Below are 58,723 nucleotides of genomic sequence, written 5' to 3' on the forward strand. Positions count from 1 at the left end.
GGGGCCGGTACTCTTCCATATGTTTATGAGTGACTCGGGTAGCGGAGTGGGGAGCATGTCTCTGAGATCCGCAGCTGATCCCACGCCGGGAGGGGTTGCAAGCCCTTTGGAGGGCAGGTTGAGAGTTCGAAACGGCCTGGACAAGTTGGAGAATTGGTCTGAAATCAACAGGAGGAAATTCCGTTGAGAGAAGAGCGAAGAACGTCACTTAAAAAGGGAGAACCCAGTGCACAGCTACAAACTGGGGGATCACTGTACAGCTGGGAAGAGTCTGGGGGCCAAAGAGGGTCACAAATTGAACCTGAGCCACAAAGCCAGACTACAGTAGCGTCCTGGGGTGCATTCACAGGAGTGTCGTCGGTCAGACGCAGGAGGTCACTGTCCTGCTCTGCTCGGCACTGGAGAGGCTCCAGCTGGAGACCTGGGTCCACCCTGGGCACTGTGCTGTAGGAAAGATGGGGACAAACTGGAGAGTCCAGAGGAAAGATCGTCCCTCGGACCCCCATCACACCGGGAGCTGCACAGACCCTGACCGATTTAGGGGCTCCCCTTGTGCCAGGCGGGACAGACCACTTGACCAAGATCAAAGCACTCGTTGTGCCAAGACTGGGCAAATGGAAGACGTCACACCTCGGGCCTGTAACAAAAGCTAGTGAGCAGGGTGGAAACTGGGCCCAGACGCAGGCGGGGGGCTTTAATAAATGGAGTTTCCCTGACAAAAACGCACAGGTTGGAACACACACTCCCCCGAAAGGAAATTGAGACCAAGAACTCTTGAGTTTGTCAAGGGACAGGGAGTTGGGTGTGTTCTTGTCCCGTGACTCGGCTGGGAAGCCCGTCTAGCTTAGGTGTATTTAGTACACTAGCTGTCGCATGGACCTTGCTAACGCGCACTAAAAGTTTCCTCCTGCACTTTGATCTCCTCCCATTGCAAAGCAGGTATTCGTGTCCACATAGACCAGCCCTTAGTTTGGAGCGAAGTGTATTTCAGATGCATGGAAGCATCCGTGTCGGCTGTTTGTTGTTTGGAAATCGGTTTCTCAGCCGCTTTGTTCTATTTGCTAATAAACCTCCTTGTTTTAAGAAGGCTCGTTACGGGATAGCAGTGATCGCAGCTTCCTGGAAGAGAGAGACGCAGGGCTGTGTGGGAACGGGAATTGCCAATTTGTGGGGAAATTGTGATGTTTGTGTTTCTTTACAAATCTGAATGCAAATCATTAATGTCAACGCTTCCTGCTAGATGGGTATTTGGGGGAAAAAACATTCGTTGTGGGTCAATCGAAGCATTTGGTTTCGATTTTGATGTTTTAAAATGGTTTTTACACAATTTTAAAACAAAACAGATCCAAATGCTTGACAAAGAAATGAAAAATCAAAACGTTCCCTCCCAAAAAAGTCGAAGCTGCGACCATAGTGCATTTGCTTTCCAGCTTCCCCCCCAAATGAAATTTCATCAAAATCGACACAGTCCCATGGGGAATTTCGGTGTCGCTGAAATGGTGTTTTCCAGCAGAAGAACATTCCCACCAGCTCTAAAGAGGTGCCTAGTTGGACCAGGCCAGGAATAAATGGTTGGGACACAGGAGTGGGGCGCCCACACTTGGTCTAAGAGTCGGAGAATTGCAAGATTCCACTGTAAGCCAGAGAGAGGCACGAGACCAGATATCTGGGGGAAGACCGAGGATCCCACTCCTCCCACCAATCTAAGTGGGAAGTGTTTGGCGCTGTGGGGGAGGTATGAATGACCATAAACCAGCTCTAGGTGAGATATTATGCACAGACTAGAGGAAAATTGCTTCACACAGAGCTGGTGTGGTTTCAGTGAAGCGGTATATTAGCCCATGGAATATATGCGCTCTCCAGCTCCCTGCCTAGCACATTTGTTCTTTACATCGACTGATTCATACAGAAAGTGGGAAGCAGCAGGATGTGGTTTATTAAAAATACAATGCACCTCACAGTGACACTAAGGGAAGCTACAGCAGTGACAACAGACCAGAAGTCAACACCCAATGGGGTGTAGCTTTATGGATCATTTCATTTACAATAGTCAAAAAAACAGGAAAACAGTCTGGTAAAAGATTTCACCATTCAGGCACGGCCAATTCTTTCAATGTTTGATGATTTTCTTTCTCCACATTTGTCAAATAAAAAAATATTAGTTTCTAGCTCTTGTGACCATGAAGAACAGTTCAAAACTGAGGATCCAGGGTCCCATTCTGGCTGTTAATAAATAGAGGAGGGGTCAGAGAAGAGCCACGAGAATGATTAAAGGGTTGGAAAACCTGCCTTAGCGTGAGAGACTTCAGGAGTTCAATGCATTTCGTGTAACAAAGAGAAGGTGAAGGGGTGACTTGATCACAGTCTTTAAACGGGGGAAAGAAATTTGATCATGGGCTCTTCAATCCAGCAAAGGTCTAACACAATCCAATGGGTGCAAATTGAAGCCGGACAAATCCAGATGAGAATTAAGGCACAGATTTTTAACAGTGAGAGTAATTAACCAGTGGAACAGCTGGCCAACCCCCCTGGTGGATTCTCCATCCCTGGCGATTTTAAAAGCAAGAGAGGCTGTTTCTCTAGAAGATCTGCTCTTGTCCACATGGAAATTATTTCAGGGAAATCCGACGGCCCGTGTTAGGCAGGTCAGGTTAGGTGAGTGCAGCTGTCTCCCCTGGCCATAACATGGATGAAAATTGGAGGCTCGGGACAGTCTTTTCCAGTGGACATTTCCTGCAAAATTCCCCCCTAAAATTCTGCCCAACATCACGTCTTATCGCCCCGACTTCTGTTGGCGAGAGAGCTGGTCCAATCAAAGCTATTCCTTCCCCCACCTCATCTCGCTAACATCTGGGGATCACTGCGGCTGCAGCTATGCTGCAGACAAAATCACCACGACGGCTTTCCATCACCCACAGGTGCCGACGTTCTAGTTTCCTGGAGGGTGCTAGACGCCCCTCCACCCCAGGCCCTGCCACCACTCCACCCCTTCCCCCAAGGCCCCACCCTGCCTCTTCCCGCCCCTGCCCCGCCTCTTCCCACCCCCACCCCACCTCTTCCCACCCTTGCTCCGCCCCCTCCGCCAGCGCCCCCTGCAGGCCACTGAACGGGCGATCTTGGTGGGCGGGAGACCCTGGGAGGAGGGGAAGAAGCCGATCAGCGGGGCTGCCGCTGGGTGCTGAGCACCCACTCTTTTTCCAGCCCCGGAGCACCCACGGAGTCGGCACCTATGCGGTCACCATGTTTCCAGTCGGACAAACGGGGTTTGGTTTTCAGTCAGTGTAAATTTTCGCTAGCAACTCTGGTTCCAGAGGGTGGGATCCCCTCTGGGACCCTGCTTCTGCTCGGCTTCTCCGGAGCACGTGGTCCTGGTCCGGGAGGAAACTTCGTCCAGTTCTCTGGGGTCTAACAACCCCCCTTGGTTCGACTCCGGATGTCCCCCCTCCCCCCCCCCGGGGCACTGCTGTTTGACTGAGTTGCTCTGAGTCAGGCATTGGGCGGGGGTGCAGGGCACAGCACACACCCGAAGTGACGCAGCAAACCGCTTCCTCGAGGTGCGTTTCCTACACGTTGCATGGCTGGTCTGGGGACTGGCGTGGTCACGCTTCAGGAATCACCCCCTGTGCACGCCACCGGTGGGTCTGGGGGGAGACGGGGAAGCTGCAGGCTGAGGTGGGGTGGGGGGGGGGGTGCATTCTACTGGGGGGGGGGTGGGGGGGCTGCACACATGGCGGGTGAGTTTGAGCAAGAGAATCTGTGTTTCAAGTTGTACGGCCTCGTGAGGCCCACAGCCTGAGTGTGACTGTGTGTGTGGGGGGGTGTTTGTGTGTGGGTGTCCCTGCTGCCCCCTGCTGGAGTGGATGGGCCCTGCTGTGTGTGGGGGGGGGGGTTGTGTGTGGGTGTCCCTGCTGCCCCCTGCTGGAGTGGATGGGCCCTGCTGTGTGTGGGGGGGGGGGTTGTGTGTGGGTGTCCCTGCTGCCCCCTGCTGGAGTGGATGGGCCCTGCTGTGTGTGTGTGGGGGGGGGTTGTGTGTGGGTGTCCCTGCTGCCCCCTGCTGGAGTGGATGGGCCCTGCTGTGTGTGTGTGGGGGGTTGTGTGTGGGTGTCCCTGCTGCCCCCTGCTGGAGTGGATGGGCCCTGCTGTGTGTGGGGGGGGGGGTTGTGTGTGGGTGTCCCTGCTGCCCCCTGCTGGAGTGGATGGGCCCTGCTGTGTGTGGGGGAGTTTGTGTGTGGGGGGTGTCCCTGCTGCCCCCTGCTGGAGCGGATGGGCCCTGCTGTGTAAGGGGGGGATTTGTGGGGGGGGTGTCCCTGGTGCCCCCTGCTGGAGCGGATGACAACTGCTTTGTGTGTGTGTGTGTGTGTGTGCTGCCCCCTGCTGGAGGGGCTGAGCCTTGCTCCATGTCTCTGTCTGTCTGTGCTGCTACCCTTTCCTGACACCGCCCCCCCCCCCCCCACACACACACGTGTCCCTGTGAGCAGCGCGTCCTCACTCCCCGGCTTCCCTGCCCCGGAGTCCTCGTGGCCCAGCCCAGCCGCTCTGGCACCAGTAGACCCGGGAGTGGGGGGAGCTCAGGTCTGGGCTGGCAGGGGGCTGCGGGTCGGGAGTGAGGGGCACCGGTGGGGCTGGGGGATCTCAGGGCTGGGCTAGCAGGGGGCTGCGGGTCGGGAGTGAGGGGAACTGGCAGAACCCAGTTCTGTCCCCTGAGGCTCCATCCCTCTCCGTCACTTGGGCCCTGGATCTCCCTAGTGGCATCCCAGGTCACCGCAGCCCCATCACCCCTCATCATTTCTTCTCGCCATGTGCCCAAAATGGGAAGCTGGACTTTCCCGGCTGCTGGCTGCTTGCATATTTATTTGCAGTGGTGCATTCTCACCGTCCGCGAAAGCTCCACGCACAGGAGGTTAAACACACGCCGTTTGCATAATATTTAGCCCCGAGGCAATTTTCCCCGAGCATTTTCCTACTCTTTTGACAAGACTTCTTTGTAGCAGCGCTTTGGCATTCACAAGCCAATTGCAACTGGGGTCAAAACGCCCCCGGGCCTTGTTCTTCACAGAGGTCTGTCCCCATCTGGTTCACCAGCAACATGGCTGAGCCCTGTGGCAATTTCGCTTGGCCCAGAGCTCGGACCTGCCACGCTAGCCTTGCGCTGTCTCCAATGTACAACCAGCCACGTGTGGCAAACACAAAGTGAACTCCCCAAGACATTTCGTGCTGCAACAGCCTTCGGTCCGGGTGGCTTGACCCTCCTTTCGCAGCCCGTGCAGGAGCAGCCTTGAGTCAAGCCTGTGTTTTCTTAACCCAGGATGTTAGTTTGGTAAGAGCCGCCTTTGCCTTTAGCAGCATGACCTTCCGTAGTTTCAAACATGACATTTAACCACTTATTTAAAAAAAGAAAACACACCCATTCATTCAATCCACAATGGCTTCACCTGTCATCACAGGAAACCACCAACTGGTGAATAAACAGGAGAAAAAGAGAATCAAACCCAACTGTTTGTTCCTAGGTTAAAAACCTCGTTCCACCTGGTTTCTTGGAAGCCGCGTGTAACCGATTTGCTTTGCCTGCTTAGCCCAGACAAACTCAACACGCTCAAAGGCTTTTCCACAATCCTTTGTTTTAGCAAAGGGGGGGCCGTGTACAAGCCAACCAGTCAGGTGTATCCACTTATTAAGTCTTTCAATGCCCCAGGCCAAGTGACACAGAGTAGACCCACAGCTCAACCTACAGGTTTGTATATGGGGCGGACCCAGAGTTTGGTTGGGGGAATAAATGTTTCCACCTACCCAGAGATGGTGCGTTTGGTGCATTGGAAAGGGGGCTTCTCAATCCTAGTGAGGATAAGATGCTAATGAAACCCATGTTCCCTGTTATGACACCGCGGTCTGTATTTTATTTAACTCCCCACTGAAATTTCTCAATTTTTCCTCCAGTCCCACTCAAACAGTCAGAATCTGGCAATTTTAGTGCTGGCCACATCTTCCTCTCTGCCTTCGAGTCTCTCCAGTAAACCTGCTCCTAATCCAACCATTGGAGGCGACCTGCTTCTCACAGGCTGCCCATGATGCTCCCACGGGCCATTTGGTTTTTCCAGAAAATGTTGTGATGCCAAAGAAGACTCTTGTTGCTTTAAAGCCGCTGTGTCCACTAACAACGGCTCCCAGCCCTGGATTACATTCCTGGTGCTTTCCCAAAGGCTGCAGTGTGATGAAGCGGGACTGTTCTTAATGTTTCCTCTGAATAGTGTGGGGGTGCCTCAGTTTCCCCCATGCAGTTCTTAAGTGTCTAGGTGGTGTGGTAAGGGTGTATGATCATTGCAGAGCCCTAGAGGGCAGGGGTGTGCAGGGGTCTGGACACAGAGAATGGCCGACACCCTGTTTCCTGGCACCTGATGACCTGGGCCCTTCCCGCTGCAAGGTGAGAGCTAAAGGGTTGGAGAACAAAGGAATCCGGTGACCTCCTGGCCCGGGAAAGGGACAAAGCCCAGGGGAGGAGGGGCTGGAGGGAGTTTCAGTTTGGGGCTGGCTGGGGACATGGAGTGAAGTGCAGACGTGGTTGTCTGGCTCACTGCCCCCAAAATGGACCCAGCTGAGGGGTCCTGTTCTCTGCACCTGCAAGCTCTGTTTTAGACTATGTTCCTGTCGTCTAATAAACCTTCTGTTTTACTGGCTGGCTGATAGTCCCGTCTGACTGTGGAGTTGGGGGGCAGGACCCTCTGGCTTCCCCAGGACCCCGCCTGAGCGGACTCGCTGTGGGAAGTGCACGGAGGGGCAGAGGATGCTGAAGGCTCCGAGGTCAGACCCAGGAAGGTGGAAGCCGGGGGAGCTGTGTGTCCTGCAGACAGGCTGCTCCCAGAGAGGAGACTGCCCCAGAGTCCTGCCTGGCTTCGTAGGGAGCAGTTCCAGAGCATCGCCCGGGGACTCCGTGACACCTGCACCCAACTCCCCCACACTCCGTGACAACTGGTGGCAGAGGTGGGATCTACTGCACCCCGTGGACAGCACTTCCTGCAGTAAGTGACTGGGGAGCAGTAAAACGAAGGGGGATTGATGAGGACCAGGCGTGCTGAAGATTCAGAGAGAGACGGTTTCAGGGGGCGGTTAACCCCTGGGAATGTGTGACCAGAGAGAACGACTTTTACAGTAACAGGGTCCCCCGGGAGATTGCCGCGAGCGGTCCCAGGGGCGGAGGAGTCTGCAGCTCAACCTGGCAAAGAGGTGGTGACCTCGAGAAGGGCTGGCACACTAGGGGTTCTCCCTGGAAACCGTGGGGAGCTGAGAGCACACAGGCCTGTGAGTCCACAACAACTTGGGAAGGGCGGAGTGAGGGCCTGTCACCGTCTCCCGAAGAAGGACATTGTAACCCTGTGCAGGAAGAGAGGGTTGCGCATTGGAAAGTTCACCAAGGCACAGTTCATCGTGCAGCTGGAGGAGGATGACCGCTCTAAGGAGCAGATTCCTGACCCCAAATGGGGCTATAGCAGGATCTGGGAGCAGCTGGAGTGGGAGCCAGGCATCCCCAAGACTCCTGTCCCCGACCAGACGAGGGTCTTCACGATCGGGTTCCCCATCTGGGGATCGGAGACGGACGGGATTGGAGCTGAGTCCGAGAGAGCAAGAGGACTGTGGGAGACAGCGAGAGCCCGAGAAAGAGCGGCAGGAGACGCAGCAGCATGAACTGGCGATGGGGGAGCGGAGAGGCCTAGGGGACCTCCCCGGGGTGAGTGGGGATAGACCTTGGGGGGCCAGTTCTGCAGGGAACCTCGAGACTAAATTGCTGCCCCTGGTTAAGGAGCGGGGGATGTAGATGCCACCTCATGGCCTTTGAGCAGGCTGGAGATTTGAACCAGGGGGACCCTGCGGAAAAGCCCCGGTGTCTAGCTCCCTTGCTGGGTCCCAAGGCCATAGACTCCGTTAGCCAGATGTGTGGGGAGGTGGACAGGCTCCCACTCCTGACCCCAACCTATCTGTCTGTGTGGAGTTTCCTGGGGCCAGGCCCCTCGAACCCCCAGTGGGAGCGGAAGGGGATGGTCAATGGGGAGACATTCCTGGGGTGGCGAGATCCTGGGACAGAGAGAACTGGTGTCAGGCCCTGGGTGGTGCAGCCTCAGATGCCGAGGGGCTGTGTGAGCTGGGTGAGGGTCCCAGGGACGAAGCCCCTCACCCTGCCTATGGCCCAGATCCCTGTGCAGACCCAGGAGGGGTGGGGCTGGCTGGTCGTTGGGGTTCTCCAGGACACCAGCTGCGAGACCCTGTTGTGGGGTGACTGTGTCTCTTTGGGACAGGATCCAGGCCATGCTCCGGTCACTGCCGAGGGTTTGAATTTGAATCCAGGGAACCAGGGGGGCTCCCGCTGGCTCTGATGCAGTGAGGAAAGCAGGGAGCTCGCTGCCTACCCCCACTGGGACATCAAGGGCAGCGCTGAGCACAGGGGGAGCTGAGACCCCAGCTGAGTGGGGGGAGACACAGGCAGGGCAGGGGATCTGTGGGGAGTGGCAAGGTGCTGGGTAAGGAAAGTTTGGATGAGCCTAGGCAGCCTTGTGATCTGATGGCTTTGTCCAGTCAGCAGGGTGGGAAGGAGAGGAGAGTGGAAGAGGAGTGTCCCTGGCCCTTACCTGTTAGCTGGGTGGAGATTTGTGACAGGGAAGGAAACGTGCCCATGTCTGTCAGGGGTGTTGACTTGCCTGTGGAGGGAGCTACCCTGATCTCCAAGCAGTTGTCTGTGACCAGCCTTGTGTGCTGGGACCAGGGGAATGAGATCCCAAGCTGGGTGTCTGGGAAAGGAGAAAGTGTGTCCGGCTCTTCTTTGTCTGTGGAGCAGACAGAAGGGGCCTTGCAGCCTGTGATGGTTGAGGGTCGTGCAGTTGTCCCAGAGTTGGTTCTGGATTCAGCTAAAGCCCAGGAGGGGAAGGGTCCTAAGTTTGGGTCTGCTCGGGAGAATGGCCCTGTAACTAGGTCGCATTCAGTTAGGGTCTATGTAAAATCCCAGAGACCAGACAATTCTGGTGCTTGTATTTTGCCTGTTGCTAGTGTGTGGCTGGGAAAGGGTGTCGCAGCTCTGTCTAATCAGGGTGAGATCCTAGCCAGGGCACAAGGAGAGCAGAAAGGTGATGTGATTGTGTTACCTACTGAGGGTGTGGAAACCTGTCGCAAGAAGAAAGATTCCTGGACTCGTGTGTGGCAAAGGGAAGGAGAAGGCTTCTAGCCTTTTATCTAGGAAGTCTGTAAGTTTGCCTGAAAGGGGATTGTGTAGGAATCCGCCTGATGGGCCAGAGGTGATTCTGGATGTAAGGGAGACCCAGAAAGAGTCTGTTGTTGCTCAGGAAAGTGTTACTCTAGAGCAAGCCCTAGGGAAAGCGGGTAAGAGCAGAATTTCTGTGAGGGGTGAATTGTTGCATAGAAAAGCCCTCGGGAAAGGAATCCTCATGGAGTCTTTGCAAGCAGTTTACTGCAACTGAAGGGTGTGAAAGTGATTTAATCAAGAAAGGTTTCAGAGGAGCAGCCGTGTTAGTCTGTATTCGCAAAAAGAAATGGAGTACTTGTGGCAAATTGGTTAGTCTCTAAGGTGCCACAAGTACTCCTTTTCTTTTTAATCAAGAAAGTTTCAGTTACTAACAGCCAGAAATTTTCTGTTGTGAATGGATCCACTGACTGTCCTGTTGAAAGACCCAGTGTGGAGAGCTTTGAGAGGGTCTCAGATGAAGTGAAAGCTGTTAAGAAAGTTAAATGGTCCTATAACCAAGTGGCTGTGTTTGGCCAGTTTGTTGGGGAGAAGACCCAATCCCAGTTTGACCCCCTGGGGTTTTGGGGTGGCCAAAGGGCACGGGCCGCAGAAACCTTCCCACATGTGGCCTGCGAGTGCTATCGACCACCCCCGACCTAAGGGAGGGCGTGAAACTGGAAGGGCCTGGTGTAACTCCTACCAAGGAATGGGAGAGATGCTGGAGCATCCATGGGAACGTTGGTGGCTTCGAACTTCCCCAGGTCACCAGCTAAAGTGACCCCCCTCAGTTCGATCTCGAAGGGGGAAGTCGCCTTTCTGTGAGCAGCCTGTCTTCAGGACACACAGCTCACCCGGCTCCCACCTTCCTGGGTCTGACCTCGGAGCATTCAGCCTCCTCTGCCCCTCCGTGCACTTCCCACAGGCTCGCCTGCTCCATTCTCCCCTCTTGCGTAGGTAGCGCGCCATGTGTAACAGCCTCCTGGTATTTACCCACAGTACCCTTTGACTAAGGCTGCTAATCTGCGGATTGGAGGTAAGAGAGGACCCAGGGTGTGGGCTGAGCAACGTGGAAAGAGGAACTCTAGGAGCAGCTAGGTCTCAGGAGAAGGTCTGATCTGGACTTTATTAGGTTATCAATGAGTTTGGGGTTAAGAAAGCCAATCCAAGGGTATCTTTGGATTCTATTCAGTGTGTGAAGCGTCTCCCATGACCGGCTAGTCCACAGCCTCTGCCACAGCTCCTAGCATGATCCAGCCCTTTAACACCACTGGGAACTGCTCACGCTTTGAATTCTGAAGAGCTAGGAGTCAAATCCAGAGCCCAGGGCAAGGTGGGGCCTGTAATGAACAGCCTATGTTGCCACATCAGCTCGCTCGATCAGTGGGTCATTTATGGCCACTAGGCCCCTGCTCCATGAGAACCCCGTTTATTTAATGTTTAGCCTCCCCACGACCCAATGACAGGATATTAGCCTCACCGTTGGGCTGGGGAACTGGGATGCAAAGGCGCTGAATGATTCCCCGAGTGGCTGGGGCAGAGGAAATCCAGCCGCACGTTAGCAGCGCAAGGCCAAACCATCCGACCTCCCGTTGGAAACCCCAATGAACCTCAGAGGGCACGAAAGAGATCTGCACTGGACATTTATTGTTTGTGAAAAGTGGCTTTTCCCGCTTCTCCGAAACAGCTACGGGTCGGGAGTGAGGGGCACTGGCAGAGCTGGGAGGGGGAGCCTGGCCCCCGGGGTAGCCAGGGGCTGTGGGTCAGGAGTGAGGGGCAACAGCAGAGCTCAGGCAGGCTGAGTTCCTGGCACTCACAGCTGGCCCTGCCCAAGGGCAGGTTCTCCTACTTCGGAACGATCCCTGTTCTCTCCCCAGGGGGTTCGCTCCGGTTGCTGGCACCTGGGAAGATGTGAGAGATGCTGGGTTTGGGGTCCTGACTCCCAGGTCTGCTCTAACCCACCAGACCCCGCCTCTGTTCCCAGTGCCGGGGATAGAACCCAGGAGTCCTGGTCCCCAACCCCCCCATGCTTTCACCCACCTGCCCCACCCAGAGCTGGGGAGAAAACCCAAGAGTCCTTGCCCCCAGTTGCCCCTGCTTTAACCACTAGACCACACTCCCCTCCCAGAGCTAATCCCCAGGAGTCCTGGCTGCCCTCACGGGGAAGCTCCCGGCTGTACCTGAGCCACGACGTCTCTTACACACGATAAAAGTCACCAGCCGGGCCACACACACCAGAACTGCCAACGGCACACACATGGGGACAGCCAGGAACCCGGGGAACGGTCGGGCTGGGGAGAGAGAGGGAACCTGTAATAACCAGCCCCACGCCCCACCCCAGAGGTGGCTGCATCTCTCTGCCAGGTGAGGGGTCTCTGTATAACCAGCCCCCACATCCCACCCCAGAAGTGGCTGCATCTCAGCCTCTCTCATGCCCGCCGGCGGGTGACACTGACCGGAGAAGGAGACGCTCAGGGAGATGGCCTGGTTGTACCCGGGACCCTGCAGGCTGTACAGGGTCCTGGGTACAACCAGGCCGTCTCCCTGAGCATCTCCTTCTCCAGCATCGGTGCCCCTGAGCCCTGTGATGTGCAGGGAGCAGCCGGGCCCCACCGTCTCCCGCCCCGTGTGGGCCGGTCCGTAGAACTTCTGGGGGGTGGCGGACGGGGCGTAGCTGAGGATCCGGTTTGTGGCGTTGCTGGCTTCTGCCCCTCGTACCAGCTGCAGACCAGGAGGGTCTCGGGGACGCCCAGCACGACCAGGGTCATGTCCCCCCCCACGTCAAGGGACGCCGGCTCCCGCCTGATGGTGAGTCCGTCCCAGGCTCGTGCCGGCTGGAGGCAGGAGCTCAGGAAGGAGGCTGTTGGGGGATGGGAGAGGGTGATATTAACCAGTGCCCCGCACTCCCGACCCGCAGCCCCCTCCCAGCCCAGCCCTGGGCTCCCCCCTCCCCAGCTCTGCCGGTGCCCCTCACTCCCGACCCGCAGCCCCCTGCGCTCCCAGCCCTGGGCTCCCCCCTCCCCAGCTCTGCCGGTGCCCCTCACTCCCGACCCGCAGCCCCCTGCCAGCCCAGCCCTGGGCTCCCCCCTCCCCAGCTCTGCCGGTGCCCCTCACTCCCAACCCGCAGCCCCCTGCCAGCCCAGCCCTGGGCTCCCCCACTCCCCAGCCCTGCCGGTGCCCCTCACTCCTGACCCGCAGCCCCCTGCCAGCCCAGCCCTGGGCTCCCCCCTCCGCAGCCCTGCCGGTGCCCCTCACTCCTGACCCGCAGCCCCCTCCCAGCCCAGCCCTGGGCTCCCCCCTCCCCAGCCCTGCCGGTGCCCCTCACTCCTGACCCGCAGCCCCCTCCCAGCCCAGCCCTGGGCTCCCCCCTCCCCAGCTCTCCCGGTGCCCCTCACTCCCGACCCACAGCCCACCCCACACCTGCCAGGATTAGACCCATCCATGTGCTGTCCAGGCCGGGCCGGTTCCGGCTCACGGGGAGAGGCCCCATGTCCTGTCACCCAGCGGCTCCAGGCGTCCAGTCTGCGCAGTGTGGGGTTTGGGGGGTGTTCCTCATGCCATGTCGGCCGGGGGAAGCAGGGTGGGGCTGTGGCTGCCCAGCGGGGGTGGGGGGGGGGAGCTGTTGCACAAGGGCCCCCACCCATGAGGTCCCCACTTCCCCTTCTGATTCCTCTCCTGCGGCTGGGGGTGTTGAGTCCCAGGGGGAGGGGCTGCCGGGCATGAACCTGTCTCCCCACCTCCCTGCCCTACCGTGGGGTCATGGCCCCCTCCCTTCTGGGCCCCCTCCTTCCCTGCCCCTGGGGGCAAAAACCCCATCTTCCTCCCCCCGCTCGCCTCTTGGGGGTCACAGGCCCATCTCCTCCCTTCTCAGTGGGGCACAGTCCCACTTCCCCCCACTGGTGTCATTGCCTCGTTTCCCCTCCCTCCACCCCTTAGGGGTCACAGTCCCCCCCTCCTTTTGGGGTCATGACCCCATCGCTGCCCTCCTCCGAGGAGGGGATCCGGGCCCCATCTCTCCCCTTGCCCACATCCTTTGCGGGGGGTCACCGCCCCCAGAGGTTATGACTCCACCTCCTTCCCTTGGGGTTCTGAATCCCTCGCTTCAATTGGGGGTTGTGGCCCAGGGGGGCAGCTTACCTGTACCCCATTCCTTACTTTGTTATCCTGCTTTATTCTATTTAGTGATAATGCCAGGAACCTGCTGGCTTTGACCCTGTACGATTTGCCTTTTGTAGGGAGCGAGAGACTTGAGACCTATAACCTTTGGCATAGGTAGACTTAAGTATCTCATAAGTTATAGGGAGCTGAAAGTGGTATGCCAGGGCGGGCATTTTATCCAAAATCCCGACATCAGCCACCCACAGAACATCACTGACGCCAGCATCCGGAAAGTTCGGGACAGAGCCTCCCACCTCATTGGTTCCATGACAGTAAATGGATGTGGACGCTAATGGGGTGTTGTCGGACATCGACTAACCCGTAGCAAATGGACCCCTTACGGGGAGGAAATGCAAACCAGGACCGCTGTTGAATATGCATCGGTCATGGCAGCGTCAGCGTGACCGACTATAAAAGTAACGTCCCAGGGGCAGCAGATGGGCTGGACAGACGTAGACCTTGTGGGGGGCCAGGCTGATGGGAAGACGAGGACGGTGACGGTGATGAGAAAGATAATGGTGAACAGGCCAGGGCGTAAGGATGGCCGTCCAAATGTACTTTCTCTGTTATCTCTGTCTGCCTCGTTGCGTTTAAGTGTGTATAACTTTGCTAAATTATTAATAAATCACATGTTTATATACGTAGAGAGGGTTCCTATGTGTGAGTGCTGCACCTGGGCACATCGGGGTTCCCAAATGATACGGTAATTTTACAATAATCTTACTGGGCCTGATCTTGGGACAAGAACCTGTTAATCCTCAGGCTACAATTATAAATACCCAGCTCTGGGTCAGGCTACAGGGTGAACTAACCTCCCTTTTCCGTTTCTCTCCTGGGAGCCACTGGGACGTTGGCGGAGTTGGCTCTGACCCGGCCAGGGGGGCTCTGCCCTTTGGCGTCTGCAATGGAAATCGTCTTCCAGAAACGACCCCTCCAGACAGCCACGTTCACGCGGGCCCCTCCTCTCCCTGCCGGAGCCCAGGAGGGGGACCCCGGCAGCCCCATCCCCACTGTCACCCCATCAGCATTAACAGGGGGCCCAGCCGCCTGGCAGGGCCAATGGGGCGAACGGGGACATGATGCTAGAGCCGGGCAAGCTGTCGTGGGAGCATCCCAAGGGGTTTGGGCGCCCCAGAGGAACAGTGTGTGTGTAGGAGGAGTTAGGAGCGGGGGATTTCCTGGCGAGGAATTCTGCCCCGTCGGGAAAGCCTGGGCTGTGCAAAAAGGAGAAACGTCAGGCGGCCACTTGGTGGAGGATGGTGCCGGGCGCTGAGCAGGAACCTGGCACGGGCTGGGATGGGGAGTTGGACGGCTCGGCGCAGGACAACTGCAGGGGAAGGGGAAACGCAGCCACCGGGCCCGGGGAAGCTGCAAAACAGGGACGAGAGAGTGGAGACAGGGCTGGCAGCAGGAGAAAGAGCCGGAGGAATCAGGGCTCAGTTCCGCAGCGTCTCGGGTGGACGGTGCGGGGGAGCGAACCAGGAAAACGCATTGGGAAAGGCAGCAGGAACGTAAGGCAGGGGCCCGGGCCAGCCGAACCGTGTGTCCCCCTCCAGCCGAACCGTGTGTCCCCCGCCAGCTGAACCGTGGGTCCCCCTCCAGCCGAACTGTGTGTCCCCCGCCAGCCGAACCGTGGGTTCCCCTCCAGCCAAACCGTGGGTCCCCTGCCAGTCGAACCGTGGGTCCCCTGCCAGTCAAACCCTGTATCCCCCTCCAGCCGAACCGTGTCCCCCCCTCCAGCCGAACCGTGTGTCCTCCTCCAGCCGAACCGTGGGTCCCCTGCCAGCTGAACCCTCTGTCCCCCTCCAGCCGAACCATGTCCCCCCCTCCAGCCGAACCGTGTGTCCCCCTCCAGCTGAACCGAGGGTCCCTCGCCAGCTGAACCCTCTGTCCCCCACCAGCCAAAGCTGGTCCCACGCCGGGTCATTGACGTGGGGTAGCCGAGGTGTGAGCTGGAGGGGAACAGGGACCGTGCGGCACAAGCAGCCGCCGGCCTCTGACTCACAGGCCGGTTTGTCGTGGATTCACCGACTCCCCAGCCAGGCAGGACCATCGGGCCCATTGACCCCCTGAAAACCACGAGTGCCCCCAAAGTCTGCTGCCACTGCCGCCCCATCCCCGCTTCCTTTATTGGAAATAACCTGGATAAATGAGCGTCCCCTTTAAGGTTTGCAGAGGTGCTGGGTTTACAGCAGGACTCCTGGGTTCTCTCCCCAGCTCTGGGAGGGGCGTGGGGACTAGTGGTTAGAGCTGGTGGGGCTGGGAGCCCGGACTCCTGGGTTCTCTCCCCAGCTCTGGGAGAGGCATGGGGACTAGTGGTTAGAGCAGGCAGGGCTGGGAGCCCGGACTCCTGGGTTCCATTCTTAGCTCCGAGGCTGCACCCTGACCCCACATGGGGCTCAGTGCAGCTGCCAGTTGAGCAGTTGCCCGCTTTCACGCGCGAACTGGCAGCTTCCCCAGTCCCCCGGCAGCCCCCGCTCTGCGGTCTCCCCCGGCGTGTGCAGCGAGTCCGGCCCCGTGAGCCTGGCCAACGGAAGCGCTTGGCTCCCATGCAGTGGACAGACCCGGGCTGGCTAGGGGGCCCCGTGCTGCAGGGAGCGGGGTGGGGGCTCCCCTGGCAGTCAGGGCTGGCCCCAATGCCCCGGCATGGCACTGGGGGGCCCCGTGCTGCAGGGAGCGGGGTGGGGGCTCTCCCTTCTCCCCAAATACCCAGCGCAGGGAGACGGGCGAGGAGGGCTGGGGTAGTTAGATCCAGGCACATCGATCTGGCCCGGCGCTGTGGCTATTCCCTGCCCCCCAGGGCCCATCGGTGGCTGGCTGTGGTGTTGCAGAGCTGGGACCTACCTGGGAGACCCGTGGCCGTGTTGCAGTGGGCGAGCTGGCAGCAGGGGGCGCTGTTCCCCCCAGCACTTGTCTGCGGGCACCCTCAGCCCTGGGGCCAGGCCAGCCGGCTTTCACCAGCCTCCTGCAGCCCTGGGCCGGCGTGGTTTCTCCGTCATGGGCAAGTGTTAAGCCAGGGTTTCCTCACAGATCTGCTGTGGAGAAGCAGGAATTAGTCCAGGGACGTCCTGTGTCCCTAGGGCGATCGGGCGTGACGGCCATACCAGTCCCTTCTGGGCAGGGGGGTCTAGGAATCACCAGAGCGCCGCAGACTCTGGTTGGATTGATCAGGAGGCAGCCCAGGGCTCGTCGCCCCCTTCCAGAGATGAGGAAACTGAGGCACAGGCAGACGACGGGACCTGCCCAAGGCCACAGAGGGAATTCATCGTGGCTCCCCTGACTGCCAGGCTGGTGCTCTCACCACTAGACTGTGCTTCCCACCCCCTGGTGCCGGCAACCAGCACAGAGCAACCTGCAGACAAATCCCTTCTGTGTCCAGACCCTGAGCTCGTGGAAACCAATGGAGCGACAGCCCATGGACCCCAGCTGGGGGTCTGGCCCCACTAACCCCAGACAGAATTCCTGGGTTCTTGGCCCAGGAGAGAGCTCCGTGCTCAGCTGGTCCGACCCGTGTGGCCGAGCCCGGGGATTTAGCAGCATTAAATCACTGTTGAAAGAGAACCGATCTTTATTTCTCCTCCACGCCTCCAGCAGGAAATACGACCCCAGCCGGGCTCAGCTCTGGCCCCGCTGCCCCCAGCCGCCGGTCGGTCGGCAGCTGCGTACGGAAGAGCCCCCTAACAAGTGGGCTGGGTGTGGCCCCGGCTGCAGGACGGCGCCCGAGGTGGGAATTGCAGCGTGGTGTGGCCTACAGGGCTGGCCTACTTGCTTGCTTATCTGCCTTTTCTTATGGGTTTCCTCTGGGTTGATTGTTTGTTTTACTGCAGCAAGTTTCTAGGTTTACATTAGAATATTATTGGCTGTAAGGCAAGGGAGCTACAGGCCACATCCTGGATGCTGAGCTAAGGCCAGGTAGCGAACACCTGTTCCGGACCTTTGCCCGGGCTGGCTGATAAGCGAAAGCACACGCTCCACGTATGGCTGTGACCTTGAACACAGCTAAGTGAGTGTGCATTGAAGCAAGTTCGTATAGGGGGTGCCTTCATTCATATGCTCTTTAAACTTAAGAGGCACACGGCAAAGAACATGGGGAGAACCGGTTAGGCCAGAAATAGCAGAGGTGAGAATGAGTGAATGGCATTAGTAGGTCTGTCCGTGGCATTAATACGTACAAACATGCCAGCCTAGGGAGCTCGTGTATCCTGGTATCTTGTGGAAACTACCTCAGGTGCTCAAGCTCTCTAGAAGGGGTGACGCACCAGGCTGGAGTCGTTCTCGCTCTTAATTGTTAGTTTATCTTAGTTCCTGAGTTGCAGGTTAAAGTCAAACTCTCAGCTAGCGTCGATACGTTTCTACAGCTTTTTAGCTCTTTCGTGTCTCCCAAGCCCCGCACCTCCCACTCAGCTCCCTGGGCATGTCAGGGGCTGGTCCTTTGTCTCTTGCCACCAGGTTCTGGAGGAAAGGCGTAAGGGTATCAGTGTGAAAGCTGTAGAGTGTATAATCCCACGGGTATCTTTAGAACAATATTATTGCCTTGGTAACCCTGATTGTTCCATTTGATTGTTATTCCATTTATCTCAATAAAAGCCTCGACGAAGGCAGGTCCCGTCTCCATTTTTGTTTTCAGTGGGAGTTTCCTTGTCGTACATCCCGAGGGACTTTGCAAACTCGGTGTCACCTGAGCCTGGGACAAGGACCTTATTATCTTCTGATCAGATTAATTGGCGAGCCTGTAACCCATATTATCCAAATTAATAATATTAGCTCCTAAAGCAGGCAACAGAGGTTAGTGCAGTTCCTAGATTCATAGATTTAAAGATATTATGGTCAGAAGGGATCATTATGATCATCGCGTCCAACCTCCTGCACAAAGCAGGCCACAGAATTTCACCCACCCACTCCTGCGATAAACCTCTCACCTATCTCTGAGCTATTGAAGTCCTCAACTCATGGTTTAAAGACTTCAAGGAGCAGAGAATCCTCCAGCACGTGACCCGTGCCCCACGCTACAGAGGAAGGCGAAAAACCCCCAGGGCCTCTTCCAATCTGCCTGGAGGAAAATTCCTTCCCATCCCCAAATATGACGATCAGCCTTTCCAAGCTGGCAGAGGCCAGTCCCTCACTGGGACACCCACAGGGGCTGCGTGGGTACGGGACGCTCCTGGGGCTGTATTTGTGGGCCTGGGCACTGCATAGGTCCCTTCATCTGTATGGCTATGTAATGGGAATTTGGAGCTTAGTGGAACCCAGACCTGGGGACAGAACCCAGGAGTCCTGGCTCCCAGCCCCACCTGCTCTAACCCACTAGACCCCACTCCCCTCCCAGAGCCAGGGAGAGAACCCAGGACTGGCCTCAAGGTGACCGGAGGTTTGGGTCTCAGTCCAGCTGGCCAGGCTGTGGGGCAGGGGTCCAGGCGAGGGATGGTGAAGAAATGGGCACAGAATCAGAGACATGTGGGGCTGGAGGGACCTCGTGAGGTCCCCGCGTCCAGCCCCCGGCGCTGAGGCAGGGCCACGTGAGCCCAGACCAGCCCTGACGGGGGTTTGTCCAACCTGGTGCTAAAACCCTCCAGTGCCGGGATCCCACCACAGCCCCGGGGAGCCGATCCCAGAGCTGAGCTGCCCTGGGAGGTCGAGAGTTTCCTGCCTCCAACCTCCAGCTCCCTGCGGCACCTGAGCCGGCTCCTGCTTCTCCTTCCGCCGGGGCCTGGAGAACAATCGCTCCCCGGCCGCGGTATCACAACCTCTGAGGGCTGTTGTCAGGTGTCGTCCCCCTCTCCTACCCCCCGTCTCTGACTGAACACGGCCAGTTCCTTCAGCCTTTCCTCCTGGGGCAGGTTTCCTAGACCGCTGCCTGTCTGGGCTCCCTCCAGTTTGTCCACATCTCTCCCAGAGCGCGGTGCCCCGAACCGGGCACAGGGCTCCAGCTGGGCCCCAGCAGCGCCGAGCGGAGCGGGGCAACGACGACACGCCTGTTAATACACCCCACAATGGCATTGGCCCGGTTCGCAACAGCCTCCATTGTTGACAGAAGCGGCCTTCCTTGCTCGGAGCTGGGCCCATTTCGATCAACAAGGTTGAAATTTACCCCTCTACAAAGAGTTTTGTTTCGAGGTTTTGGGGGGCACTTTGTGCCGGCCCCTCTCCGCGGGAGGGGTGGATTTCACACACACGTTCTGGAGTCAGTTTGGGAGTTTCTGGCTGCTGTGTGGATGCTGGAAGGCCCACGGCTGTTGTGGTAGGCGCTGAGCTAGTACAGGGATGGGCAGTGTGTAAAACCAAGAGCGAGCGAGATTGCCTTGTAACCCACTTCTCACACCAGTATCCCACCGCTGACACCAGTGTTACCCTCTCTGCTCAGTGGCAGCAAAACGTATGACCTTGAAAGCCAGTTTCCCATCATTCTCCCCAGCTCTGGTTGTTAGTGACTCTGAAGGCAGCTGTATTTTTCACTTTCCATTTCCTGGGCACATGGACTTTCCCCAGAGTTGCTGGGCAAGGGTCATGTCAATACAACGGCACATAAAATGAGATAAGGGCAGAGTGGAAGCTTTATCCCCTGACTCCCAGGAACCAGGCAGTTTCCTTACTTGGCTTTGGCCTCAAGCCAGGAATGTTTCCTGCAAATATGACAATTGCCCTGAGCTCCTGTGTAATGCTGCTGCACAGCTGATAATCGGCTCCCTCACCCCATCGTAACACTGGCTGACGCTCGCTCTGCACTCTGCTCCCCCAGCCCCCAACCAGTGCAGCTGCCCTGGGGCTAAACCCCAAAGTAAATGTTCTGCATCGATTCCAGCCCCATTTCACAATAGTGGGGTCGGCATGGGTGCCAAATCAGGCCTACAGGGCAGACGGGGCCTGTGCTGCCCCACCCTAGAAGTGGCTGCATCTCAGCTCCGCGTAAAGGATCCCTGTATAAACAGCCCCCATGCCCCACCCCAGAGACAGCTGCATCTCAGCGCTGGGTGACCAGCAGTGTGGACCTTGTAGTGGAGACCCCACAGGGTCCCAGAGCTTGGGCTTCAGCCTGGGTGCAAAGTAAAACCTACGTTCTATGTTCAAAGAACATCATATGGGGTGCCCGGTGTGTACATATACACAGACAGCCAAGCAAAGTCTTATGTTTATGCCCAAATAAATTTGTTAATCTTTAAGGTGCCACAGGACTCCTCGTTTTATATGGCTACTGCGTCTGACAGTGCCCCAGTCTCCTGCGGACGGGCTCAGCAACGAGCAACCCGAACATAACCACACACCGGGGGCTTTATTTAGGATTCTGATTTATTTAGTGAATTTGCAAATCCATAGAGAGATTCCAGCTAGCCATGAGGTACTGGGACAGACGCACACACCCATACACCGTGCAGATCCCTGACTATGCAGCGGCCAAGGGTCAGTGCAACTGGAAATTCAGGCCTTTATTCTGTAGCCCATCGAGCCAGCATTAGCATTCATTTCATTCGGCAGTAGCCCAAGGAACCCTCAGGCCTGTCTCCTGTAAGACGCTGAGTGCAGCTGTTAGGATAAGGCTTGGGGCCTACGAACTCTGGCACAGGTAAATGGCCCAACAATCACCCCTAAGTTCTGGGGGACTGGGAATAGAGTCTTTAAGGGGGAGGTTTCTCCATAACGACACCAGCCAGCCTCAGGGACATGAGCTAACGCTGGCATTGGGATGCTGTAGGACGGGAACATCTGCAGATGTCTGACCACAAGCCGGCCATGGCAAGGAATTGACATGTCTGATAAGAAGCTGAGATCACTAACATACTAACCTATAGGAGACGGGACCCCAACATTGGCAGGGTGAGGAGAGACAGATCAGGAAGAGGGGAGAACCCCCTAAGGAATAGGCATTAGGCACAGTGACATCGGGGTAACATTATAAAAGTCGTACCCCAGCCTGTGGGCAGGAGGCGGGCGAGATGTAGCGTTTGGAGGGTGCCTGGACCACAGCACCAGCTGGTGATGAGGAAGGTGATGGTGATGAGGAAGGTGATGGTGATGAGGAAGGTGATGACTAACATTTCCGGTTGTTCTGCCAGGGGCGGTGCGAGTGTGGGGCGGGGCGGGTGAGCATTCTGTCTTACCGCTGTCCCCTGGGCGTGTGGGACTCTGCTACAGATGCTGATCAATGATTAGAAATACAGGAGGGTTCCTCCAGTGCGAGGGCTGCGACCGGCCCCAGCGGGGTCCCCAGCTGAATGGCAATTTTAAGAACGCTGGGACTGGGACGGATCTAGGCACCAGAACCTGTCGGACCTCCCAGTGATCCCTGCAAATTTGTAAGTAATCAATAGAATTAACGAACGATATATAGGTTGGGCTCCAATGGGCAGGAATTGGGTGCTGCGGGGCCCGTGCAGGGCCAGGCTCAGGGGAGCAGCTTCCCCAGCAGCACCCAGTCAGGCCAGGCAGTTAGAGGGCAGAGGGGAATTGCCCCAGAGCCAGATCGTTGGTTGCTGTCTCCGCAGGTGTGGAGGTCACCTTTGTGAAGAAGTACACGTAGTCTGCCGAAGGCAGGGAGACTCCAGGGGTAACGTCTTTTATAGAGGGAGTGGCACACCCTTTGCCAGAAAATCTTGATATATCCGAAGCAGGAGCACCTGGAGAAGAAGATGGATCCGAGGGAGGAAACCAGCCTGTTATGAGGCGGGGGCAGCTCTGGTTCCTTCTCTGCCCCCAGAACCTCTGTCTCCACCATCCAGCGGTTCCCGCCTCTGCCCCCCGGTCCCACCCTCCCGGTGCTCTCCCTGCTCTCGCTGTAACCGGCCACGGCAGGCCAGGCGTCTGGTCCCCTCTTGCCTCCCCCGCGCCCCTTTCTGCAGCTCCACAAGAGACTGAAGCTGGAGTTTGGATCCCAGCTGATCGCCCAGGGGCGGCTCCTTCCCCAGCGCGCGGCCCCCCGAGGAACACGCCCGGCTCTCAGGGTCCCCGGCAGCCCCGACCGCTCGGTTCAGTTATTTTATAAACACCCCAAAGCGCTGGGAGTCCTGGACACACACTGAGAACAGGAGCTTCCACACTGAGCAATGGCTTAGCTCCACCTTAAACATACAGGGAGTGGGGTCTAGTGGTTAAAGCAGTGGGGGCTGGGAGCCAGGACTCCTGGGTTCTCTCCCCAGCTTTGCATCATTGACATAACATTGACATAACAACAAGAGACGCATTGTCATAACTCCAGGAGCCGGGCAGCATCACTGAGGCAGGGGAGCTGGTCTGGAAGGAAAAAATTCCCAATTCCTCTCTCCTTCCCTCTGGCCAAAACCCCTCTTGGCCGCCCCCACCTTCCCAAAGCTTCAGCACAGCCCGAGGGTCTGGGAGACTCGAGGGGCCTGTCTACACTACAGCTTGGGCAGTTACAAGTTACGTCACTTCAAGGTGTGAATAAGCCACCTCCTTCAGCGGTGTAAGTTACGCCACCCTAAGTGCCAGTGCCCACTTCCCGCTGCCATCCCACTGCTGCTCGCGGAGGTGGTTTTATTATGCCGACCGGAGAGTTCTCGCCCGTCAGCACAGAGCATCTTCACCGGATGCGGTACCATGGCACCGCGGTCGCCCTTCTAGTGTAGACTGGCCCTAGGTTTCACCAGCCCTTTGGGGAGTTCCCGAGGCGTGAGGTTCCCGGGCTCGCTCCCGCACTGCGGCCAACTGGCAGCATTTACCTTTGTATCGAACCCCAGCGAAATCAATGCAATAGTTCTCATCCCCTGTACAAGGGGTGATTTGGCTGTTGCATGAATCAGAGTTCAGATCAAAGCAGGTGGGGCACTGTAGCCCGTTCCCGGCGGTGTTCTCCTCAGGCACTGAGAACCGAGAGAGAGAGAGACATGGTCACAGGGTGGGTTAAACCTCGTTCAAATTGCAAGGCGTGCCCGCCGACCTGCACTGGTCAAGCATGCGAAGGCCCCACCCCAGCCTGACAGCATTGCTCCGTCTGTCTATCACACGGCAACCTCTGAATCTGGCAGCCGATCAATTCCAGCATTTCCAGGTACTTTCTAGGCCAGGGGTTCTCAAACTGGGGGTTGGGACCCCTCAGGGGGTTGCGAGGTTATTACATGGGGGGTTGTGAGCTGTCAGCCTCAAACCCAAACCCCGCTTTGCATCCAGCATTTATAATGATGTTAAATATATTAAAAAGTGTTTTTAATTTATAAGAGGGGTCACACTCAGAGGCTTGCTGTGTGAAAGGGGTCACCAGTACAAAGGTTTGAGAACCACTGTTCTAGGAACTCAGGGCCAGAAGACTACTGTCTTTGGAAGAAATCGGAAACACCCTCCTGCCATCTGATCAGAGCGGCCACCTCTGCAACTGTCTCAGATCAAACACCTGTTTGATGGCCCCACTGACATCCCCAAGCCCCCATCTCCACTTTGCCCAGTGTACACGGTTACACCCGGAATGACTGATCTCTCAGACAGAGAGAAGGAGGACAGTGGGGGGGAGGGGGAATGGGGAAGGAGGGGTTTGGGAGTGGGGCATTGAACCCATGGCAAGCCAGGGGCATTCCACAGGCTTTATGCAGATATGCTTATGACTATGACTATGACATAACTGTAATATGCTTTATGCAAAATACTTCACGTGATCGATCATTGGAAAAGTTGTAATCTACTGAATCAGGTTTTCTCATTTGCATGCAGGTATCATCTTTGTAGATGGTCACGAACATGGAGTAAACCCTGTGTTATTAATGTAGCCCTGCTAAGTGAGGGCCCTGAAGGGTACTTAAGGAACTCGGTGGCCCATTGGTGAACAAACAATGACCTGTAAATGGACTTGTTTTTCCTGTAAGCCTGTGATGGGCCCTGCAAAAGCATGAGACTGTCTCTGGATTCCTGATGCTGGAATCCATCTTGGATGCTTTTTTTTCCCACAAGAGCAGAGGAGAAGTTTAAACTGAGCACAAAGGATTCCCGCCTTTCGCAAAACCTATATAAAGGCGGGAAGCCAAACAACAGAGGCGGCTGCCAGTCGTGAGCACACCCCTGCTTACCAGCCAAGACATCTGTGAAAATGAACATGGGGACAGGGCAGAGCCCAGACTGGGAGTGAGTCTAGTCTGTGAAAGTGATTATTAGAACAACTGTTTGGGTAAGATATTACATGTAACAAGTTTCTTTAGTGTATTCAACTTAGCTTGCATGTTTGCTTATTTTGCCTAGTAACCTACCTACCTACCTACCCAGCAAGCCTGGACCCTGGATCCGTGTTGTAGCACGCTAGTGTATCTGGCTCAGCAAGACAGGGATCTGGGGGTACTGCCAGACTGCTGCCAAGCTGGCAGGGAAAACAGACTCAGGGGGGTCTCAGCACATCAGGTGACAGCACCAAGGGGGTCCCAGTGACCAAACTCATCGCTGTTTTAAAAAAGCCTCACCCACCTCTTCTTCCTGGTTAGCTGGTCTGTCGCCGACCCTCCCATGGCGTCCCCCCCCCCCTTGTTACCCCTTTTATCCCGACCCGGAGCCTTTAGACATGTCTGTCTCCTATTCGCATCCCAGCCTCCGAGCAGGTGCAGACATCTTTGCTATACCAGCAACCCCTCCTCCCTCTGTCCCTGCCCGCCCGGAGCAAGCTGTGCCCCGCGGGGCCAATATCCCAGCCGTGTGTGTTCTCCCCCCACATCTCTGTGACGCCGGCGATGTCCCACCTCTGATCACTCACTCATTCAAAAGCTGAAAGCGACGGGAAATCCAAATGTTTGGGGAAATGGCCAAATGGGCCGGTTTGAATTTTTTGCACAAGGACCAACGGGGATAAACTAGCCAGCGATGAACAGCCCCGAGTCTCTGAACTCAGTTTCCAGCCATCAGAAGAGGGACGTCTTGGAGCAGCTTCCCATGGTAAGTGGGGGGCAAAGCCCCAGCGAGTTTGAAGTGGAGGCTGATAGGCTCAGGGAGGTTTAGATTTGAGCCCATCCCGGTTGCTGCCCCCTCTCTCACCTGCAGCCCTCGCCCGTCTGATTTCACATGGGCCCCGACTGCTCCACCCCCTGGTTTGTAGACCCGCCAGCTACGGGTATTTCAAAGGGGACAGAAATGACATTCGAGTGAGTGGACTCTAGGGCAATAAAGGGGAGAAATGGTAACAAAGACAATCGTGCCGGGGCTTGTCCACATGAACCATTCGACTGTAGCAAACGGGGGAGGTGACTAAGCTCCACTGGGCTCTGAATCGACCCTGCACCAGCCTGCCACGGCCCAGCTGTCCACGTGCAGCCTGCTGACGCGCGTGAACCCTTCGTTCATGTGCTTTGAGCTAGTGCCCTTCCAACAAGCCATGAAACGGCACCGTAAAAACAGATCCATACGTACCTGCCAGTACAGCCGAGTTACAGTCGTCTGTGTTGCACTGTGCGATGTTGACCCGGATATACTTGCCATTCCCAAGAGTGACAGTGACGGGGCCTTTTATGAAAGCAGTGAAGTCATCTAGACAGACTTTGAAGACGCTTGTGGACTTTGTCCCGTCTGCTGTAACTAAAAAAAAAAGAACAGAACTGAGAGGCTGGGAGGGGAACCTCGAGGCGGAGCAGGGAGGTTATTTTACCTCCGAGTTTGGCCCTGGGGTGAAGTTGCTGGGAGCCCGTGCCCAGTTTTGGCACCCACCATTCCAGAAAGAGTTTGCACACTTGGGGAGGGGTCAGAGAAGAGCCATGAGGATGATTAAAGGGCTAGAAAACCTGCATTAGAGCGAGAGGTGCCAGGAGCTCCGTCCAGGTAGCTCAACACAGAGCAGATTCGGGGGTGACGTGATCACCGTCTGCCAGAACCCACCCGGGGAACAAACATTTACTAACGGGCTCCTCAGTCGGGCGGTGGAAGGTCGGACGCCATCCAGTGGCTGGGAGTTGGAGCTGGACAGGCTCAGACTGGAAATAAGGCGACTGTCTCACAGGGCGGGTGATTAACCACTGGGACAATCTCCCAAGGGCCGTGGTGATTCTTCGTCAGTGACAATTTGTAAAGCCAGATGGGATGCTCTTCTCCCACCTCTGCTCTTGGGGCCATCTGTGAACCCGAGTTAGCCACGCCCTGGTCTCAGCATCTGCACTGCTAAGCCTCCCGGGGCTTCGATCCACCCGGACACCGCCAGGCCGGTGCTGCACTAACCCCGGGGCAGCATTAGGCCTTTTGCAGGCATGTCCCATGGTTGTTAGCACTGCCCTGAGCTGTGCAGTTCTCTGCCGTGAGTCTCTGCGACGGCATCTCTGCTTGAGAGCCAGGTAGAGACGAAGCCGGCTGCAGGGAAAGTGGAGTTTAAAACGTCCCCAAGGGGTCGATAAACCGGAAGGTGATTTCGCTGCAGCAGAAGTGAGTAGGCAGGAGGGCAGGAAAACATGGCCCCCAAGGAATTATGGGAAGGCATTGGAGGACTATTGGCAACTGTGTGAAATAAGCTAGTGTACACCTGTGTCCCCACTGCAAAGTTAAAGTGGAACCCGGGTCTAAGCTACACCTTGAACTGCACAGCCAGCCTGAGCTCACAGCTCATATCCACTCAGGTGAAAGGGTCTGTGTGTGGTTAATAGGGATGGTGGCGGGGGTTAGAGCTAAACCCCGGGTCACGGCCCACATTAAATGCAGTGAAGCCATACCCTGAGTGGGTGGAAGTTTTAATAAACCCATTTGTGACTGTGCTGGGAAAATTTCCTGACTCTGGTCAGAAGGGTGTGTGTGGAGGGGGGGGATAGATAGATAGATCACATTAAAGCTTATTTGTGCTATGCATCCTTCTTACAGGGTAAATGAAAGGAAATATTAAATCTCTTTAATTCAAAGGAAGGATGAACAAAACCAGGTCTGTAACTAAGGTTTTCAATTTCAAAAGGGCAAACATTGAGAAGGGAACTAGTGAAATCTACTGTCCTGATCCCAGGGAGTTGAAAATGGAGAAGGTTTGGAATCTCTTGAAGTCAAACAGGCAGAAACTATCTTGAATTTGCATCCCAAGCAAGGAGAAAAATCTTGTAAGGTCGGGCTCCAGCAGGTGACTAAGAGGTTCAGACAGGATTCTTGGAGCTCGGTAGTGTACAAGGGGTCTCACTGCCAATTTGCTTTTTTTAGCATAATTCAGAACGTGCATTTCCACCCAAAGCAGCTTCGCTTGCTGCAGCGCAGCCGTCCATTGTGGAGCTGAAAATATAGTGAATAAAAATCCATAACTAAAGCCCAAGGGGTGAGATCCTGGCCCCACTGAAGTCAATGGCAGATCTGCAACTGGCTCCAAGGGGCAGGATTTCAGACCGCCCAGTCTTCCGGTCGCAACCCTGTAATGTTGCCTGAACAAATCAAGCGTCGAGCCCAGACTGAGTGTTCTGTGCCAGGTGAATGTGCTTTGTGGGTGGATTGTGCTGGGGTTGGCCTTAGCGATGAGGATGTGTCAGACTGTGGGGTAGGATGTGCCTGGACTGACGGCAATGTCACCTACCCATGGTATTTTCTTCTGCCGCCGTAATGCAGCCGCCTTTAGCCGTGTCTACTGTGCAGGTCCCTGCTGGAGACTGGCAGGAGTCTGCTGAGCCATAGCATGCTTGGCATGTCACTGTTTGTGCTGGAGAAAGAAGAACACGTGTTTCCTTTTTAATATGGCATAACAGTGTCACTCTGACACGTCCCTTAGCCCCGAGTCTTCCCCCTCTGCTCCAAACAAGCCGAGGGGTTAACAGACCCAGTTTCCACTGGGACACTCGGCAATTGCACAATTTCAGCTGCCCTGGGCCAGTGGTACCAGGGGGTCAGCACGGGGATGGGTGAAGGGGATGGTGCTCTTCCCAAGCTCCGCCCACAAATTCAGCTCCGCCCACCCAAGATCTCATTCCTGTTTTAAAGGTATTCACAGTACCAGAGAGTCGCTCACTTCTCAGCGTGTGTTGCCTGAATCCATTCCACCACCCAGGGCTCCTTGCAGCCCCCCATTGCCCTCACAAATTCGAGTTCCCCTCGCATCTCCTTCTATAGCAGGGTCGCCAGGCTCAGACCCCCATCCCCTACCTAATGCCAGGGGCTCTGTGTACCCTCCATTCCCCTGCCCCGTACCAAGGTCTCCTATTCTCTCCCCATGCCAGGGGTTCTGTGTGCCGCCCATTCCCATCCCCCATACCAGGGTCCCCCATTCTCCCCCTATGCCAGGGGTTCTGTGTGCCCTCCTCCTCCCCTTCCCCCCACCATCCGTCTTTCTGCCTGGGAGATCAGCTGCTCAGGGTGTAACATGTTAAGCTCCAAGGGGACACTGGGCAAAGCTGGGCTGGGGGCTGTTGATGGGCTGGAAGGTGTCAATGGCCCCATCAACCGGTTCTTTGATCTACACACAGCTACAGAGGGGGTTGAAGGTCTGGCTGGGCTGGCCAGACTCCAACAGCTCTGTGTGTCCCCGATTACCCTCTTCCGGTTTTCTGATTCCGTCCTCCACCCTCCAAAAATCAATAGGGTTCTGCCCAGTGATGTCTAGAACATCCCCTGCAATTTGGGATTTGATGGAATGCAGCATTCAAAAGTTAGTTCATTGCACAGAAATTGGGAAATGCCATTGAGGTGAGTGCAGCCAGGTTGTCTGGGCAGCCAGCCGGCCAGCAGAAGGATCTGACGGAAAGGTTTGGGGTGCAGAAGCCAGCTGTCTTGGCCCTTAGCTTCGCAGGGATTGCTCCCCTTTGGGAAGGCTCTGTGTTGGGCTGGCCCCCAGTTTTACAGCTGGTTACAGGCCCTAGGCTTAAGTTAAAGTCAACTTTGCCCACATCCCTCTGGATCAGCCCAGCCATTTGCAGTATGTGGGGGATGGCAAGGATGGAAATTTCTGGGTTAAACAGCACAAAGGGACGTTCATTGTCTCTTGTTCCCCGAATTACCATTGATACAAGTCATATTAACCACAGCGCGCGGACCTCCTGGGGACATGTAAGTGGAGAATCTCTGCCCTTCAGTCCTTATGTACAGCGCCCTGCACACAAGCTGTGTAAGTGCAGCATCTTTACAACTTTTCTTTTAGAGAGTCTAAGAGTTTCAGGCTCTGATGCTGATCTAGTCTGAGCTCCTGCCCAGCTGAAGCCAGAAAACCTCACCCAGCCCTTCCTCCATGCAGCCCATATCTGATGGTCGAGCTAGAGCCAATCTTCCAGAAGGATGTCCAATCCCAATGTACAGAGACCAAGAGATGGAGAATCCCCACCCCCACCACCACCCCCACTTGAGAAGCTGGTGCCAGGATTAATTCCACTTTGGACTGATCTAAATTCAGCTCCCACCATTGGATCTCATTCTGCCTCCGTTTGCTCGGTTGGAGAGCCCTCTGCTACAGGACATTGTAGGCCTGATTCCAGGTTACACTCAGTCCCCTATTGTGTAATTTACTCCTCTATTAATTCCCCTTCATGCTGCCAAAGCAGTGCAGAGGGGCCTTCGTGGGAATAAGAATTCAGGGCAGTGTCCAGTCACGGTGTCCCTCAGGTCCACGCCCAACAGATGGGTTGCTGTGGCTGTGGCCCTTGGGGAATTCACACCCTGAGCACTGCAGTGTGACCAGTCTAACCCCGGGAGAGATGGAGGTCGATGGGTGAATGCTTCCCTCAACTCGGCTACCGTCGCTCGGGGAGGGGAGTTCCTAGAGGGATGGACAACCCCGTCCATTGGGACACGAGGCATCTTCACTACGGGGCTCTGCTGGCCCAGCCACAGCTCTGTGGCTAAGCCATGACAGCAGCCATAGTGTAGACAGGGCCCTGTACCCCACACAGAGCTAATCCCCCCTCCCTGCACAGGCTGGATGTTCCCCTGACTGGGGATCCATGGGGGGTAAAGTGTCCAAGTCCGGGCGGGTTTCAATGGCCACAGCAGCGGGTGACTCACCTTGTCCACTCGTAGCTAGGAGAGCAGGGAGAAGGCAGAGGAGGAAGGAAACCATCCTGGTCCTGGCAGGCCCACGGGGCTGGGCTCGGAGCTGAACGGGGCCTTCTCTCGGCTGACACAGCGAGCTCTGCCGGGGGGAGGAGGAGAGAGTCAAGACCGAAATGAGGATGGAAAGGGAATTAGAGCCGAGATTAAGGGGGGGAAGGCACCAGGCAATAGAGCTGCACAAATAACCAATTTTTTGGTTCACTGGCAATTCTCAAAGATCGGGGGGGTGGGAGGATCTTTTTTGGTGGGCTCAAAATTCTCATCTAACTAAAAAGCCAGGAAAAAATGGTTTTGTTTCATTTTCAAATATTTCAAAATATTTTTAAATTGGTTTTAAAATAAAAATTGCCATCAATTTTGAAATGAAAAGACACAAATCAAAATATTTAATTCTGGAACTGTCCAGACAAAAGTTTCCTTTTTTCAGAATTTGTTTTTCTAGAATTTTTTCCAGCTGAAGAAATGCAGAGAAATCGACACAAATTCGTGAAATGTTTCAGTCGCCCCAAAGCTGCATTTTTCAGTAGAGAAATGTTTTGGTTGGAAAATTTCTCCCAGCTCCCCCATGGCCCAGACACGCCTCGCCGTAGCAGAGCGGGGGCTCCGGGACACGGGAGAAGGGCGCTCCGCGGGGCAATCCTCGTCATAGTCGTGGCTCCGGACGCAATTGTGGTGACCAGCAAAGCGCAGATGTCACATGGAGCCAGTGACAGTCATGGGGACACGACTGCCCCTGCCTCACGTCCTGTTACACCAAATCGCTTCAATGTGGAAGGAGACAGTTAAACAGCAAGTCAGCCACAGCCTGTGTGCTTATTGCCAGACGGCCAGGGCCCCAGCAAGCCTATGGGCCCATTGACTTCAACAGGTACACTGGTGTAAACCGGCTGGGATCTGCCCCATTGACTCCAATGGAGGTACGGCCGATTGATCCCAGTTGGGGATTGGGCCCAGTTTTCACTCCCTCCTCCGTATTTGCTCCAGGTCTGCACCGTCCCTTCTGACATGGGGCGACTGGCACGGCCTGTGGGGCGCCAGGGTCAAAGCATCCTGCTGATCTGCAGAGGGGCCCTACAGTGTTTCCACATTATCTACACCCCCTTGGGTGGCCCAACGGCTTCTTCGCTTTCCTCTTCTACAGCGAGCTGAGGTGTCCATTGATCCTCCTACGGGGACGCTGCGGTCCCTTCCCTGGATCAGCCCGGTTCGGTTAGAAGCTGTCAGGTCTCGGAGGCTTCAGACCCCCGCCCTGCCCATGTGCGTTACTTTGCATTGACCAAAACTCAACTTCATCTGCCATCGCGTTGCCTGTTCACCCAGCTCCGTTCGATCTCCCTCAAGTTCCCTACTAGCCTTCTCTGCAGATTTCACCACCTCCTCGCTCACCCCCGTCAGATCATCTGAGTACCGTGAAGGCTGGGTCTAGCGCAGAGCCTGGAGGACTCCACTTTTAAGCTTTTGCCATCACACAAAATTCCCTTGAATTCCAGCTATGTTTTCTAGAGACAGAAGGTGGGGGGAAGAGACGAGCTTCTGAGCAACACCGAGCTCTGCTGCGGGTCAGCGGAGCTCAACAGCTCGTGTCTCTCCCCAGCAGAAGCTGGTCCAATAAAAGCTTTTCCCTCCCCACCTTGTCTCTCTAATATCCCGGGACCTGAACGGCTACAACAACGCTGCAAAATCCTGTTTTCCGGCTGTTGTCCTGTTTCTGCTCCATGAGAGTCCCTTGCCTCCCACCCTAGGACGGCTTCGATTACTTACTGCCCTATGACAGGTTTCAGAGTGACAGCCGTGTTAGTCTGTATTCGCAAAAAGAAAAGGAGGACTTGTGGCACCTTAGAGACTTACCAATTTATTTGAGCATAAGCTTTCCCGATGAAGTGAGCTGTAGCTCAGGAAAGCTTATGCTCAAATAAATTGGTTAGTCTCTAAGGTGCCACAAGTCCTCCTTTTCTTTTTACTGCCCTATGGCGAGGGACTGTGCTGAAGTCTTTTTGACAGTCCAAATCAAGTACGTAAACTGGCTCTTCTCTGCTCCCTAAACCTGGGACGTTCAAAGCATCTGAACGGAGTCTGAAGCCTGACTCCCGGGGAGCGTCAGCAGATGCTGGCCCCCTCGCTGCAATTTTTGCCTTTCAAAAGTTCCCTATTTCATTCACACACAATTCCATGAGTGGGGCTTCTTTTCCTTTGCAAAACTTGACCCGCTTTATCCCTGGAGCATGCATTTGAAATATATCTCCATTCTTTACACTCTTTCAGCAGATCATCAATGATTACAAGCAATAATTTAACACACCTTAAAAACTCTTACCTTCAGCCGCACAACGGTTCCGTTCACCTCCAAGTTCTCTGTAGTATCAAAGAGATGCACTAACCTGTCTAGCATGGCCCCTTTCCTCTCTATATAGTCCAAAAACACAACCAGATTAATCTAGAAACTAGGAGTAACCGTGAATGATTTACTGAAATGTAATAAATTGCTCGACCCCTATACCTGGGCACTCCCTCTTTAAATACAATTCAGACTGACCCTTTCTCAATCCAGCAGCTGTTGTTTTATTGAACTTGTCCCATACAGTCTGCTGGTTTGTGTAACAGAGATAAGAGGTGGTACTCAGCTTCGTCACAAGGGTAGTCACAAATATGACCATTTGCATATCAGAGGTGTTTATCCAGATCCTGAGGTGCTGTAAATGATAGAGGAACCGGAAAATTCACAGCAGCTGGGATCTGGCTCCACTGATTCCGTTGAAGCAACGGCCAATTGACACCAAACAGGAGTGGGGTGAGATTGTCAGAATGAAGCTAAGGACGGCCATGGAGTTGGCTCCATGAGGACAGCTCTCCTTCCACTCCCAGAACAGGTTGTTAAATTCCTCCTCATTAAATGGAGCGTAAGCAGAGTCAGGATGAGCTCCACCTTGACATCTGGTGGCGAGGCATGGTGGGTTGTGGAAAAGAACTTCAGCGGCTGATCTCATGTGCATACGTACACCCACCCTGCCTAGATGGTCACTTTGGCTGCTGTAGGAGCCCCAGTTTCTCTGGGGCCAGGAGTAAACTGTTATTCTCCTGATTACGTGACCCAAGGACAGCAGAACTGTACTTGGCCTTTTGTTATGATGGAGGGACTCGCCATCAACTAAGGAGCACTCGCTAGTCAAGGGACATGGGTTCCAAAACTCAGTGGATGGGGGAAGGAAGGGATTGCTTTAGGCCAGTAGGGCATCCCCTTGAGTTGAAATCACTGAGTAGTGTGTTAAATAGTAGGGGGCCTGACGATGTATTGGTGAGTGACCTGCAGGATGGCTACTTGGGAAGAGCAGCTGGTGGAGTGGCTCACTGGACGGCTACCGGAGAGGAGCGGCTGGTGGTGAAGGCTGCAGCAGAGACCCACAGAAAAGTGGTGCTGTTGGAGCATGTAAGGTGCCCCTTTACTCCCCCCCCCTTCCATTTCCACATAGGCTGGGGTGTTCAAACTCTGCAGGTGAACTTTTGAACTCTGGGCTCACCAAGGACAGAGACTGAGACTTTTGGGTTGCTGGACTTTGGGGTTGTCGGACTTTTGGGACTTTGGGGACTTTTGGGTTGCTGGACTCAAAAACCAAAGGGAAAGGGACACGGCCCAATTTGTTTAGGGCGGGGTTTTGCTCATGGGTTGTGTTATGAATCCTGTTGGTGGTGTTTCCCCAACATAATGCCACATTGTTTCTCTCTGGTATTAAAAGGCTTTTTGCTACACTCAGACTCTGTGCTTGCGAGAGGGGAAGTATTGCCCTTTGGAGGCGCCCAGCGGGGGTGGTATAGATTTGTCCCAGGTCACCGGGTGGGGGCTCGAGCCGGTTTTGCATTGTGTTATTGGAAGGGATCCCCTAGATACTGACACCGGCCCTTGTTGCTGCCAACCCTGAAGGGCAGAAGGGTTACATGTGTTAATACTCATTTGGTGACAGATTTTCTTATCTGCCCCATACCAGGGCGTTGCATCAAACTGGATCCCAAGAGCACAACCTTGCACCCGGCTGGGGGAATTTAGTTATAGAAGAACGGAGAGGAGAAGAGCGTTTCAGCCTTGGTTGCATTACAGGCCAGCTTTGCTCCCTAAGGTTGTCGAGATGGGTAGGGGGCTTCCAGATGGAATCCAGGTGTCAGGATCTCCAGGAGTTGAGAGAGAGAGTGGTTGGAGACTGGCTGATGAAGAGTGTAATGGAAAAGCTGGGGATTATTTACAAACACATATGAAGTCATGGCTCAGATTCAGCTAGGAGGTGGTGGTCTGGTAGCGTCACCTCATCAAATTTGCAGCCTTGTTCTCTGGAATCTCGGCGGTCATTGAACACACACGAGTAAGGCCGGGTCTACACCAGAAACTTTTGCTGGCACAGCTATGCAGGTCAGGGCGCCTGATCTCCTGGGACATCGCTGTGCTGCCTAAAGCCCATTGGGGCACTTATACCAGCCAGAAAACCCCTCTTGCCCGGAGAGCTTATTTCAGCCTCCTACTGATGTTGTCCCACAGTGTGTAATTGAAACATTCATTGGAGTAAGAGCCTGAGTCTCCCACCTCCCAGGTCCAGTCCTTCTCTCTCTTGTGCGCTTGTTCGCTGTGGCCCAATGAACAGGGGGAATCTCACATAGGAGCAGGGAGGGGATTTTCCCTCTGGCTTTGGCCCTGGGGCGACACTGCTGGGATCCAGTGTCCAGTTCTGGGGCCCACAGGTCAAGGGGGAGGTTGGCTGATTGCAGAAGAGCTACAAGAATGACGAAAGAATTAGAAAACCTGCTTCATAGTGACAGGCTCCAGCAGCTCGATCCACTGAGCTGAACACAGAGAAGGTCCAGGGATGACTTGATCCCAGCCTGTCAGTCCCTACATGGGGAACGAATACTTACTAAGGGGCTGCTCAATCCAGCAAAGGAAGGTCTGACGCGAACCCATGGCTGGAAGCTGGAGCTGGACAAACTAAGACTGTAAATAAGGCGCACATGCCTACCAGGGAGGGGAATTACCCGATGGAACAGTTTCTGAAGGGTCCTGCTGGGTTCCCCGTCAGTGGCCATTTTCACGGCAAGCCTGGGTGCTTTTGCTGAGAGACCTGCTCTCGGAATCCTGTGAGGCGTATTCCCTGGCCCGTGTGACACAGGAGGTTGGACGTGATGGCCCAAGTGGGTCCTGTCGGGCCTGGGGATCTGCCACTATTTACATATTTTATCCCAAGTGGAAGAGCTGGAAAAGGAGAGATTGAGAGAGACCCCTGCCTGGAAGGACCTATAGCCTGGGGCTCAGGCCGTGCCCCTGGAAGGGATGGCCAGGTAGAGGAAAGCATCACACTAGCCTCTTCCACAGCCAGGATGAGCGCTCTAACCACTAGGCTGCTGGATAACACGAGGCTTCCTCCTCCGGACATATTGTGGGGGGGTCGGTGTGCTCTGAGACACCTGCTGGACTGGGGCCTGCAGGTAAGGGGGGTTGCAGCACCTCGGGCTGATTCTCTCCCCTTAGCTCTGACCTGCCCTTGTTACTATACCAGACGATTTCTGTATGATTTTTAATTTGATATAGTTTAAAGATCCCAAAGTAATGTTCATTAGAAGGCCTTTCCTTTTTCCTTTCTCTGTGAGCGGTTTGCAAGGCCAAACTGCTCAGCACATTCTGGGTCAGAGTCTGTTCTCAGAAGAGATAAGACTTTGCAAAAACAACTGTTCCTCGGAACAGCACACAGAGAATCCCACTCGTCTCCTGTTCTTTATCTTGTTTGTTATGTTAAGCAGTTTTGTTACACCCTAAGAGTTGTTAAAGTCAGAAGAGATATGTGTGGAAATCAAGCTGGGGAATGCATGTGAATGGATGTTGTGTGTAAATAGAAGATGAATGGTTAGGAGTTCCAGCCTAAGAGTTACCACTTCAGTATCGATTGGCCGAAGAATGCGCTAAGTGGAGCTAACCGGATGACCCCCGGAGGGCAGACTGGAACCCACCCAACAGCCGCAAGGATGGGAGACCCAAAGATCAAGATCACATCGGGCAGCACAGAGCCGTCAGCGATGTTCCACCTGCTGATTGATTCAGCAACAGCATGACGAAGCCACCTCCATGGACTGGCCTAGGAATAAAACTCCGATTAAAAACAGACCCTAAAGACGAAGGACTTTAAGTCTAGTGCTACAACCACCCTCCAGGAGCATCGGATGCGCGTCTGACAAAGACTCCGCTCCACCCTCAAGCCCAGGTTACCTGGCCAGTAACTAGGAGTGAGCAACCTCTAGGCTGGTAACTATAACAACTTTGCAGAACTTTTATGTGTATGTGTGTGGTGTTAGGATATAGATATTCAGGCCTGTCTGTAAAGGCCTAGACTCTTAAGAATTTAGGTGTATTCTTATCACTTCGCTAGTTCTAGAGGTATAAAAGAAAGAATCAAAATCGCTGGCTGCCGGTGTAAGGGCCTTCCCTTCCTGTGACAGTCTGAGGCCCTGTGCTTAGGCTAAGGCCGCTGGCCAAGCAGCAGGGGCAGCCCCAAGCTGGGAAGCGACCGGGCACCTCCTCACATCCCAAACTAGTCACACTGGAAGAAGGTGCCCTGGGGCTGTTAGGATACAATCCTGTCCTGATAGTGCCGATCGCCTCCAGAGAAAGGGAAGTGCCTAGAAAGTGTAAAAGGAAACTTAGCTTGAGAGCATCCTGCCTGGCAAGAAGTCACTTCTCAAGAGCTGGGATGTGAAATCCTCACTTCTGTGTTGTTCTGTCACCTTAGTCCCCATTTCCCCATTGTTGGTCTGTATCATCTCGGTCTGGTTTTTGATTGTTCCTGTCTGCTGTATAATTAATTTTGCTGGGTGTGAACTAATTAAGGTGGTGGGATATAATTGGTTACATAATCATGTTACAATATGTTAGGATTGGTTAGTGAAATTTCAGGAAAATGATTGGTTCAGGTCGAGCTAAGCAGAAATTTTACGATATAGTCTGCAGTCAATCAGGAAGCGGGGGGTGGGTGGGTGTGTGGGGGGATGGGAACAGGGAATGGGGGTGGGGGAGTCGGAATTATGTTTTGCTAAGTGGGGGGGACGGGAACAGGGCCACAGGTGTAAGGCTCTGTGGTGTCAGAGCCGGGAAGGGGGACACTAAGGAAGGAAACGGGAATCATGCTTGCTGGAAGTTCACCCCAATAAACATCGACTTGTTTGCACCTTTGGACTTTGGGTATGGTTGCTTCCTGTTGGTGCAAGAAGGACCAGGGAAGTGAGCGGGTGAAGGAATAAGCCCCCTGACATGTGGGAGTGAATGGGATGGAGTAAATATGACTGTTTAGTTGCTTTGCCTCTTGTGGTATTTTGTGTGAGTACCTGGGCTACGTGATTACGTGTTTACTGGGTCTCTTTCTGTATTCACACTGAACGCGGCATTTTGCCTTATCCCCTTTTACAAGATCCCGTTGGGTTTCATTTTATTGCTATAAAAGCCTGCCTCAGCCAGCCCCAGCTCACACGGAGGACGGGCCCTGGGCTCCTGACTCCCGCATTGGCCTGCTGCCCTGTCAATCAGGCTGACCAGGAAGGCTGGCCTCTCCGCATTGGCCCTGGGGCCTGTCAGTCTCAGGATAATGACCCCTCTTCAGCCCTTCCCCTTTCTTTGGGTCCTGGGAGAGGGCCCACCAACCCCTCCCCCCCTCCCATTTCAGGGAGGGGCCAACAATGCGGGTGACCAGACGTCCCGATATTAGGGGCTTTGTCAAATATACACATCTATCCTCCTCCCCGCAAAAGAAGTGTCCCGATTTTTCACTCTTGTTCTCTGGTCACCCTACCCATGGCCACCGACATTAGGAACCGAGGAGCCAGTCTGGCCCAGCGGGGTGGGCAGGGGGCTCGGGGCACTGGTTGCCTGGCAATCGTCAGGCGTTCTGCGGGTCTGGTGCCAAGGCGGGGATTTGCAGGCGGACAATAAACTGGGTGAAGTTTCCACCGGAAGCTTTTCTCGGCGAGGCACATGGCCCCGGGGACCTGGAGATGCGCCACGACTTCTTGCCATGAGATCTCGAGCTAACGAGTGTCAGGGCCGGAGCTCCCACCCCTGCCCTAGGGAACTGTTGGATGGTTAATTCCCCTCCCTGCTAAACATTTGGATTTTGCCCACTTTGGCCCAGAACAGCCCCAGGCATCTGCTGTGCCCACCCCAAAGTTGCGTGGGGTGCCCCTCACCCCAGCACTGTGCGGCATCACTCCCCTGCTTGGTCAACGATTAACATCAGGACAAACAGCTGCTTAGTTGAACCCAGGAGTACGGACTCCCAGCGCCTCCCCACCCCGCGCTCTGACCACTAGACCCCCCCCCCCCACTCTCCGAGCTGGGGATGGAACCCAGGAGTCCTGGCTCCCAGGAGATAGGGACAGGGTGGATTCTCCATTCTTAAATGAAGACACCTCTTTCTAAAGGATGTGGCTCATTTCCATCCACACACACACACCCCGCCACCCCCAAGCCAGAAGAAAAAGACATATTGAAGGAAGCAGGGCTGCGGTGGAAAAATACAGTATGTGATCGTGTAATCGCAGGTTGTAGCAGAATGCAAACGTGCCGGGGGATTGGATTACGCTTGCACTGACAACCTGGCATTTCCTAACTTCTGACTGCTCGACTGTGACTCCCCGGGGTTCTTGGAATGTAGATTTTTAATACAGATTAAATATATTTACACACACACATACACAGAAAGACAAGCAAATTCTTATGTGACTCAGCAATGGGTAACCGGAACATAACGTAAGGCTTGCGGCCTATGAACTTTGGCACAGATAAATGGCCCAATGGTCGTCCCTAAATTTGGGGGGATTGGGAACAGAGTTTTTAAAGGGGAGGTTTGTCCATAACGACACCAGCCAGCCACAGGGACGTGAGCTAACGCCGGCTTTGGGATGCTGTAGGATGGGAACATCTGCAGATGTCTGATCACAGGCTGGCCATGGCAAGGAATTGAGATGTGTGATAATAAGTTGAAATCAGTAATATCCTAACCTACAGGAGAAGGGACCCTGACATCAGCAGGGTGAGGAGAGACAGATAAGGAGGAGGGGAGAACCCGCTAAGGAATAGGCATTAGGCACAGTGGCGTTAAAAATGGTACCCCAGCCTGTGGGCAGGGGGCAAGCGGGATGTAGCGTTTGGGGGACATTGAGGACATTGGAGGAAGGTGATGGTGAGGAGGAAGACAATGGCTAACGATTCCGGTTGTTCCACAAGGGGCGGTGTGCGGGGATGGGCAGACGGACATTCTGTGGTAACGCTGTCCCCGGGCTGGGCTGAAGCTTGTGTGATTCTGCTACAGGGTGTTGATCAACAATTAGAAACAGAAGGTTCCTCCAGTGCGAGGGCTGCGACCGGCGCCATCGGGGTTCCCAGCTGAACGGCAATGTTAAGAACGCTGGGACGGCTCTAGGGACCAGAACCTGTCAGACCTCCTAGTTGTCGCTGGGACTTCGTAAGTAATCAATAGAATTAACATACGACTCGTAGATCGGGCTCCAATGTGCAGGAATCAGGTGCTGCATGGCCCGTGCAGGGCAGGGGGTCAGGAGAGCAGCTTCACCAGCAGCAGCCCAGTCAGGCCAGGCAGGTAGAGGGAAAAGGAGAATTTCCCCAGAGCCGGGCTGGCTCCGCTGGGGGTGGCAGGTTTGGAGGTCGCCTCTGTGAACATGAACCAGTAGACTGCAGAACTCAGGATCTCTCCGGATTTAATGCCCTTCACAGACTCAGAAGCGCAGCCTTTTGCAACAAATATTGATGTCTCTAGAGTTGAACCTGAAGGAGGAAACCAGCCTGTTATGAGGCGGGGGCAGCTCTGGTTCCTTCTCTGCCCCCAGAACCTCTGTCTGCACCATCCAGCGGTTCCCGCCTCTGCCCCCCGGTCCTACCCGCCCAGTGCTCTCCCTGCTCTCGCTGTAACTGGCCATGGCAGGCTGGGCGTCTGGTCCCCTTGTGCCTCTCCCACGCCCCTTTCTGCAGCTCCACAAGAGACTGAAGCTGGAGTTTGGATCCCAGCTGATCGCTCAGGGGCGGCTCCTTCCCCAGCGCGCGGCCCCCCGAGGAACATGCCCAGCTCTCAGCGTCCCCGGCAGCCCCGACCGCTCGGTTCAGTTATTTTATAAACACCCCAAACACCTGGGAGTCCTGGACAAACACTGAGAACAGGAGCTTCCACACTGAGCAATGGCTTAGCTCCACCTTAAACATACATGGGGTGGGGTCTAGAGGTTAAAGCAGTGGGGGCTGGGAGCCAGGACTCCTGGGTTCTCTCCCCAGCTCTGCATCATTGACATAACATTGACATAACAACAAGAGACGCGTTGTCATAACTCCAGGAGCCGGGCAGCATCACTGAGGCGGGGGAGCTGGTCTGGAAGGAAAAAATTCCAAATTCCTCTCTCCTTCCCTCCGGCCAAAACCCCTCTTGGCCGCCCCCACCTTCCCAAAGCTTCAGCACAGCCCGAGGGTCTGGGAGACTCTAGGGGCCTGTCTACACTACAGCTTGGGCAGGTACAAGTTACGTCACTCCAAGGTGTGAATAATCCACCTCCTTCAGCGGTGTAAGTTACGCCACCCTAAGTGCCAGTGCCCACTTCCCGCTGCCATCCCACTGCTGCTCGCGGAGGTGGTTTTATTATGCCGACTGGAGAGTTCTCGCCCGTCAGCACAGAGCGTCTTCACCGGATGCGGTACCATGGCACCGCAGTCGCCCTTCTAGTGTAGACTGGCCCTAGGTTTCACCAGCCCTTTGGGGAGTTCCCGAGGCGTGAGGTTCCCGGGCTCCCTCCCGCACTGCGGCCAGCTGGCAGCATTTACCTTTCACTAGGTACCCAGCGAAATCGATGCAATAGTTCTCATCCCCTGTACAAGGGGCATCTTGGCTGTCGCAGGGATTGGTACTCAGAGCAAAGCAGGTGGGGCACTGCAGCCCATTCTTGGTGGTGTTCTCCTTGGGCACTGAGAAAGGAGAGACACACGGTTACAGGGCGGGTTGAAGTTCATTTACCCCACATTGTGCGCCCACTCCCCTGCATTGTCCAAGTGTGTAAAGGCCCCTATCCCCAGCCCGACAGCATTGCTCCGTCCGTCTGTCACATGGCAACCTCGGAAGCCTGCAGCCGATCAATTCCAGCATTTCCAGGCACTTTCTGGGCCCCCAGGGCCAGAACCCTGCTGTCTTTGGGAGAAATCAGAACATGCCCCCCGTCGCTCCCCCCACCAGCTGATTAGCCCAGCCGCCTCTGCAACTGTCTCAGATCAAACAACAGGTCGATGGCCCCACTGACACCCCCATCTCCCTTCTGCCCAGCATCCCAGGGGTGTAACACCCGGAATGACTGATCTCCAAGACAGAAAGGAGGATGGTGGGGGGAAGGGGAATGGGGGAGAGGGGTATGGGGGAGGGGCACTGAATCCATGGCAAGGCAGGGGAGATTGGAATAGAAAGTTTTCTCCAATGCACTCCAAGAACATGCTGGATGATCTGTGCCTGGCTGTGTTATTTTCCCAACCGATCTCTGAGTGGTTGAAAGTCCCCGTCCCCACCACTGCCTGGGCTTTGCAGGATTTTGTGAGTTGTTTAAAAAAAGCCTCACCCACCTATTCTTCCTGGTTAGCTGGTCTGTTGCCGACCCTCCCATGGGGTCCCCCCACTGCTTGTTACCCCTTTTATCCCGACCCGGAGACTTTCAACAAGTCCATTTCCTATTCCCAACCCAGCCTCTGAGAAGGTGCAGACATCTTTGCTATACCACGCAACCCCTTCTCCCTTTGTCCCTGCCCGCCCGGAGCAAGCCGTGCCCCTCGGGGCCGATATCCCAGCCATGTGTGTTCTCCCCCCACATCTCTGTGACGCCGGCGATGTCCCAGCTGTGATCACTCACTCATTCAAAAGCTGAAAGCGACGGGAAATCCAATTGTTTGGGGAAATGGCCAAACGGGCCGGTTTGAATTTTTTGCACAAGGACCAACGGGGATAAACTGGCCAGCGATGAACAGCCCCGAGTCTCTGAACTCAGTTTCCAGCCATCAGAAGAGGGACGTCTTGGAGCAGCTTCCCACAGTAAGTGGGGAGCAAAGCCCCCAGCGAGTTTGAAGTGGAGGCTGATAGGCTCAGGGAGGTTTAGATTTGAGCCCATCCCGGCTGCTGCCCCCTCTCTCACCTGCAGCCCCCGCCCGTCTGATTTCACATAGGCCCTGACTGCTCAACCCCCTGGTCTGGAGACCCGCCAGCTACAGCCATTTCAATGGCGACAGAAATGACATTCGAGTGAGTGGACTTTAGGGCAATAAAGGGGAGAAATGGTAACAAAGACAATCGTGCCGGGGCTTGTCCCCATGAACCATTCGACTGTAGCAAGCGGGGGAGGTGACTAAGCTCCACTGGGCTCTGAATCGACCATGCACCAGCCTGCCACGGCCCAGCTGTCCACGTGCAGCCTGCTGACGCGTGTGAACCCTTCGTTCATGTGCTTTGAGCTAGTGCCCTTCCAACAAGCCATGAAACGGCACCGTAAAAACAGATCCCTACGTACCTGCCAGTACACCTGAGTTACACTTGTCTGTGTTGCACTGTGCGATGTTGACCCGCACATACTTGCCATTCCCAAGAGTGACAGTGATGGGGCCTTTTATGAAAGCACTGAAGTCACGTACGCAGCCTTTGGAAAGGTTTGTGGACTTTGTCTCGCCTACTGTAATTAAAAAACCAAAAAACAGAACTGAGAGGCTGGGAGGGGAACCTCGAGGCGGAGCAGGGAGGTTATTTGACCTCCGAGTTTGGCCCTGGGGTGACGTTGCTGGGAGCCCGTGCCCAGTTCTGGCACCCACCATTCCAGAAAGAGTTTGCACACTTCGGGAGGGGTCAGAGAAGAGCCATGAGGATGATTAAAGGGCTAGAAAACCTGCATTAGAGCGAGAGGTGCCAGGAGCTCCGTCCAGGTAGCTCAACACAGAGCAGATTCGGGGGTGACGTGATCCCCGTCTGCCATAACCCACCCGGGGAACAAACATTTACTAATGGGCTCCTCAGTCGGGCGGTGGAAGGTCGGACGCCATCCAGTGGCTGGGAGTTGGAGCCAGACAGGCTCAGACTGGAAATAAGGCGACTGTCTCACATGGAGGGTGATTAACCACTGGGACAATCTCCCAAGGGCCGTGGTGATTCTTCGTCAGTGACAATTTGTAAAGCCAGATGGGATGCTCTTTTCCCACCTCTGCTCTTGGGGCCATCTGTGAACCCGAGTTAGCCACGCCCTGGTCTCAGCATCTGCACTGCTAAGCCTCCCGGGGCTTCGATCCACCCGGACACCGCCAGGCCGGTGCTGCACTAACCCCGGGGCAGCGTTAGGCCTTTTGCAGGCATGTTCCATGGTTGTTAGCACTGCCCTGAGCTGTGCAGTTCTCTGCCGTGAGTCTCTGCGACGGCGTCTCTGCTTGAGAGCCAGGTAGAGACGAAGCCGGCTGCAGGGAAAGTGGAGTTTAAAACGTCCCCAAGGGGTCGATAAACCGGAAGGTGATTTCGCTGCAGCAGAAGTGAGTAGCCAGGGGGGCAGGAAAACATGGCCCCCAAGGAATTATGGGAAGGCATTGGAGGACTATTGGCAACTGTGTGAAATAAGCTAGTGTACAGCTGTGTCCCCACTGCAAAGTTAAAGTGGAACCCGGGTCTAAGCTACACCTTGAACTGCACAGCCAGCCTGAGCTCACAGCTCATATCCACTCAGGTGAAAGGGTCTGTGTGTGGTTAATAGGGACGGTGGCAGGGGTTAGAACTAAACCCCGGGTCACGGCCCACATTAAATGCAGTGAAGCCATACCCTGAGTGGGTGGACGTTTTAATAAACCCATTTGTGACTGCGCTGGGAAAATTTCCTGACTGTGGTCAGAAGGGTGTGGGTGGGGGGATAGACAGATAGATCACATTAAAGCTGATTTGTGCTATGCATCCTTCTTACAGGGTAAATGAAAGGAAACATTAAATCTCTTTAATTCAAAGGAAGGATGAACAAAACCAGGTCTGTAACTAAGGTTTTCAATTTCAAAAGGGCAAACATTGAGAAGGGAACTAGTGAAATCTACTGTCCTGATCCCAGGGAGTTGAAAATGGAGAAGGTTTGGAATCTCTTGAAGTCAAACAGGCAGAAACTATCTTGAATTTGCATTCCAAGCAAGGAGAAAAATCTTGTAAGGTCGGACTCCAGCCCTGAGCAGGTGACTAAGAGGTTCAGACAGGATTCTGGGAGCCTGGTAATGTACAAGGGGTCTCACTGCCCATTTCCACCCAAAGCAGCTTCGCTTGCTGCAGCGCAGCCGTCCATTGTGGAGCTGAAAACGTAGTGAATAAAAATCCATAACTAAAGCCCAAGGGGTGAGATCCTGGCCCCACTGAAGTCAATGGCAGATCTGCAACTGGCTCCAAGGGGCAGGATTTCAGACCGCCCAGTCTTCCGGTCGCAACCCTGTAATGTTGCCTGAACAAATCAAGCGTCGAGCCCAGACTGAGTGTTCTGTGCCGGGTGAATGTGCTTTGTGGGTGGATTGTGCTGGGGTTGCCTTAGCGATGAGGATGTGTCAGACTGTGGGGTAGGATGTGCCTGGACTGACGGCAATGTCACCTACCCAGTTTAATATCTTCTGCCGCCGTAAAGCAGCCGCCTTTAGCCGTGTCTGCTGTGCAGGTCCCTGCTGGAGGCTGGCAGGAGTCTGCTGAGCCGGAGCACTTTTTGCATGTCACTGTTTGTGCTGGAGAAAGAAGAACACGTGTTTCCTTTTTACTGTGACGTAACAGTCTCACTCTGACACATCCCTTAGCCCCAAGTCTTCCCCCTCTGCTCCAAACAAGCCGAGGGATTAACAGACCCAGTTTCCACTGGGACACTCGGCAATTGCTCAGTTTGAACCGCCCTGGGCCAATGGTACCCAGGGGGTCAGCAATGGATGGGTGAAGGGGATGGTGCTCTTCCCAAGCTCCGCCCACAAATTCAGCTCCGCCCACCCAAGATCTCATTCCTGTTTTAAAGGTATTCACAGTACCGGAGAGTCGCTCACTTCTCAGCATGCGTTGCCTGAATCCATTGAACCACCCAGGGCTCCTTGCAGCCCCCCATTGCCCTCACAAATTCGAGTTCCCCTCGCATCTCCTTCTATAGCAGGGTTGCCAGGCTCAGACCCCCACCCCCTACATAATGCCAGGGGCTCTGTGTACCCTCCATTCCCCTGCCCCGTACCAAGGTCTCCTATTCTCTCCCCATGCCAGGGGTTATGTGTGCCCCCCATTCCCATCCCCCATACCTGGGTCCCCCGTTCTCCCCGCATACCAGGGGTTCTGTGTGCCCTCCTCCTCCCCCTCCCTCCCCCCCATCGTCCGTCTTTCTGCCTGGGAGATCAGCCGCTCAGGGTGTAACATGTTAAGCTCCATGGGGACACTGGGCAAAGCTGGGCTGGGGGGTGTTGATGGGCTGGAAGGCGTTAATGGCCCCATCAACCGGTTCTTTGATCTACACACAGCTACTGAGGGGGTTGAAGGTCTGACTGGGCTGGCCAGACTCCAACAGCTCTATGTGTCCCCGATTTCCCTCTTCCAGTTTTATGATTCTGTCCCCACCCCCAAAAAAACCCAATAGGGTTCTGCCCAGTGATGTCTATAACATCCTCTGCAATTTAGGAGTTGATGGAACGCAGCATTCAAAAGTTACTTCATTGCACAGAAATAGGGAAATGCCATTGAGGTGAGTGCGGCCAGGTTGTCTGGGCTGTCAGCCGGCCATCAGAGGGGTCTGACGGAAAGGTTTGGGGTGCAGAAGCCAGCTGTCTTGGCCCTTAGCTTCGCGGGGATTGCTCCCTTTTGGGAAGGCTCTGTGTTGCGCTGGCCCCCAGTTTTACAGCCGGTTACAGGCCCTAGGCTTAAGTTAAAGTCAACTTTGCCCACATCCCTCTGGATCAGCCCAGCCATTTGCAGTATGCAGGGGATGGCAAGGATGGAAATTTCCAGGCAAAAACCTGTGTTAAACAGCACAAAGGGACGTTCATTGTCTCTTGTTCCCCAAATTACCATTGATACAAGTCATATTAACCACAGCGCACAGACCTCTTGGGGACCTGTAAGTGGAGAATCTCTGCCCTTCAGTCCTTATGTACAGCGCTCTGCACAAAAGCTATGTAAGTGCAACATCTTCACAGCTTTTCTTTTAGAGAGTCTAAGAGTTTCAGGCTCTGATGCTGATCTAGTCTGAGCTCCTGCCTAGCTGAAGCCAGAAAACCTCACCCAGCCCTTCCTCCATGCAGCCCATATCTGATGGTCGAGCTAGAGCCAATCTTCCAGAATGATATCCAATACCACTGTACAGAGACCAAGAGATGGAGAATCCCCACCCCCACCCCCACCCCTCCTTGAGAAACTGGTGCCAGGATTAATTCCACCTTGGACTGATCTAAATTCAACTCCCACCATTGGATCTCATTCTGCCTCTGTTTGCTCGGTTGGAGAGCCCTCTGCTACCGGACATTGTAGGCCTGATTCCAGGTTACACTCAGTCCCCTATTGTGTAATTTACTCCTCTATTAATTCCCCTTTATGCTGCCAAAGCAGTGCAGAGGGGCCTTCGTGGGAATAAGAATTCAGGGCAGTGTCCAGTCACGGTGTCCCTCAGGTCCACGCCCAACAGATGGGTTGCTATGGCTGCGGCCCTTGGGGAATTCACACCCTGAGCACTGCAGTGTGACCAGTCTAACCCCTGGGAGCGATGGAGGTCGATGGGTGAATGCTTCCCTCAACTCGGCTACCGTCGCTCAGGGAGGGGAGTTCCTAGAGGGATGGAAAACCCCGTCCATTGGGACACGAGGCATCTTCACTACGGGGCTCTGCTGGCCCAGCCACAGCTCTGTGGCTAAGCCATGACAGCAGCCATAGTGTAGACAGGGCCCTGTACCCCACACAGAGCTAATCCCCCCTCCCTGCACAGGTTGGATGTTCCCCTGACTGGGGATCCATGGGGGGTAAAGTGTCCAAGTCCGGGCGGGTTTCAATGGCCACAGCAGCGGGTGACTCACCTTGTCCACTCGTAGCTAGGAGAGCAGGGAGAAGGCAGAGGAGGAAGGAAACCATCCTGGTCCTGGCAGGCCCACGGGGCTGGGCTTGGAGATGAACGGGGCCTTCTCTCGGCTGACACAGCGAGCTCTGCCGGGGGAAGGAGGAGAGAGTCAAGACCGAAATGAGGATGGAAAGGGAATTAGAGCTGAGATTAAGGGGGGGAAAGCACCAGGCAATAGAGCTGCACAAATAACCAATTTTTTGGTTCACTGGCAGTTCTCAAAGATCGGGGGGGTGGGAGGATCTTTTTTGGTGGGCCCAAAATTCTCATCTAACTAAAAAGCCAGGAAAAAATGGTTTTGTTTCATTTTCAAATATTTCAAAATATTTTTAAATTGGTTTAAAAATAAAAATTGCCGTCAATTTTGAAATGAAAAGACACAAATCAAAACATTTAATTCTGGAACTGTCCAGACAAAACGTTTCCTTTTCTCAGAATTTGTTTTTCTAGAATTTTTTCCAGCTGAAGAAATGCAGAGAAATAGACACAAATTCATGAAACGTTTCAGTCGCTCCAAAGCTGCATTCTTCAGTGGAGAAAAGTTTTGGTTGGAAAATTTCTCCCAGCTCCCCCATGGCCCAGACACGCCTCGCCGTAGCAGAGCGGGGGCTCCGGGACACCGCAGAAGGGCGCTCCGCGGGGCAATCCTCGTCATAGTCGTGGCTCCGGACGCAATTGTGGTGACCAGCAAAGCGCAGATGTCAGATGGAGCCAGTGACAGTCACGGGGACACGACTGCCCCTGCCTCACGTCCTGTTACATCAAATCGCTTCAATGTGGAAGGAGACAGTTAAACAGCAAGTCAGCCGCAGCCTGTGTGCTTATTGCCAGATGGCCAGGGCCCCAGCAAGCCTATGGGCCCATTGACTTCAACAGGTACACTGGTGTAAACCGGCTGGGATCTGCCCATTGACTCCAATGGAGGTACGGCCGATTGATCCCAGTTGGGGATTGGGCCCAGTTTTCACTCCCTCCTCCGTATTTGCTCCATGTCTGCACCGTCCCTTCTGACATGGGGCGACTGGCACGGCCTGTGGGGCGCCAGGGTCAAAGCATCCTGCTGATCTGCAGAGGGGCCCTACAGTGTTTCCACATTATCTACACCCCCTTGGGTGGCCCAACGGCTTCTTCGCTTTCCTCTTCTACAGCGAGCTGAGGTGTCCATTGATCCTCCTACGGGGACGCTCCGGTCCCTTCCCTGGATCAGCCCGGTTCGGTTAGAAGCTGTCAGGTCTCAGAGGCTTCAGACCCCCGCCCTGCCCATGTGCGTTACTTTGCATTGACCAAAACTCAACTTCATCTGCCATCGCGTTGCCTGTTGACCCAGCTCCGTTCGATCTCCCTCAAGTTCCCGACTAGCCTCCATACGTTGCCTTCTCTGCAGATTTCACCACCTCCTCGCTCACCCCCCGTCAGATCATCTGAGTACCGTGAAGGCTGGGTCTAGCGCAGAGCCTGGAGGCCTCCACTTTTATGCTTTTGCCATCACACAAAATTCCCTTGAATTCCGGCTCTGTTTTCTAGAGACACAAGGTGGGAGGAGAGACGAGCTTCCGAGCGACACCGAGCTCTGCTGCGGGTCAGCGGAGCTCGACAACTCGTGTCTCTCCCCAGCAGAAGCTGGTCCAATAAAAGCTTTTCCCTCCCCCACCTTGTCTCTCTAATATCCCGGGACCTGAACGGCTACAACAATGCTGCAAACTCTGTTTTCCGGCTGTTGTCCTGTTTCTGCTCCATGACAGTCCCTTGCCTCCCACCCCAGGACGGCTTTGATTACTTACTGCCCTATGACAGGTTTCAGAGTGACAGCCGTGTTAGTCTGTATTCGCAAAAAGAAAAGGATGCATCCCATGAAGTGAGCTGTAGCTCAGGAAAGCTTATGCTCAAATAAATTGGTTAGTCTCTAAGGTGCCACAAGTCCTCCTTTTCTTTTTACTGCCCTATGGCGAGGGACTGTGCTGAAGTCTTTTTGACAGTCCAAATCAAGTACGTCATCTGGCTCTTCTCTGCTCCCTAAACCTGGGACGTTCAAAGCATCTGAACAGAGTCCAAAGCCTGACTCCCGGGGAGCGTCAGCAGATGCTGGCCCCCTCGCTGCCATTTTTGCCTTTCAAAAGTTCCCTATTTCATTCACACACAATTCCATGAGTGGGGCTTCTTTTCCTTTGCAAAACTTGACCCGCTTTATCCCTGGAGCTTGCATTTGAAATATATCTCCATCCTTTACACTCTTTCAGCAGATCATCAATGATTACAAACAATAATTTAACACACCTTAAAAACTCTTACCTTCAGCCGCACAACGGTTCCGTTCACCTCCAAGTTCTCTGTAGTATCAAAGAGATGCACTAACCTGTTTAGTACGGCCCCTTTCCTCTCTAGATAGTCCAAAAACGCAACCAGATTAATCTACAAACTGGGAGTAACCGTGAATGATTTACTGAAATGTAATAAATTGCACGACCCTTATACCTGGGCACTCCCTCTTTAAATACAATTCAGACTGACCCTTTCTCAATCCAGCAGCTCTTGTTTTATTGGACTTGTCCCATACAGTCTGCTGGTTTGTGTAACAGAGATAAGAGGTGGTACTCAGCTTCGTCACAAGGGTAGAGGTGTGACCATTTGCATATCAGAGGTGTTTATCCAGATCCTGAGGTGCTGTAAATGATAGAGGAACCGGAAAATTCACAGCAGCTGGGATCTGACTCCACTGATTCCGTTGAAGCAACGGCCAATTGACACCAAACGGGAGCGGGGTGAGATTGTCAGAATGAAGCTAAGGACGGCCATGGAGTTGGCTCCATGAGGACAGCTCTCCTTCCACTCCCAGAACAGGTTGTTAAATTCCTTCTCATTAAATGGAGCTTAAGCAGAGTCAGGATGAGCTCCACCCTGACATCTGGTGGCGAGGCATGGTGGGTTGTGGAAAAGAACTTCAGCGGCTGATCTCATGTTGGGCTGGGATGATTTAACTGGGAATTGGTCCTGCTTCGAGCAGGGGGTTGGACTAGATGACCTTCAGGGGTCCCTTCCAACCCTGATATTCTATGATTCTATGATTCTATGATTCTATGTGCATACGTACATCCACTCTGCCTAGATGGTCACTTTGGCTGCTGTAGGAGCCCCAGTACTCTGGGGCCAGGAGTAAACTGTTATTCTCCTGATTACGTGACCCAAGGACAGCATCCCCTTGAGTTGAAATCACTGAGTAGTTTGTTAAATAGTAGGGGGCCTGACGATGTATTGGTGAGTGACCTGCAGGATGGCTACTTGGGAAGAGCAGCTGGTGGAGTGGCTCACTGGACGGCTACCGGAGAGGAGCGGCCGGTGGTGAAGGCTGCAGCAGAGACCCACAGAAAAGTGGTGCTGTTGGAGCATGTAAGGTGCCCCTTTACTCCCCCCCCCTTCCATTTCCACACAGGCTGGGGTGTTCAAACTCTGCAGGTGAACTTTTGAACTCTGGGCTCACCAAGGACAGAGACTGAGACTTTTGGGTTGCTGGACTCAAGAACCAAAGGGAAAGGAACACGGCCCAATTTGTTTAGGGCGGGGTTTTGCTCATGGGTTGTGTTATGAATCCTGTTGGTGGTGTTTCCCCAACATAATGCCACATTGTTTCTCTCTGGTATTAAAAGGCTTTTTGCTACACTCAGACTCTGTGCTTGCGAGAGGGGAATATTGCCTCTTGGAGGCGCCCAGCGGGGGTGGTATAGATTTGTCCCAGGTCACCGGGTGGGGGCTCGAGCCAGTTTTGCATTGTGTTATTGGAAGGGAACCCCTAGATACTGACCCCGGCCCTTGTTGCTGCCAACTCTGAAGGGCAGAAGGGTTACATGTGTTCATACTCATCTGGTGACAGATTTTCTTATCTGCCCCATACCAGGGCGTTGCGTCAAACTGGATCCCAAGAGCACAACCTTGCACCCAGCTGGGGGAATTTAGTTATAGAAGAACGGAGAGGAGAAGAGCGTTTCAGCCTTGGTTGCATTACAGGCCAGCTTTGCTCCCTAAGGTTGTCGAGATGGGTAGGGGGCTTCCAGAAAACCCCTCTTGCCCGGAGAGCTTATTTCAGCCTCCTACTGATGTTGTCCCACAGTGTGTAACTGAAACATTCATTGGAGTAAGAGCCTGAGTCTCCCACCTCCCAGGTCCAGTCCTTCTCTCTCTTGTGCGCTTGTTCGCTGTGGCCCAATGAACAGGGGGAATCTCACATAGGAGCAGGGAGGGGATTTTCCCTCTGGCTTTGGCCCTGGGGCGACACTGCTGGGATCCAGTGTCCAGTTCTGGGGCCCACAGGTCAAGGGGGAGGTTGGCTGATTGCAGAAGAGCTACAAGAATGACGGAAGAATTAGAAAACCTGCTTCATAGTGACAGGCTCCAGCAGCTCGATCCACTGAGCTGAACACAGAGAAGGTCCAGGGATGACTTGATCCCAGCCTGTCAGTCCCTACATGGGGAACGAATACTTACTAAGGGGCTGCTCAATCCAGCAAAGGAAGGTCTGACGCGATCCCATGGCTGGAAGCTGGAAATGGACAAACTCAGACTGGAAATAAGGCGCACATGTCTACCAGGGAGGGGAATTACCCGATGGAACAGTTTCTGAAGGGTCCTGCTGGGTTCCCCGTCAGTGGCCGTTTTCACGGCAAGCCTGGGTGCTTTTGCTGAGAGACCTGCTCTCGGAATCCTGTGAGGGGCATTCCCTGGCCCGTGTGACACAGGAGGTTGGACGTGATGGCCCCAGTGGGTCCTGTCGGGCCTGGGGATCTGCCACTATTTACATATTTTATCCCAAGTGGAAGAGCTGGAAAAGGAGAGATTGAGAGAGACCCCTGCCTGGAAGGACCTATAGCCTGGGGCTCAGGCCGTGCATCTGGAAGGGATGGCCAGGTAGAGGAAAGCATCACATTAGCCTCTTCCACAGCCAGGATGAGCGCTCTAACCACTAGGCTGCTGGATAACACGAGGCTTCCTCCTCCGGACATATTGTGGGGGGTCGGCGTGCTCTGAGACACCTGCTGGACTGGGGCCTGCAGGTAAGGGGGGTTGCAGCACCTCGGGCTGATTCTCTCCCCTTAGCTCTGACCTGCCCTTGTTACTATACCAGACGATTTCTGTATGATTTTTAATTTGATATAGTTTAAAGATCCCAAAGTAATGTTCATTAGAAGGCCTTTCCTTTTTCCTTTCTCTGTGAGCGGTTTGCAAGGCCAAACTGCTCAGCACATCCTGGGTCAGAGTCTGTTCTCAGAAGAGATAAGACTTTGCAAAAACAACTGTTCCTCGGAACAGCACACAGAGAATCCCACTCGTCTCCCGTTCTTTATCTTGTTTGTTATGTTAAGCAGTTTTGTTACACCCTAAGAGTTGTTAAAGTCAGAAGAGATATGTGTGGAAATCAAGCTGGAGAATGCATGTGAATGGATGTTGTGTGTAAATAGAAGATGAATGGTTAGGAGTTCCAGCCTAAGAGTTACCACTTCAGTATCGATTGGCCGAAGAATGCGCTAAGTGGAGCTAACCGGATGACCCCCGGAGGGCAGACTGGAACCCATCCAACAGCCGCAAGGATGGGAGACCCAAAGATCAAGATCACATCGGGCAGCACAGAGCCGTCAGCGATGTTCCACCTGCTGATTGATTCAGCAACAGCATGACGAAGCCACCTCCATGGACTGGCCTAGGAATAAAACTCCGATTAAAAACAGACCCTAAAGACGAAGGACTTTAAGTCTAGTGCTACAACCACCCTCCAGGAGCATTGGATGCGCGTCTGACAAAGACTCCGCTCCACCCTCAAGCCCAGGTTACCTGGCCAGTAACTAGGAGTGAGCAACCTCTAGGCTGGTAACTATAACAACTTTGCAGAACTTTTATGTGTATGTGTGTGGTGTTAGGATATAGATATTCAGGCCTGTCTGTAAAGGCCTAGACTCTTAAGAATTTAGGTGTATTCTTATCACTTCGCTAGTTCTAGAGGTATAAAAGAAAGAATCAAAATCGCTGGCTGCCGGTGTAAGGGCCTTCCCTTCCTGTGACAGTCTGAGGCCCTGTGCTTAGGCTAAGGCCGCTGGCCAAGCAGCAGGGGCAGCCCCAAGCTGGGAAGCGACCGGGCACCTCCTCACATCCCAAACTAGTCACACTGGAAGAAGGTGCCCTGGGGCTGTTAGGATACAATCCTGTCCTGATAGTGCCGATCGCCTCCAGAGAAAGGGAAGTGCCTAGAAAGTGTAAAAGGAAACTTAGCTTGAGAGCATCCTGCCTGGCAAGAAGTCACTTCTCAAGAGCTGGGATGTGAAATCCTCACTTCTGTGTTGTTCTGTCACCGTAGTCCCCATTTCCCCATTGTTGGTCTGTATCATCTCGGTCTGGTTCTGTGATTGTTCCTGTCTGCTGTATAATTAATTTTGCTGGGTGTGAACTAATTAAGGTGGTGGGATATAATTGGTTACATAATCATGTTACAATATGTTAGGATTGGTTAGTGAAATTTCAGGAAAATGATTGGTTCAGGTCGAGCTAAGCAGAACTCAGGTTTTACGATATAGTCTGCAGTCAATCAGGAAGCGGGGTGTGTGTGTGTGGGGGGGGATGGGAACAGGGAATGGGGGTGGGGGAGTCGGAATCATGTTTTGCTAAGCGGGGGGGACGGGAACAGGGCCACAGCTGAAAGGCTCTGCGGTGTCAGAGCCGGGAAGGGGGACACTAAGGAAGGAAACGGGAATCATGCTTGCTGGAAGTTCACCCCAATAAACATCGACTTGTTTGCACCTTTGGACTTTGGGTATGGTTGCTTCCTGTTGGTGCGAGAAGGACCAGGGAAGTGAGCGGGTGAAGGAATAAGCCCCCTGACATGTGGGAGTGAATGGGATGGAGTAAATATGACTGTTTAGTTGCTTTGCCACTTGTGGTATTTTGTGTGAGTACCTGGGCTACGTGATTACATGTTTACTGGGTCTCTTTCTGTATTCACACTGAACGCGGCATTTTGCCTTATCCCCTTTTACAAGATCCCGTTGGGTTTCATTTTATTGCTATAAAAGCCTGCCTCAGCCAGCCCCAGCTCACACGGAGGACGGGCCCTGGGCTCCTGACTCCCGCATTGGCCTGCTGCCCTGTCAATCAGGCTGACCAGGAAGGCTGGCCTCTCCGCATTGGCCCTGGGGCCTGTCAGTCTCAGGATAATGACCCCTCTTCAGCCCTTCCCCTTTCTTTGGGTCCTGGGAGAGGGCCCACCAACCCCTCCCCCCCTCCCATTTCAGGGAGGGGCCAACAATGCGGGTGACCAGACGTCCCGATATTAGGGGCTTTGTCAAATATACACATCTATCCTCCTCCCCGCAAAAGAAGTGTCCCGATTCTTCACTCTTGTTCTCTGGTCACCCTACCCATGGCCCCCGACATTAGGAACCGAGGAGCCAGTCTGGCCCAGCGGGGTGGGCAGGGGGCTCGGGGCACTGGTTGCCTGGCAATCGTCAGGCGTTCTGCGGGTCTGGTGCCAAGGCGGGGATTTGCAGGCGGACAATAAACTGGGTGAAGTTTCCACCGGAAGCTTTTCTCGGCGAGGCACATGGCCCCGGGGACCTGGAGATGCGCCATGACTTCTTGCCATGAGATCTCGAGCTAACGAGTGTCAGGGCCGGAGCTCCCACCCCTACCCTAGGGAACTGTTGGATGGTTAATTCCCCTCCCTGCTAAACATTTGGATTTTGCCCACTTTGGCCCAGAACAGCCCCAGGCATCTGCCGTGCCCACCCCAAAGTTGCGTGGGGTGCCCCTCAGCCCAGCACTGTGCGGCATCACTCCCCTGCTTGGTCAACGATTAACATCAGGACAAACAGCTGCTTAGTTGAACCCAGGAGTACGGACTCCCAGCGCCTCCCCACCCCGTGCTCTGACCACTAGACCCCCCCCCTACTCTCCGAGCTGGGGATGGAACCCAGGAGTCCTGGCTCCCAGGAGATAGGGACAGGGTGGATTCTCCATTCTTAAATGAAGACACCTCTTTCTAAAGGATGTGGCTCATTTCCATCCACACACACACACCCCGCCACCCCCAAGCCAGAAGAAAAAGACATATTGAAGGAAGCAGGGCTGCGGTGGAAAAATACAGTATGTGATCATGTAATCGCAGGTTGTAGCAGAATGCAAACGTGCCGGGGGATTGGATTACGCTTGCACTGACAACCTGGCATTTCCTAACTTCTGACTGCTCGACTGTGACTCCCCGGGGTTCTTGGAATGTAGATTTTTAATACAGATTAAATATATTTACACACACACATACACAGAAAGACAAGCAAATTCTTATGTGACTCAGCAATGGGTAACCGGAACATAACGTAAGGCTTGCGGCCTATGAACTTTGGCACAGATAAATGGCCCAATGGTCGTCCCTAAATTTGGGGGGATTGGGAACAGAGTTTTTAAAGGGGAGGTTTGTCCATAATGACACCAGCCAGCCACAGGGACGTGAGCTAACGCCGGCTTTGGGATGCTGTCGGAGGGGAACATCTGCAGATGTCTGACCACAGGCTGGCCATGGCAAGGAATTGAGATGTGTGATAATAAGTTGAAATCAGTAATATCCTAACCTACAGGAGAAGGGACCCTGACATCAGCAGGGTGAGGAGAGACAGATAAGGAGGAGGGGAGAACCCCCTAAGGAATAGGCATTAGGCACAGTGGCGTTAAAAATGGTACCCCAGCCTGTGGGCAGGGGGCAAGCGGGATGTAGCGTTTGGGGGACATTGAGGACATTGGAGGAAGGTGATGGTGAGGAGGAAGACAATGGCTAACGATTCCGGTTGTTCCACAAGGGGCGGTGTGCGGGGATGGGCAGACGGACATTCTGTGGTAACGCTGTCCCCGGGCTGGGCTGAAGCTTGTGTGATTCTGCTACAGGGTGTTGATCAACAATTAGAAACAGAAGGTTCCTCCAGTGCGAGGGCTGCGACCGGCGCCATCGGGGTTCCCAGCTGAACGGCAATGTTAAGAACGCTGGGACGGCTCTAGGGACCAGAACCTGTCAGACCTCCCAGTGATCGCTGGGACTTCGAAAGTAATCAATAGAATTAACATACGACTCCTAGATTGGGCGCCAATGTGCAGGAATCAGGTGCTGCATGGCCCGTGCAGGGCAGGGGGTCAGGAGAGCAGCTTCACCAGCAGCAGCCCAGTCAGGCCAGGCAGGTAGAGGGCAAAGGAGAATTTCCCCAGAGCCGGGCTGGCTCCGCTGGGGGTGGCAGGTTTGGAGGTCGCCTCTGTGAACGCGAACCCGTAGACTGCAGAAACCAGGCTGTCTCCGGATTTAATGCCCTTCACAGACTCAGAAGCGCAGCCTTTTGCAACAAATGTTGATATCTCTAGAGGTGAACCTGAGGAAGGAAACCAGCCTGTTATGAGGCGGGGGCAGCTCTGGTTCCTTCTCTGCCCCCAGAACCTCTGTCTCCACCATCCAGCGGTTTCCGCCTCTGCCCCCCAGTCCCACCCTCCCGGTGCTCTCCCTGCTCTCGCTGTAACTGGCCATGGCAGGCTGGGCGTCTGGTCCCCTCTTGCCTCCCCTGCGCCCCTTTCTGCAGCTCCACAAGAGACTGAAGCTGGAGTTTGGATCCCAGCTGATCGCTCAGGGGCGGCTCCTTCCCCAGCGCGCGGCCCCCCGAGGAACACGCCCGGCTCTCAGCGTCCCCGGCAGCCCCAACCGCTCGGTTCAGTTATTTTATAAACACCCCAAACACCTGGGAGTCCTGGACACACACTGAGAACAGGAGCTTCCACACTGAGCAATGGCTTCGCTCCACCTTAAACATACATGGGGTGGGGTCTAGTGGTTAAAGCAGCGGGGGCTGGGAGCCAGGACTCCTGGGTTCTCTCCCCAGCTCTGCATCGTTGACATAACATTGACATAACAACAAGAGACCGTTGTCATAACTCTAGGAGCCGGGCAGCATCACTGAGGCGGGGGAGCTGGTCTGGAAGGAAAAAATTCCCAATTCCTCTCTCCTTCCCTCCGGCCAAAACCCCTCTTGGCCGCCCCCACCTTCCCAAAGCTTCAGCACAGCCCGAGGGTCTGGGAGACTCGAGGGGCCTGTCTACACTACAGCTTGGGCAGGTACAAGTTACGTCACTCCAGGGTGTGAATAAGCCACCTCCTTCAGCGGTGTAAGTTACGCCACCCTAAGTGCCAGTGCCCACTTCCCGCTGCCATCCCACTGCTGCTCGCGGAGGTGGTTTTATTATGCCGACTGGAGAGTTCTCGCCCGTCAGCACAGAGCGTCTTCACCGGATGCGGTACCATGGCACTGCGGTCACCCTTCTAGTGTAGACTGGCCCTAGGTTTCACCAGCCCTTTGGGGAGTTCCCGAGGCGTGAGGTTCCCGGGCTCGCTCCCGCACTGCGGCCAGCTGGCAGCATTTACCTTTCACTAGGTACCCAGCGAAATCGATGCAATAGTTCTCATCCCCTGTACAAGGGGCATCTTGGCTGTCGCAGGGATTGGTACTCAGAGCAAAGCAGGTGGGGCACTGCAGCCCGTTCTTGGTGGTGTTCTCCTTGGGCACTGAGAAAGGAGAGACACACGGTTACAGGACGGGTTGAAGTTCATTTACCCCATATTGTGCGCCCACTCCCCTGCATTGCCCAAGTGTGTAAAGGTCCCTATCCCCAGCCCAACAGCATTGCTCCATCCGTCTGTCACATTGCAACCTCGGAAGCCTGAAGCCGATCAATTCCAGCATTTCCAGGCACTTTCTAAGCCCCCAGGGCCAGAACCCTGCTGTCTTTGGGAGAAATCAGAACATGTCCCCCCCCCCTCCCCCCACCAGCTGATTAGCCCAGCCACCTCTGCAACTGTCTCAGATCAAACAACTGGTCGATGGCCCCACTGACACCCCCATCTCCGTTCTGCCCAGCATCCCAGGGGTGTAACACCCGGAATGACTGATCTCCAAGACAGAAAGGAGGATGGTGTGGGGAAGGGGAATGGGGGAGAGGGGTATGGGGGAGGGGCACTGAATCCATGGCAAGGCAGGGGAGATTGGAATACAAAGTTGTCTCCAATGCACTCCAAGAACTTGCTGGATGATCTGTGCCTGGCTGTGTTATTTTCCCAACCGATCTCTGAGTGGTTGAAAGCCCCCGTCCCCACCACGGCCTGGGCTTTGCAGGATTTTGTTGTTTAAGAAAAGCCTCACCCACCTCTTCTTCCTGGTTAGCTGGTCTGTCGCCGACCCTACCGTGGCGTCCCCCCCACTGCTTGTTACCCCTTTTATCCCGACCCGGAGACTTTCAACAAGTCCATCTCCTATTCGCATCCCAGCCTCT

The 58,723-nt window shown here is 54.6% G+C and overlaps 2 protein-coding genes and 1 pseudogene across 2 annotated transcripts in view; all 3 read right to left on the minus strand.

Moving 5' to 3' along the window:
- Window positions 1-21,799: 21,799 nt before the first annotated feature.
- On the minus strand, window positions 21,800-30,284 carry LOC144279626 (phospholipase A2 inhibitor and Ly6/PLAUR domain-containing protein-like). Its single transcript, XM_077841202.1, has 5 exons — window positions 30,230-30,284; window positions 27,819-27,941; window positions 25,703-25,867; window positions 23,047-23,187; window positions 21,800-21,987 (listed from the first exon to the last, which is right to left on the minus strand). The coding sequence occupies exons 1-5, from the start codon at window positions 30,282-30,284 to the stop codon at window positions 21,800-21,802; spliced, it is 672 nt and encodes a 223-aa protein (XP_077697328.1).
- A 9,565-nt stretch (window positions 30,285-39,849) lies between these two features.
- LOC144280001 (phospholipase A2 inhibitor and Ly6/PLAUR domain-containing protein-like) lies at window positions 39,850-45,666 on the minus strand (annotated as a pseudogene).
- Window positions 45,667-56,548: 10,882 nt separating this feature from the next.
- LOC144280002 (phospholipase A2 inhibitor and Ly6/PLAUR domain-containing protein-like) overlaps window positions 56,549-58,723 on the minus strand; it is a 5,828-nt gene continuing 3,653 nt past the window's right edge. Inside the window, exons 4-5 of the mRNA XM_077841696.1 lie at window positions 57,819-57,959; window positions 56,549-56,778 (exon numbers count right to left, since the gene is read on the minus strand). Of these exons, the coding sequence (XP_077697822.1) occupies window positions 56,549-56,778; window positions 57,819-57,959 (371 nt within the window). The remainder of the gene's footprint in view (window positions 56,779-57,818; window positions 57,960-58,723) is intronic.

The sequence above is a fragment of the Eretmochelys imbricata genome, chromosome 24 (assembly GCF_965152235.1).
Source record: "Eretmochelys imbricata isolate rEreImb1 chromosome 24, rEreImb1.hap1, whole genome shotgun sequence".
Taxonomy (NCBI): domain Eukaryota; kingdom Metazoa; phylum Chordata; order Testudines; family Cheloniidae; genus Eretmochelys; species Eretmochelys imbricata.

Coding starts and splice junctions, on each gene's coding strand:
- LOC144279626 (XM_077841202.1), bottom strand. CDS start 30,284: ATGGTTTCCTTCCTCCTCTGCCTTCTCCCTGCTCTCCTAGCTACGAGT. Junction 25,868..27,818: donor GGCAGAAGAAAATACCATGG/GTAGGTGACATT, acceptor TTTTTTTTTTAG/TTACAGCAGACGGGACAAAG. Junction 21,988..23,046: donor CGCTGGGGTTCGATACAAAG/GTAAATGCTGCC, acceptor CTTCTTCTCCAG/GTGCTCCTGCTTCGGATATA.